Genomic DNA, 54,742 nt, shown 5'->3' on the forward strand with positions numbered 1-54,742 from the left:
AATACTTGAGAATGTTGAAATGATTCCTCTTGAACCAGATATAGTATTTCTTACTGATATGTGGTTATTTTGAAGCTTAACATTTGCAATATGCTTTGAGTATTGTCATGGTTTGAGCATGTTTTGAGGGTGTTTTTTGTTCAAGGTTTTTTCCAGCCAGGTGGAGGAGGGGAGTCCGGGAGGAAGGAGAGACAGGACACCTGACCCAGGCTAGTCAATGAGGTATTCCATACCATAGCACGTGATGCCCAGGATGCATACTGGGAAAGAGAAAGCTGGAGGGAGAGAGCTCTGGAGAAAAATGGAGGAGGGAGCACATGGTGCTCGGCCGGGCAGGGTGGAGTGAGTTATGGGTCGGTGGCTGGTGGGGTGTTGTATTCTTTTCACTTGCTGTTTGCTGTATCATTATTATTTGTAGTAGTAAATGGCAGTAGGGGTTTTGTGTTATGCCTTAGCTATTAAACCATTCTTATCTCAATCCGTGGGGGCTACATTCTTTGGATTCTCCTTCCTAACTCTCCGGGAGTAGGGGGACTTGGTTTAAACTACGACAAGTATTTAGAAACAAAAGCCGTGGATGAAAACAGTAGTCCAAAACTTTTGTTGACTTGATCTGAGATACAAGTTCCTTTTATTTGCATGAATATTCTGATGCTTTGCTTTTGAACATCATATGGGAATCCTGAAGCAAACACCTAAAGAGGGGTTTTCTCTATCCAGAAGACAGAGACAGATAGGGGGTTACGGGCAGGAGAACTGCAGCTGCTATTCTGATGTTTGTATGTGATAGTACAGGAATCAAAGTCATGGCCTGTGCTCAATATCATGAGCAGCTACACACACATGAACAACTCTGTTAGCACTCCATGAGGCTTCTCAGAAATGTCAACTCTGATTTTGTGCCTCAAGCACCAGACTATTTACTGACCAAACTGATATACATTTTCTTTCCAGTTGGGAGCTGAAGTTTTTAAATCCTGTAGTTATATATTTTTTCCATGAGACCATTATCTGCAGAACAGTTTTCCTATGATGCTCATGAATACACTCACCAGATGCTCATTCTTCTGAAGCAGTCTCCTTCTAGAAACAGATTTTTCCTCAGTGTAGAGTGATAAACCATCTCTGTTTCTCCACTGCAGCCAGTTTTACCAATTATATAACTAAATTCTTTTAAAATTATTAGTGCAGGTAACATAAAAGTACATTGTACATCTGTTAAAAAGTTTGTGGTATATTAAATTGAATCAAACATTGAATTTCCTGTCCATAGCTGCAAAATCAAGCAATTATGTCATGCTTTTACCTTCCATTAGCAGGAAATACTAAATTCACCTGGTGTAAAATACTGATATCAGTCATAAAATGCCTATTGTGTTGCAAGTGAAATGTTTCACTTTAACAGAGTATGTAATATAACTGTAGCATTTTATACTCAAGTTTGTTAATTTCTATGTATGTTCTTTATACATTCCATGTAGAATGTCAGACATTTTGAATATAATACCTCTTAAATAAGTAGTTCACTGAGGAAAATGGCACTCAAATTCTGTATCTGAAATCAAATTACCCACATTAAATGAAAACCTTTTGCTCTTGTAATACTCAGAGGTATTTTTAATACATGGGAAGACTCTTATTTAACCTTCTCCTTTATCTTAATGTATTTTGTTGCAAATAGGATTAAATTAGGAAGAAATAAATGAAAAGCCTTTAATTTAAATGCTAAGATAAACATTATCTACCATAGTTTATTGACTCCATTAGGACTGAGTCCTGGGTTTAGCAGTAGCAGTCATTTTTTCTCCTTCTTGGCAGCTGGTGCAAGTGCTGTGTTTTTGACTTTCGGGCTGGGAACGGTTGCTGATAGCAAGTATGTTTTGAGTTACTGCTCAAATGTTTGGTTTGTCCAAGGCCTTTTTGGAGCCTCATGCTCTGCCAGGGAGGAGAGGAAACCGGGAGGAAGGAGAGACAGGACACCTGACCCAAGCTAGGCAAAGAGGTATTCTATACCATAGCACGTCATACCCAGGAGGTAACCAGGAGAGATACCCGGAAGGGCTGGAGCTCTGGGGGGTTTGAGGAGTTATGGGTTGGTGGCTGGTGAGATGTTGTAGTCTCTTCACTTGTTATTTCCTTTATCATTATTACTACTATTAGTGGTAGCAGTAGTGATTTATGTTATATCTTAGTTATCAAACTGTTCTTATCTCAACCTGTGGGGGCTACATTCTTTGGATTCTCCTTCCTAACTCTCCAGGAGTCGGGGGAGGAAGGGTGGGAGTGAGTGCACGAGCCGTGCGGATTGATTTAAACCACGACAGACTGCTAAACAGCACAGGCTGAGAAGAGCTGCTAGCGTCTACTGCCCTAGTCAAGTTCTTAAGAACTCTGACTTCAGTAGACATGGTAGCAATGCTGTCAGGGCTGTAAACTGATACTATGCCCTTAACAGAAACGAGTGGAGATCCTGGACAGTAACCAAAACCTCATAATAACATGCTTTTTGGATTAGACAGAACACTGTGTATATTGAGTTGAAGGTATACATGAAGAAGAAAAAGAAATTACTAAAAGAAAATGCAGAATAACTTAGCTATTTTCTGAATGAATGAGGACATCATGTGGCAAATTAATGACATGGGCACAGAAAATAAAAGTCATTGATTAATAATATTTGCGATAATGAAGAAAATACCTTCCATCATGAACTCAAAGGAAACTAGTGTGAAAATTCAGACACAGAAGTATCTCCTAGCATTTAATTTTTTTCATGAGTAATTCTAGAGAAATTTTAAAGGATATTTTAGAAATTCTTTATCAGTGAAAGATTGTTCACTGCATTAAAAAAAATTAACATATTTGTCCTCTTTACTAAGCAAATGTATGATATCATTTCAACCCACAGACACTTACAGCAAATTGATTATAATTCATTCGAAATTACATCATCAAAAATTACAAAGCCTAATTTTCTTAAGAAAAGACTAAAATTCAGAATTTAGTAAAAACACCTTCCTATGTTCTCATTTGAATCTTCAGCCTATGATAAAGAATATCTATTCCATTCTTGCAATTGCAAGTATAACTTATCTATATTGTAGTGCAGACTAATAACCTTACTCATGGACAAGAACCTGACTGTATTAAGTAATACATAAATAGGAAAGAAATTTGTTAGTCAAATTGTTTTTCCATCTAAGACAGGAACAAAAAAATCATAAGTGATTCAAGAGGAATACAATGAGACTGCAACAATCAGCGTTCTGGAGTGTGGTTTTAGTACAATTTTAGGCAGTTAGGCTGTGTGTGTATAAATATCTACATGTAGATAGGACAGATCATACATATAAATCTCAGGGAATCAGAGATTGCTGTGACAGGAGGGTAGAAGACTGATTAATCAGGTCAGTTTTAAACTCAATAACAAAAATTTACTGCATAGATATTCATTAACAATATACATGGCTAATGGTTAGTTCTTAATAATTATTAATCACTATTAGTACATATTCAAGGCAGTTAGTCATCCTAAATTAGCATCTAATATACAATACCACAGAGTTGATGACATGTATGACCTGTGGTTACAGTCCTGGAGAGTCTTAGTCATCTGGAAGATCAGGTTCAAGAGCTCTTCAATGAAGGAAACTAACACTGAAAGATGCCTTCCTTCCCTCTCCTCTAAGCCCAAATTCCAGATTTTCACCTTTTATAAAACACTGTAGTTTTTAGAGGGTGCTTAGCCCTTGACCTCTGAACCCTAGAACACTGGAAGACTTGCAGATACTAGTTTCATAGGCTGCAACAGATGCCTCGCATTGCTCACCAGTTGTGAGTTGTTTTCTTACCTGTTCCTTCATTTCTGTGTTATACTTCAAGCAGTATTTTCCCAGCGCTTAAGGCTGCACGTCTTGCATGATCAGTAACTGACCATAAATGAGGTAATAGTTCTAGGACTTTTGTTTTCAGCCTGCATCCACATGACCTTTGCTGTCAACCCAGGCTAACATTCCACATCATAACAAAAGACACCTGGCATGAACCTCCAACTGACCTGTAAGTTCTTGTAACAAGTTGATAAAAAGCCTTGCACAGGCACAGTGAGGATAAGGCTTGAGGTTTGTTTCTGGCACCTGCAAAACTAATTTTACTGAGCATGAAAATATTTACAGGTTGTTTACCAGACTTGCCTGGCTAACGTGGTTTTGACAGAGTTCAAAGCAAGCTAATATTCATTATATCTGGCTTAGCGTGCTTCTACTTTTATGAGTGCAATAGGCTTTTGTGCTGGTCACATAGAAGAGTGTTTTGAATAACAAAAAATAGTAGTGATAAAATGGTACATATTTACTTAGTATTTCTTGTTTTCATAGGACTTATGAAAGGAAGGAGGAAAACCAAAAGTATAAAGACTGTATTGATATTGAAATAATTACAGTGACAAAAATAGCAGTATTGAAATAATTACAGTGACAATTCAGAGATAACTACTGCTTTTAATTTACATGTTGCATGACCCACTTTGAGCATTGACCAGAGAATAGTAGATGCCTTTTAAAGCCAGCAGTTGCTGATGGGTCCCTTGCTCTACAACCCTGCCATTTTGGACTACAGCAATCTTGTCAGCATTTTGGATGGTGGAGAGGCGGTGAGCTATCACGATGCAGGTGCGACCTTCTCTGGCTTTATCCAGTGCTTCCTGGACAATCTGCACAAAGAACAAACCACAAGGTGAACTATCATGGCAGCTGTAGTGAAATATACCTCAATTGCCACCTGTGAATTAAACTGTAATATGACAATGAGGGAAAGGCAATATCTGTGACTTTAGCTTCCTGTTTTAGAACTGGCCTGTGTTGGCAGAGTCAAAACTGTCATAGTGGATGATGCCATGACAGCCAAAAGGATGAGATAGAAACAGCTCATTACTGAGGTGCATGGCAGGAGAACAAGAGAAAATTATTAAAAATTTTGACACAGTTGGTTCTGAAAAATACTCACCACAAGGATAATTAAGCATTGGAACAGGGACAAAAGAGACTGTTGAATCTCCCTGTACATTTTCAAGGACCCTACTGGACACAGCACTAATCATTCTTGTTTGAATTCGGTATTGGCACTTGTTTGAAGAGGAGGTTTGATTAGAGACCTCTAGAGGTCCCTTCATAACTGATTAATTACATATGAGAGTTAAGTCAGTAATCTTGGGTCAACTATTATCATACTAGTTCTCATGATTTCACAGGGAGTCTCATGAATCATGTTTTTATTAAAGCTAGCACTGGCAGAAAAATACAAGAACCTCTGCTTTCTTTTCCTTATTCCTTATATTTATTAATGCAAAATAAATATGAGATTAAATTTCTGAACCTACCTGGCACATAATTAAGAAAACAAAAGAGCCTGGAATTGTTTAATGGCATTTCCCCCTCAAAACTGATATTTTCATGCATAGGTTTGACCAAAATGTAGTCCACATGGTTTGAGATTTTCATATAATGGTATTTTTTATAATATTTGCCTCATTAATAGTAAGTACTTTGGCAGAATCTGTTAATTTTCTACACCTAGCCTGTACTTCTGTTACACCAAGATTATGGCTTTAGGCTTAAAAAACAAAGAAATGTTCTAGCACTTTTTTCACTGGAAGTTTGCGTATTAGCCATGAACATATAGCAAGGACTAGAGAGTAATGGGAGTAGCAAGAAAAATTATGAAAGCAAGATTTGGCAGTTTCCTAGTTCTCTGGCAGCATCCTCAGTCTTTTCAGTTTCTGAAGTTTGAGACTTCTGATTCAATTTTGATAGCACTTTCCAATTGAAGAATTCCAAGCAAAGAAATACTTTCTTCATTGCTACTTCAACCTGCTTTCTGCCACACAGATGCAAAAAAAAATGCAGGTTATTTTTTGGCAAGGAGGAGTAAAACCTTTATATTTGTCTATTATTAGCATAAACATGTAATTTATATAAACCACTATATTTCCAGCTTTGGGCTTTAATATGTGGGAGTGAAAACAATAATTATAATACAAAGAAAGACAGACTTAGATTCTGGACTTTTGGTTCAAGTTACCTTTTCACTTTCTGTATCTAAGGCAGATGTAGCTTCATCCAGTAGCAGAATTTGAGGCTTACGTACAAGAGCTCGGGCTATAGCAATACGTTGTTTCTGGCCACCAGAAAGCTGGGTTCCTTTGTCTCCTACGCGGGTATTGTATTTCTAGAAACAATATATTAAGCTCATACTATGCATGCAAATCGATTCTGAAGCATATATTTAAGCATATGGACCCTGACGTCTATGAAGTGAACATTCCATGCCAACAGCTCTCCGAAAACAGATGACCAGCATTGCTATCTGCCACAGATATACAATTCTTTAACTAGAAGACTTCTTTGTAGCATCAAACGTTTTATAAATCCAAAGTAACAACCCCTGTAAAGTTGGAAGGCAACATAATTCTCTATCAGTAGATTAAAAAAAAACAAAGCTCATTGATAGTCTATGGCAATACTGAGGATCAAGTCCTGAGTTTAAACACTCCAAGCTAGCTATGTATAAGATGTATCAGTTTCATGCCAAATTATATATGTAGACATAGATGTTTATACATTTTGTCTATATCTATTCTACAGTTTTGGACATTTAGTTATGCCAGTTAAGGAGGAACAGTCATGTCTCTGGACAAACCAATGTATAGGTAACAGTAGTCCTTGAGGTATTACATATCTAGTTGCAAAAAGCACCAGAGTTTCATGAGATATCATTACATAACAAAATATTTCTCTGCAAAGTTTTGGAAAGAGCAGATCTTGGTAAACTATTAGAAACTAAACATGGTCTGAAAAAAATATGTTGTTTTGTGGTTTTTTTAAAGAAACGCAAAAAGCAGTCTAGGAACCTGAAATTAAGCTGAATATATATATAACTTACAAGTAAACTGGCAAACTCCTTGCTTCAGAAGTTTTGGATACAAGTTGACAGGTCAGAAATTGACTTACTTGTAAATATGTCTTGCTGTTCACTGCCAAGATTTTTTGTATGGCAGACCTTTCATCTGACACAAGATATTAACTCTTACATTATTATGTGTTGGTCAGATATATATATGAGAAAAACTTTCCTAGTATTTTTTTTAACTGTAGGAATACTAAAAATATAAATTCTGACTATGTGTAACTGGAAGAAAAGTGTAAGAATATTGTCAGTCTCGCAGAGTCTTTTACACATGCCTGAGATAAACAGGAGCTTAAAAAGAAATGCTCAACTCTTAAAAAACCTATCCCACGCTTCCAGCTCTCAGTTGTAATTGTGGATTTTCTTCCCTGACATGTTAAATGTTCAGCTCTCCACCTGACAATGGAGTCTCTCAGCATAAAAATAAGAATGGCAAACACAGTTCAGAAAGGATAGGATCTAAAAATCATTTTCAGACCTATTTGCATCTAAGGGAATGATTATATTCCAGGGAATCATAAATGGACACATTTTTAACCTGCCACAGTAAATTGCCTCCAGTTCTGCGTAGGAGAGAAAAGGAATAACTTACATCTGGCAGAGAGTCAATGAAGGAATGAATATTGGCTTCTTTTGCTGCATTAACAATTTCCTCATGTGACACCTGTCGACTGTTGTCTCCATATGCAATGTTTTCACCAATAGTGCAGTCGAACAGGATCGGTTCTTGTGAGACGATACCAATCTGAGCTCTCAGCCACTTGATATTTAGTGTCTTTGTATTTTTGCCATCAAAAAGCTGAGAAACCAAACATTTTGAATTTTAGTCACATGGCTATATGTGCATTTGAGATCTACTGTAAATTCATACACAGAAGTTGTGCAATTGCAGCTCTTTCCTTACGGATACATACTGCCTTGCCCTCCTTCCAAATTTTTCTAAGGGCTATCATGTAGAAGGTGTGGATAGTCCCTTCCGCTGCTTCAGGCCTTTTTCTTGCTTCAAGATTTAATGACGATTTTGAAGACAGTGGAAGATAGGATATACTGAGACGTCAAATAGCTTTGGGTAAAGTTCTTTCATTTATTTCCTCAGCATGAGAACTTTCCTCTATCTCACATATATATTCCCAATGAAGGAACAGATTGGCATTAGTATTCCATTTAAATAAAGGAAGAGCTGGGTTTATCCATTCACACACTTGTAAGCGAAGGATCCAGTCTTAAATTTAATCATGATGTAATGCCTGACAATGGGCAAATTTACTTCTGAATTCATTACGATGCCATTTGTAGCTAGTTTATTGGCATCTCTGTCAAACTTCTGAAAATTTGGCTACTGAGTTGCTATCATTGTCTATTAGATAAATGACAACAGATTACTTTTCTGTATAGATCAGTTTAATAATTATACAAGTAATATCAACTCAGACACAAATATATTGGATTATCCAGAGGGCTGTTACATATCCACTAGAATCACCCAGTGCAGTGCTCAGGCTCTGTGACATGATCAACTGAATAAATTGAAGAGCTGCTCCCTTCATAGCATGGCTACTGGATATGATCAATCTACCAATTCCAGTTAGTGCTAGAACAGCCAATTCACAGGCAATATAATTGTTTTTCAAAGGAAGGAGATCGTAAGAACCTGATTCAAAATCCACTGAAATGAGTGGCAGCATTTCTACATATGCGAATGTAAAGGCAGAGGGGAAAGCCTGAAGGCTGAAATTGCTTTCAACTACTTTGGAATTTGTAACCTCTTTTCCTTAGAATTCCAATGGATTTTCAGGCTGGTAATATCTGCTCCCTGTTCTTAATTTGATGTGAAAAATCACTGATGAAACTAAAGAACTCAGTTGTATGCTGCTTCTTTCTACACATCAGTTTGCTACACTGGACCTGTTTGACCATTTCCAAACTCAGAAAGATCTTGCTCGTTGCATTTAGGCCTTATTTAAGTATTGCTTTACCTTTTGTGAGCATTTCTGCAAAGACAACTTCTAAAATACTTCTTATTCTCACCTCACCCAACCCAAAATGTATGGGTTCTTTTTCAAACACAATGTCTGAGCACATTTATGTCAAATAGAAAGCAGCAATAAACAATATGTGAAAAAAAATATGTAAAGTTGCTGAATAAGTAGTGTGGGAAGACCTAGATGTATTTTCAACCAAAATTACTAGAAGTATTCTATTTGTGTTGGTACTATTATTGGTAAGTGCGCATACTCTGAAAGATGTTTCTGACAAGTAAAAATTTTGAGAAAAATATTTTTTGTTGTCAATATTCACTGTTTTAGGAAAGAAAAGATGGCAAATTCAATTACTTCATTATACAGATGCAGATACATATATTTAATAACTTCTAAAGTGTTCTTAACATAAATGCCACAGGAAAACCACTCTGAATCCAAAGCCTTCATTAGGCTGTGGATCAGGCATATTTTTACCATGCGGATCTTGTCTTATGAATTCATCATAATGTGAGAAACAGGGCCTTTTCCCATTATATTATTTATCACATTTAAATAAAGAGCTCTGATGAGCCACTGTTTGTCTTTAACATGAAAAATAGGTTTAAAATAAAACTAGGAATATCTATTATACTTTATTGCATCAAACCAAATAAGCACACCCTCACTTAACATGTTGACATGTTCTTACGAAAATACGTACCATTTCTCCACCAAGTGGATCATAAAATCTCTCAAGCAGCTGAATAACAGTGCTCTTTCCACAGCCACTGCTACCAACAAGAGCCAGAGTTTGCCCCTTTTCTACTTTTAGATTCAAACCTTGGAGGATTTTGACTCCTGGTCTATTCGGGTAGTTAAATTCCACATCTTTGATCATTACGCTTCCTCCAAATGTTTCCTACAATTGAAATAATGTCAGTATTACATCTTTAAGATGATTTAACAGAGGATTCAAAAAGAATTGCCAACGTTTTTCCCTCCCTCCCTCATGCTCACTGAAATCAACAGCTTTTCATTTGGTGGAACATTGACATTAACCTGGTGATTTGAATCTTTGCGAAGCTACAAAATCAAAGTACAGCACTGAACTACTTTGAAAATGCTCATAATTCTGCTGATTGGATTCCACACAAGTTGCACCTTAACCAGATTTTCAACACAAATAACATTTAGGCAGTGTAGCAAAAGCTGGACTCACAATAGAGAACATAGTCCACGGTGTGTTTAGGTAAAGTGTTGAGAAAACATTGACATAAGGAAGTAAGCAGAAAGAGAAGAAAAATCAGTTTGGAGTGAGAAGAATACTGTCCATATTGGCAATAAATAATATTGCCCATTACACTTGGCTTACTTACAGGCTTCTCTCCTTCTTCGCTGTAACTGTCTATTAAGGGTACTCTTTCAAACAGCAGAAACAAGTGGGTTGCTGATATCTTTGCTTTGGCATAGTCTGGAGCAAAAGAACTGGTTTGTCCTAGTGCCATTGCACCAAATACAACAGCTGAAAACACTCTATAAAAAGAAATCGGGGGTGGGGGGAGAATCAATAAAAAGACAATGAAGAAAAAGTCAATGGAAATGAGACTGTAGTCTACTTTTTCTTTACTCAGAGAAAAAAGGGGGTTATATTTAAAAAGAATAAAGTAGTAACCAACTATAACTGCTTTAAATACTCATTTAGCTTCAGAAATGTCTTTTTATTCTCTTTTATGGACACAAGATAAACAAGACTCCATTCCAAATTCAGTGTTTTCATTACTTATTAGGACTAATTTCTTTAATTACTGATACTGGTTAACTGCATTAAGTCCCAGTTGGGGCTAGGAGGAAAGTGGTTTCTTCTCTATGGTTCAATGACCTCTGGAAGTTAGTGATTAATTTTTAAGGCATCAATGAAAATAAGAAATCAAGCATGTAATAAGGTGACAGTAAAGATTTAAGTTGCTATGACAGCTTTGCTGGAAAGAAACTGAAGGGTTCACAACACAAAAAAGAAGATTGAAAACTGTATTATTGCTGTTTTATGGTGAATTTAGATGTACCTTTACAGGCTACATTAGAATGGTTTAAAAACCTGATGACCTCAGCTATGAATTACTGCCACACCACATAAAATTACTCATCACTGAGAAGGGGAAATTGACTTATGAGAACTCTTAGCCTGTGTTAAGGCAAAGTAAAATTAATTTATATTATTTTTATGTTTTCTCTTTAAAGCTTTGTAAGCTAATCTGTATTATTCTGCATTTGAACAGCTTTGAAGGGCTCACACAGTATTAGGTGAGACAAACTGAGGCACAGGAAGTACACTCACCGAGCTGGCTAGAGATGTTCAGTTAGCTGCTGGGATGCAGATACTTTCTAATATCTAGTATCAGTCAAAATAAGCTGTGTTATCTACCCTTAATCAGGTTGTCAATAAGATTTTGTATTGATTGGCCTTTGTTAGATATTCAGGTCACTGATATCCATACTGGTAGAATCTCACTCTTTTCTTACTTGTTTCCATGGGCCTGTATTGAGTTAGTGCCTTTTAAATTACAAATTATATTTATTCTGAGTTTATGTACGATCTAGAGGAATGGAACTTTGGTTATGATAGGGGCTCTTAGGTATTATGGTAAATGATCAGATAAACAGTGATTATAAACCCAAAATATAAAAGAAAGAGGCTAAGTATAAGCTATAATTTCAAAATTATTCCTTTCATTTTGTAGTTTCTGCCCTTAAAAGCCTATATAAAGTGCCCTCAGAGACAAATAATTGTACTATTCCTTGTGTAACTTCAGATTGCAATGGATGCATTTTCTAAGAATACTGCAAATCAGAATCATATTTTATTTGCAGTATCCATCTAAATTAAAAATAAAATGCTCTACCTGACTATGGGTTTGTGCAATAATCTACATACTGCTCTTGCATGCATGGTTTGTACTTCCATTTCCCATTTTACTGATTTAAGTGAACAAGCTTCTTCTCAAAAAGTCATCTAAAATAATTCAGCTATCTTTCACTTTTAGTGAACAGCATCCACCTTATGGAATCCCGTTACCCAACTATTTAACGTGTATTTTAGAGTATATTTCAAATTTCAATTAAGAAACTTGACACAGAAATAAAGATGCTGGTGACTTAATCTTTAAAAAGATTTTTAGAATATTATTACGCTTCAATAAACAGGTACAACTATGTTTTTTACAGACCATACAAAGGACCTCAGAGCTACATGAACAAAAGGATTGTGAGAATAAAAAAAGTGGCATAAGTAGGATACTGTTTCAAACTCTGGAAAACATAATGGTCCCAAATAAATACAGAAAAAGAAATCCAAAATTACGTCTATCCAAAAAGCTCAGATTCTGCAGTCACCTGAAGTATCTACTTTGTAATATGCTTTCAATATATTTAATTACAGAAGAATTTGTCTGTTTCTCATAGCTTACTCAATGGGTTAATATCTCCAGCAGCAAACAAAGACAATTATCTGGACTGGCAGAAAAAAATTGCAAAAGAGATACTTACAAAAACACACTTTTAAACTCCATGTGTCCATTTACCACTAGATAGGCACCAAACCGGAAACAGCCAGCATAGGTAAAGAACATCATTGCTTGTGAAAGGGCAAAACAAAATCCAAATATATGTGCCTTCTTCACAGAATTTCTGTAAGAAAGAATGCATATTTTCATAAAAATGTGCAACCATACTGATGTCCTGATTTGCAAAAAAAACAATTAATTGACTTTAGGTCATACTGTAACAGGTGGGAACTGTACTCAAACAACAGAATCCCCTGTCTCCTATTAGACTGTGTTCAAGAGAAAGTTTTGTTTCCAGAATTTTATTTAATTTCAAGAACAGCTTTGAGTATGGTCCAGAAAAAGATGACAACTTAACTGCTATGTATAATTATTGTCTTACCATTTCCTAGTTTGAGTGTTAAAACACTTTTCAGTTCAGTCCATGATTATCACTTTGAAATATAAATAACACATCTGAAATGGTACTACTGCATCACATAAAAAGAAAAAAAACCCAAAGAGCAGAACTCATAGCTCATCTGCAGCTAAAGCCAAATTTTTGCATCTTTTTTGCTTTAGTTGCAATTTTATGTTGAAGAAGTAACAAAGATATTAAGCAGTCCAATACTATATACGTGAAAATCTGTTTCTTTTCAATGTAATCAGTCAAAACTCCTCTCTCAGATAAGATTAAGCCTGCAAGTATGAGGCAGAAACTATGCCTATAACTAAAAGCAAGGCAGAGAGAAAATTTTCTGTAACTATGAATGACACCAGAAAAAAAGAAGGAAAATATTTTAATGATATTGATGCTACCCACAGGTCACAGCTGCATGGTTCCTTCTGGAAAAAAAGCCCAAACAGTACAAACAAAAGCCAGATTCACAAATGTGGGTTTTGTTGACTAAGAGGTTGTTGTGACTTCTGACAGATTTGTGCATTAATCCAGAATAACAGAAGACCTAAACTCGATTTTTATAATATAGAATATCCTTGCCTAATCAGTGGCTTAACATGCACTGAAACATTAACTGAAAAATCCATGTCCTTCTTCTTCCAAACAAAATGACCATAAGGCAGTAAATTCTTATTTATAATAGAACAACATTAAGATTAAAGTCTTGGAGCAATCCCATCAATGTCACCTTGAGAATGGTTATGTGATGTTCTACATGTTGTGACATAAGGACTCAAAACCCAGCAGCCTGAGAAAAAAGCTAAGTAATAAATTTTATGACTTGCACTGTGCTCTAACTACACAGTTATTTTGGTGGATGTATTGTCAGTACCCCTACTTGTCTCCCATTATATCTGTGTGCATATGCTGTCATTTCCTTTCTTTTCTCATGGATATCTGGAAATGAAACTTTGAATTCCAGAGCAATAAAATCTAATTGACAGTATGTTTTTAGTTTTTTACTGTAAGACTTTTTAAAATTGATTTAGTCCAGGCAGATTTATATTCCTTGGGTTTAGTCACAAATAAATAAGTAATTATTCCAATGTTTTCAATCCTATTCATATTTTGAAAAATGGCTTAATGAAATATTCAGCTTACATTTAAAAATTTTAAATTAAATATATAAACCACTTCAGGTAGGAGTTGAGATTAGCTGACTTATAAAGTTCACCTAAACTAACATTTTTCCAAGCCAAGTGACTTCACAATAGAAGATATTAATATTATCACAGAAAATTAATTAAATCAAGGAACAAAAAATGTTGGCTGTTGGTTGCATTTGTTAACAAAAAATATGCAAATATTTACATTAATTCTGAGTTATGATACATTAAATCACACACAGTAACAAATAAATCCATGTTTGTCCAAGTAAATGTTTGTAATTTATTCTATTATTTAAGTACAAACTTTTTTAGCTTGGTTATTGTTATTATACCTGTATGGTACATGCAAATGTTCTCCATACATCGACTCAAATTTTCTTTCTCGGGTCAGACTAACAACAGTTCTAATATTTTCTATGGCTTCTGTAGCAATCTGCAATAGGAGCACAAATGTTTTAATCAAAATTTAAGATTATGTTGCAATTCTTCATGCTAAACTAATAAGAATATTCTGTTAGAATATAATTCTGGGTTTTTTTTTGTGGTAATTGTTTTTAAAATAATTGACCTCTGATATCAAAAGCAAGTATTTCACACTTTAATTTTTATGACAGGGAGATTTTCTGATGATGCTCAGGATTTTCTGGGAAGAGCTCTTTAATATCCTCCAAATAAGTAGTGAAAAAACATTAGACAGCAGTTACATTTATGAAGAAGATATTCAATATGAAAAATGGCAATTTAGCATTCAACTTCCAACCCACTGAGTTTAGGCTATAATAAGAAAGGGAAAGTGACTTCTGTGTTTAGAGCCTAATTTAGATCTCTGAAGTAAATATTTGTTCTGACCAATAATATCTTCTTCAAACTTGCAGATTCTTTAGACTTCAGTCATTTGCATACAAAGAATCAAGGTGTGGAGAGGCCACAGTTTCTTTTTTTCCAAGAAACTGAAAATGTTTTTTTAACATCCTAAAACCTATAAAAAATCAATCTTCTTTTATATTTCAATTTTAGAAAGCATAGAATAGATACACATCTATTTTACACAACACTATTACTGCATTTGGTGTGTTACATAGCTCATACTTTCCACGAAGCTCTTCAAGAACCAGTGTTTTGGAACAGTCTTATGAAGCTAGTTCCTTGAACCCCCATTGTTTCAAGTTCATGCTCAGAATTCAGCAAAAGGCCTTTTTCTACACAAAGCTTTCTGAACTGAGCACTTACACAAAAAACAGAAGAGAAGCTTCAGGGAGAAGCACAAGCACTTTTAATAAGTTCTTGTACTACAATAGGCCTCTTAGTCTCACTCCAGTGCCTGGCAAAATCATGGAGAAGGTTATTCTGGGAGAGACAATGCAGTTGTTGGTCACAGCCAGCATAGGTTCCTGAGAAGAAAGTCCCATTTAACTAACTTGACTTCCCCTTGTGACTAGGTTACCAAAGGAAGCCAGTGTGTTTGTGGGGCTTTTCTTTTTTTAAAAAAAATTTAGCAATGCTTTTGACACTGTCTCTTGCACTATCCTTCTGGACAAGATTTCCAGCATACAGCTAGGCAAGTCCATAATACGCTGGGTGAACAACTGGCTGATGGATTGGGCTCAAAGAGTTACAGTAAATTGGAGTTGAATCAGGATGGTGGCCAGTGAATAATGGGTTCACCAGGGCTCAGTTTTAGGGCCAGTGCTCTTCAATGTTTTTATAAATTATCTGGATGCAGGAGTAGAATGCATCCTAAGTAAGTTTGGTGATGATACTGAATTAGGAGGAGTTGTGGACTCCCTCACGGTTTAAAGGGAACTTAGAGGGAGATTTGAATAGATTAAAGAGCTGGGCAGTTACCAACCATATGAAATTTAACAAGAGCAAGTGCCACATTCTGCACCTGAGACAGGATAATCCTGGTTACACATACAAATTAGGGGTAAAATAGAGCAGCCCTACAGAGAGATTTGGAGGTTTGGGTTGATGGCAAATTGAACATGAGTTAACAGTGTGCCCTGGCAGTCAAAAGGGCCAACTGTGTCCTGGTGTACATCAAGCACAGCACAGCTTTCTGGTTGAGGAAGGCGACTGTCCCACTCTACACTGCAATGGTGAGGCCCCATGCGGTTTTGGACACCTAAATACAAGAAGGACATTAAGCTATTACAGTGTGTCCAAAGGATAGTGACCAAGATGGTGAAAGGTCTTGAGGGCAGGACTTACGAGGAGCAGCTGAGGTCACTTGTTTTGTTTAGCTTGGAGAAAAGAAGGCTGAGGGGTGACCTCATCACAGTACACAACTTCCTTAAGGGGGCAGCACAGGGGGAGATGCTCCAGAGAGCTCCAGAGAGGATCTCCTCTTTCTGGTGATCAGTGACAGGACATGAGGAAATGGAATGAAGTTGTGTCAGAGGAAGTTCATATTGGACATTAGGAAAATGCTCTTCACTAAGAGGGTGGTTGGTCACTGGAACAGGCTCCCCAGGGAAGTGGTCATGACACCAAGCCTGTCAGAGTTCAAGGGGCATCTTGATGACACTCTTAGTCATATGGTTTAGCTTTAGGTAGTCCTGTGAGAAGCAAGGAGTTGGACCTTCCAACATGAGATATTCTATGTTTCTGATTCTGGGAACAGAATGAATTTCTGTTCTGAAAATTGACTCTGTAAATTCACTTACAGGACATCAAAGTTGTGGCAATTGACCATACAGTTGAAATGCCTCCATTTTAAAACAGGGAAAAGAAAAAATATTCTCCACACTACACTCCACACTCCACACTTAGTTTTCTAAGGTATCTAAACCACAGACCTGAAAACATTTTTCTTTATGAATTGTCACCAAAGATTTTTAAACTGTGGTACTGTTATCTTTGTTCTAAAATATAGCGATATAATTGTCTTATAGCCTCAGTAATGCTTGTGCCACTGTTTGAAAATTTGCACATAATTGACTAATTCATTGATTTGAATGTAATAATGCAATGTTAATGATCACGAAGAAATTAAATTGATTTTTTTTCTTCTTAGTTATATTGTCTCACCAAAAGCAAATTTTCCAAATAGAACAACATATTCACTGAAAACTGCTTTTTAAAAATGGTCATTGAATAAAATGCCTGAAGTTTAGTGTAGTCTAGGTAAAATCACACATTTTTGTAACACTTGTGTTAATTCTTCACAATCTACGACATTAAGAAAGGCTGTAGTCCCTATTGCAAGAATTTTGAACCTTTTTTCTGTTGTATCTTACAACAAAACAATATGAAATAAATGCTCAGTCATTATAAAGAAGAAGCAGAAGAAATGTAGTCAGCTGAAAGGAAAGGAAATTCATCCTTTGGCTTGTATGAAAAAGCCCATGGAAAGATCATTATGCACAATTCCCTGCACACTTGGAGGGACAAAGACGTTTTTCAGCATCTTTATCTACAGACATAATAGAAGGAATCAAAACCCATTTAGTAGATAGGAGTTACGGGGCAGGAGGTGGGGGAGATGTCAAATCCAGATTGAGACATAGGAATTTAGGTGTCTAAACTACCAGTGTACTCAATGGATACACATTCAACAGAATTAGAAAGCAATTCAGTTGCCTGTGCATTATGTGCCTACCAGTCTGTTTCTGCAAGATTGTTGACTGAAGAGGGAAGGACTCTAATTCAACTGCCCACATATTGGCAGCTTGTGCCACTGGAGATCCTCCAGGATACTCAAGATGTTTGGGTAAGGCATGGCAGATATGACATAAAACATAGAGTGAACCCATATCCTTTTGAAACGGCAGCTAGAGACCACCCAGAGACTATTGCATCTCCAATAACTATAAGGGCACATTAGACTACTAGCAAATATGCAGACACAAACATTTAAACACTAAATTGGGAGGTTAATACAATTCCTTATGCGCATGGCTTTAGATAAACTATTTTCTTCTCAGCAACTTTAAAAAACAGTATGACATATGAGGGGATTTTAGAAAAATTTTACCTTGAAGACAGCAATATCAGGGAAGTGATGAAATAGTTGTTCTGTCCCAGAAGGGTTTTTGGAATAAATTGACATGAAATGCCTTTATCTAATTTCTTAAACAAGAGTCTAGCCTTCTCGATTTTCAGTTCTTCCACTCAGGAAATAAAGGAATGGAAAACAAACCAAGAAACCAGTAGGTATGTATGTATTATCCCTGCAAACATTAATAAGATGAAAGAGAAGGAAAAAAAAAAGACCAGTATAATACATGTAAGACAGATGACATGCCAAAAAGGGATGACAGAAAAGAAATAAGAGAATGTCAAAACGAAGAGGGTCGCAAAATTAGGAAAACAGAGATGATCAGAACAGGAAGGAGAAAATAACATGCCAGAGGAGTGTTTAGCACATTCTGGGGTTTACCCAGAATAAATAACATTCAATTATTATTGAAGAAGTGCTATGCTCTGTAGGTCTACAAGTGTAACTACATAGTTTAGCTGTCCCTGGAAGTTACATATTATGATATGTTCCCGTATTTCAAAGTAATACATCCATCAACAATGTTTTGGCAAATGTGATTGTAGCCATTACAGAAACAAACTTCGGTAGACTCACCTTTCCTGCAGCTTCCAGCTCTACTTTATCTTTTTTAGTATGTCCAGCCAACATCTTTATTTCAATCATTCCTGCCACTGCAATGATTGGCACAACAGCTAAAAGTAGTAGGGTCAGTTGCCAGCCATAAATTAGTGATATAATAATTCCAGTTCCCAGGTTAGCTACATTTTGCGTAATTAATGCCAATCTGGCACCAGTTGCCTGGAAGAAGAAAAGACATTTCTTGCTAAAGTAACTGCAAATTAAGTAAGGAAAGCATTTTCACCTATAATATTCCTGATTCTCAAGACATAATTTAGAAAGTCTTAGCTCAATTTTGCTATTTCTCAAAATCGGATTTTCTTCAATGATTGTGTAAAAAATCATCTAGATCACATTTAATTCTGCTCTCTCTATATTCTGATTACTTAAATTTGCACTGTAATTTCTAAATTCTGCTCCTGAAGCTGAACAGGCTTTACCCATATCACATATTTACATTTACAGCTAAATATTAAGATCTGTCACATTTTGTAGATCATGCAGCTGGCTTTAGAAGTCATCACCCAATGAATAATAAATTTAAATATTTAACTTCTACTATGCAATTAAGGCCAAAGATATTACAGAACTCCTCAGTTCAGCGAAAAAGCACATAACTTCATGTAGCAGTAAAAATTTACTTACACATACACAAATCGTTCCATTAAGTACTCTTTAGATTAATACTAGAGACCCCTGAAGGTCCACAAAATGCTTTTAAAGAATCTCCAAAAAGTAACACGAGGATGTCTATTGCTACTATGCCTGTTTTTCTTTTTCATATAAGGGATCCATACAATCAAAAAAATAGCAGGAAGTTACAAAATGAACAAATTTAGATGTGTAACTTTAGGTAAATAATATCTCTCTAAAGATAATTTTATCTAAAGAGATTCCCAGTGAATTTGTTTAATAATGATCACAATACAGCTCAATAGTAAACTTAAAAAAAGTTTACTTGGAAAATATTTTGTCAAACTCAAGACTCTTATCCAACCTTGGAACAATCTTGGAGCAGATTCTCCTGGAAGGCATGCTAAGACACATGAAAAACAAGGTGCTTGGTGACAGCCAGCATGGCTTCACTAAGGGGAAATCTGGTAGCCTTCTACGATGGGGCTACAGAACTGATGGACAGGAGTGGAGCAGTTGATGTCATCTACCTGGACTTGTGCAAAGCTTTTGACACTATCCCACATGACATCCTTGTCTCTAAATTGGAGAGACATCAGTTTGATAGGTGGACCACTCAGTGGATAAAGAAATGGCTGGCTGGCTGCACGCAAAGAGTTGTGGTCAATGGCTCAATGTCCAGCTGGAGACCAGTAATGAGTGGAGTCCCTTAGGGATCAGTGCTGGGACTGGTGTTGTTCAACATCTTTGTCGGTGACATCAACAGTGGGATTGAGTGCGCTCTCAGCAAGTTTGCCAATGACACCAGGCTTTCTGGTTCGGTTGATGTGCTGGAGGGAAGGAATGCCATCCAGAGGGACCTTGACATGCTTGTAAGGTGGGCTGATGCCAACCTTATGAAGTTTAACCATGACAAGTGCAAGGTCCTGCACCTGGGTTGGAGCAATCCCAGGAACAGCTACAGCCTGGGCACAGAAGAGATTCAGAGCAAACCTGTGGAGAAGGACTTGGGGATCAGTGTTGGTCGATGAGTAAATGAACATGAGTCGGCTTCAGTGTGCACTCGCAGCTCAGAAAGCCAGCTGTATCCTGGGCTGCACCAAAAGGAGCATGACCAGCAGGTCAAAGAGGTGATCCTGCCCCTCCACTCTGCTTTCGTGAGACCTCACTTGGAGTATTTTGTGCAGTTCTGGTGTCCTCAACATAAAAAGGACATGGAACTGTTGGAACAAGTCCAGAGGAGGGCCACACAGATGATCAGGGGACTGGAGCACCTCCCATATGAAGACAGGCTGAGAAAGTTGGGGCTTTCTGGAGAAGAGAAGGCTGCGTGGAGACCTCATAGCAGCCTGCCAGTATCTGAAGGGGAGCTACAGGGTTGCTGGTGAGGGACTGTTCATTAGGGACTGTAGTGATAGGACAAGGGGTAATGGGTTAAAACTTAAACAGGGAAAGTTTAGATTGGATATAAGTAGGAAATTCTTTACTGTAAGGGTGGTGAGGCACTGGAATGGGTTGCTCAGGGAAGTTGTGAATGCTCCATCCCTGGCAGTGTTCAAGGCCAGGCTGAACAGAGCCTTGGGTGACATGGTTTAGTGTGAGGTGTCCCTGCCCACTGCAGGGGGATTGGAACTAAATGAACTTAAGGTCCTTTCCAACCCTGACTATTCTATGATTGTATGATTCTAACCAGTCACACCCAAGCTGCAACTTTACTGCATACTAGTCCAAATATGAAAATTCAAAACAAAATTTTACTTACTCCTTTCACTTGTGAGGCATCATTAGCAAGTCTTGTAGTTAATGCTCCAGTGCTATTTTTAGTATTATCAAACCAGCTCATGTCCTACAATCAGAAACATTTTTCTTAGGACCAGTTTTTGGACATTTCACATAAACCACAAAGTAAAACTGAGGTCTAGCTAATATAACTGATCTTATTGGCAAAAGAATATGTATCTGGCAGTGCATCTGTTCTGTATATTTAATTAGTCTAATCCCTTCATTGCAGAGTGAATGTTTTTTGAGAAAAGTGTATGCTTGTGTATGGCCTGATGTACACTGTCACTGCTGAGAAGGAAGGAGAGTAGCCTGGGGGTTTCCCAGATCCAAAATTTACCTTCCTCCGCTACTGCGGAAACTGCATCTGCTTGGAGAAGATGACTCTTCAGTCATACTCCTTCACAACTGAAAAGCTGTTTGAGGGTGAATTTAAGTGTATGGCATTCTCAGGGCAAAAACTCCCAGTTCATTGCTTGTTTTGAATAGGCTTATTTGAAAGCTATGAGACAAACCAATCCATCAAAATAGTCTATCTGATCATAGTCAACTGTTGGGGTCAGGTACATAGATTATAATTGATTCACCATGTGATCAAATATCTGATTCAAACTTTCATGTGTAAAATGCATTGAATGAAAACCTGGTGATGCAATGCAGGCATTTGTGACCTCAAGCCTCAGTTGTAAGATTGCTCTTTCATTAGTTTTTCATTGAGGCTGGTCTATAAATCATAATTTTTCAGATTACAACAGCTTTTTTCCGCATTGCAAATGGTCACGTTCAAATGCATCAAATTCTGCGTCTACGTGTAGCTTTATGTGCAAGACACAACCCCTCAGAAATACTATACTGTACATTTCAAAATCTAAAATATTGATCCTGAAATCATGCCAATTTAGATAAATTAATTACTTAGTACCACTATGAAATATTTCTAATTCTCTGAAAGTAGCTTTAAGTTTAAGTATGCAATCTCATTATTGTACTAATACACAACAACTGTAGATTCAGGAACTCTTTGAAGGAGACCTTCAAGAAATAAATAAAACCATATCTGTACATACTACAATTTCAATCAGACATTTGAACTAAGAGTTACAATGTAAGCTGCACTGCCATTTCATTTCTTTAGGGAAGAAAGGGCACCAAGAAAGCAAAGCAGACAAATGAAGAACACATAATGGGAAAATGCTGGCACACAAGAACCTATCAGGCCATAGTAACTTGGCTGTAAATCTAAGTCCTTGCAAGGAGTACGTAAAATGCTCTTGTACTTGCATTGATTTAAGACTTTCCTTCTAAGGGTCTTAGCTTAACCACATGTAACAAACCAAATTGGTTTCTAGACTGATTCAAAGTATATTATCTGTAGGAAAGTAATAGCATGATAGAATTAAGTAGAATACAGTTATTTTACGATACCTATACAATTAATTAGTTTCAAAACCCTAGAAATAAAAACATTTATTTTCTTTACCTGCCTAAGCATTGCTTTAAATGCCATGAATCGAAGCCTCATTGTAAGAATTTCTCCAGCTTTGCCAAATGTGAAGCCCTATTTGAGAAAAGATACAATTCTTAGCATACTATTGCATTGTTTGAGCTTATTCAATAAATATTTTAGATACATTGTCTCTACATCATCAAATTACAAAATACTGCAGTCCTGACTGCACTAAGCAAATATAAAACCAGGCTTAATATTCATCAATTCTAATGGGTTCACAGTACAACAGTCAAATAATATTTATAAAAAAAAAATGTAGAATATAGTGTAATTTCCCAACACTGCTTCACCACCATACTGCAAGGAAAAGATCAGTAATCACCCTTTTGACTTCATTTTTGTATGAGTTGATCAAAGTCAGATTTAAACAAGTGGCTTTTGGGCTGTTCATTTTAGGTTAAAGACACCATAAGGCAATCTGGGTTCATGGAAGTCAGATGCAAATTTCCCATTGACTCCAACAGTAAGATTTCTTCCCCATGATCCTAACACAACCTGACATAGCAATCGGCAATAGTACATCAGTGATGTTCTACAATGACTTGTATCCACATATAGGAATCAATTAAAAAGATCAAAAAGGAAACATGCAGGTTAAAACTTTGGGAAGATACACTCTTCCTACATTTTACTATGACATCAGGGTTTATAATTAGCTTTGTTTAGCTCACTATCACCTTTATGTGATTACAAATACTAATTGTTTGGAATCTACTTTTGTGAAATTGAAGACTGTTAAAATACAAACCACAGATGGAACTCTACTAAGTTACACTAAGAAAAATTATCATTACATATTCCAATTAGCAAATATTTCTCAGTTAACTTTGATCATCATCTTTTCTGTGTCAGTAAATTTGCACAGGCATGTGACTTAGAAAAAAATCACAAAAGAACATCAGAGAATGGGTACTATATAAAGAAATCATAAGAATGTTTCAATTTTTTTTCCATTCCCACTAAATGAGAAGGACCAAGGAAGGACCTCGACATGCTTGTGAGGTGGGCTGATGCCAGCCTCATGAAGTTTAGCCATGACAAGTGCAAGGTCCTGCACCTGGGTTGGAGCAATCCCAGGAACAGCTACAGGTTGGGCAGAGAACCACCTGGGGGTGTTGGTCGATGAGAAAATGAACATGAGCCGACTTCAGTGTGCGCTCACAGCCCAGAAAGCCAACTGTATCCTGGGCTGCATCAAAAGGAGCATGACCAGCAGGTCAAAGGAAGTGATCCTGCCCCTCTGCTCTCGGGAGACCTCACTTGGAGTATTGTGTGCAGTTCTGGTGTCCTCAACATAAAAAGGACATGGAACTGTTGGAACAAGTCCAGAGGAGGGCCACACAGATGATCAGGGGACTGGAGCACCTCCCATATGAAGACAGGCTGAGAAAGTTGGGGCTTTCTGGAGAAGAGAAGGCTGCGTGGAGACCTCATAGCAGCCTGCCAGTATCTGAAGGGAAGCTACAGGGTTGCTGGTGAGGGACTGTTCATTAGGGACTGTAGTGATAGGACAAGGGGTAATGGGTTAAAACTTAAACAGGGAAAGTTTAGATTGGATATAAGTAGGAAGTTCTTTACTGTAAGGGTGGTGAGGCACTGGAATGGGTTGCTCAGGGAAGTTGTGAATGCTCCATCCCTGGCAGTGTTCAAGGCCAGGCTGAACAGAGCCTTGGGTGACATGGTTTAGTGTGAGGTCCCCCCGTAGGGGGATTAGAACTAGATTATCTAAAGGTCATTTCCAACCCTAACTATTCTGTGATTCTATGATTCTATATTTTGGGATGTTTCATCTCAATAAACTCTTCCCGCTCAAATTTAAAATATTTTATGAACATTTATAAATTAAGCAAACCTATCATAGCCATCTAAAAGTCAGTCTTCTATACTCAAGGCCTTCTTGAATGCATGTGCAAAAAGACAATTGCATAAATAAACAAGGATTTTTTTGCAAGAGATTGTTTATGCTGGTGTCCCAAGTATGCTTCATTATTTCGCTGTGTATGCTCATTCAATGGATAAAACTATACAAACATTCAGAAATTATAAACCAGACTATAGATGAAAATATTACAATGCCAAATTTTGCACTTGTATAATTACTACTTTACCATGGCACTCTTGGGACAGTTAGATACATATAAGAATTAGGGAACTGTATTTAAGAAATTGAGATGGCTATAGGAATCGGTGAGAGCATGGTATAAGGTATTACTGTTCAACCGTTAGTATTTAAGTAGGAAGAGCTGAATATCAGCAAAATGGGTTTTACTTGGTGAACTGGCCCAGGGAATCTTGGGCTGCACTCCCATAAAATAAGACTTGAATGGGGAAGGGGTGAGGGGAGTAAAAAATTTGAGAGCTTAATGCAGGAGACTGGGACATTTGAAATTAGATTCAAACAGGCCTGAGAGTGAGAAAGGAGTGGTATAGTGTAAAGGCTTGAGAGGCTGGTGGTCAGGTGGCAACATAAAAAGAGTGAGAATGCAAAGTTTTATGCCAAGATGTGTTTGACTCATGAAGAAGAGGGAAAGTTCTGAAGTTAAGAGGTCAGAATAGGTTGGAAGGTCTCTAACACATGAAATGCTTCAGGTCAAAAAAGACATAGTTCAGCACAAGGCACATCTAGAACCATAAATGCGGGTTCTGTTTTGAACGGGAGAAATTGTATTAAGAAGTTACAAATTTTTAGTATATTTTAGATCTGGTTTCTAAAACATGACAAACAATCATAATGAAGCTAAAATAATAAAACATACCTGAAAAAAGAAAGTAAAAAAGGAAATGATCCCAAGTACCAAAAACAGCACTGAATATAAGTTGCTCTTTTCTCTTAAGACACTCTTGTCAGTTTCTACAAAGACCTATAAAATAATAGTTAAAACAACTTTTTTTAATCAACTAAAAAACTAAAATACTTCCATCTTTCTCAGTAACTGTGGTAGTGATTTTCATTAATATAAAATTTGAGCATGTGTTACACATGACTATATGTATAACAAGCAAATTTCATACTGTAGCAAGATTTTTATGATTTTGTAAATGTCATATAATTCTTCAGATTTTTGTAAGATTGCTTCATCCATTCCTCAGCTTCATTATGCAGTGATTGTTTAAGACCTGCTTTTATTTGAAATAAACTTTGTGGGCTTTATAAATTTTGCATATTTTATTCAAACTTACCCCTATAATCTCTGAAAATATGATTGCAAATGCAGGTTGTAAAACTCCATTGATAACTGCACATAAAGTTCCAGCTACAAAGTATGGCCATTCGGTTTTGTTCAACTTCATAATTTTCAGAAATGAAGCTGGAACTAATTCTTCATCCTAAAAAATGGGAATTCTATTAGGACAAACATGTATCTATTTGGAGAAATACAGAGAAAAAAGGAGATAAGTTTCCTATTCCCAGAATCTACTCAGAGGAAGTTAAAATGTATTTTGGATAACATGAATAATTACTTTATTGTATATTTATTATTTTAATACAAGGAAGAAAGAGCTGTTAGAATATATCTTTAACTCTTGCCATCATATTTTAGTTTATCTACATACATTTCGTTGATTGATACTACTGGTACTGGTCAGTGGTGACTGAACTATTCATTCTGGGCATATTGCTCTGTGTAATCCATAACTGGAGTACTTCAAGTAACTGTTCATTAAGCAATTTATAATAGCAAAGTATTTGTTGCAAACATGAATGCAATCCTATTTGTTCTGTTTTTTTTGTAAGGTTTGTTGTAAGAGTTGTATGTTGCACCAAATGTCCTGTCTCTGATCCAAAAAAGAATGTTTAGACTATGTTAGTATGGTATGCAAATACCTAGTATAGTGAAAGGTTTCCCTGCCCATGGCAGAGGGATTGGAACTAGATGATCTTAAGGTCCTTTCTAACCCTAACCATTCTATGATTCTACGATGCTATGATTCTATGTAAGTATACGTTTCCTTTATAGCAAATTGATTTTCAAGAATAAACTCATCCTTGTTACATATTTTTAAGGGCCCATTTTATTTTTATAATCATTCATGGTGAAAATAACAAAACAAGATATGAACAGTATCAGTCAAAGGCTATTTGAATTAGAAAATTCTCATTATTTTTTACCCCTATCAAATGTGTTCTTCATCTTGTACCTTTCTAGAGCAGGAGATTGAATTTAGTTTTAATATACTTTGTTGAAAGGAATCAAAGTTCATTAACAGCTCTGCAAAGTTACTTACAGATGAATTATTTTTCTTATCAGTATCCTCATTTTCTGCTCCAGGCTTTTTTGTATTTCTCCGAGTTGAATGTCTTCTCAATCCTCTTGTTAAGGATTCTTCAAATTCTGGTTCAGATTCGCTTTTTTTGACACTAAGTGCATTCTCATCTTTTTCTGATGATGGAACTTCAGCTTCTATTGACTAAAAGAGGGAAGAACATGATGCTAAGATGAATTATGCATATATTACTTTGAACTTTCAAAATTACAAGGTAATCAAGGTAAAAATAACTGTCATCATTTCAGTGGAAAGATATATGGGGAAAACAGTAATGCTATAAAACAGATATGAAAACCTGTATTATATTTGAGTATATACCTTCAGAGCTTGATTCATATATGAGAATATCCCATCTGTCAAGAAAATGCTTGTAGTATGTGTGGGGCAGAGGAGTGGAAGTAACTGTTCTTTTTTTATGAATTAACTCCTAACAGAGTTTTAAATTGAAGTTTTTTTTGCACTCATTTGCACTCATCTTGGGATCTTTTTGAATTACTTCTCAGAGGGTACACTGTTAACTCATGAAGTGATAAAAAAATCACTCCTTTTAGTACAGAACACTTAATTCTTTGAATGTAATAAGGAAGTTCAGGGTGGAACAAGTCAAAAAGAGGTTTTCACTGAAAAATCAGAACAGTCTGGTAAATAGCCCTATTTTTGGTCATAGTTTGCCAATTTCTTTGACAGAATAAATAAATATTTACCCAGCACTGAGGTATTTAATAGTAACTGGATTCAAAGTTGCCTTCAACTCGTATTTCTTTTTTTCAGAAAGCTTTTATTTCTTACTGCTTTTTGTGCTACTACTAAAAATAACTTATTTTGCTTTCTTTCTTGTTTTTGTTATTTTCTCTTTTATTAAGCTCAGTTAAGCTCAGTTATAACCTAACTACAGCAAAGGACATTGGAAAGTATCAAAATATTTTGTTATTCACTTAATAACTAATACGTTTCTGTTATTTATATTCATTTCCAAACTGGCTACATAACTTTTAAAGTGTATGTATTTCTGCATTCAGCATAGTTGGAATCTTTTTCTCCTATTCCTCTGTTATTTTATTTTTCTTTCAGAAAGAAATTCAGTAATGAATTGTTCAGTAATGAATAAGTAATGAAGGATTATACCCAAACATTTTAAAATGCATGCTCTGTTCCTCCAGTATCAGCTACTGTATTTTACCTTTTATCATAGCCTAACAAAAAGCAATGGAATAGCAAACTACTGGAGTCAGCTGCTCTACATTAACTGCCTAAAAGGAAAATACAAAATAATCTCATAAGCTTAAATCCCTAGACTATTAAAAATTTACTGTGCTGGGTTTAAATAGGTCCGGTATCAAAACTAGTGGTCTTCTCTTTCAAGTTATTGCTCTCCTTTCAAAAAACAGTTTTTTTTGCTGTTAGCACAATATGTTGCAGAACCCCTCATACTTCTGATAGCATACGGTAACCATGGACGTGGAATACAAAAAAGAAAATGAGACAGCAGCTAGAAAGAAAAGTACCTGCATGTTAACGAGTTTGTAGTAGATTCCTTTTCTTTCAAGCAATTGAAAATGATTCCCCTGTTCTGTGATAACTCCACCTTCAAAGACAGCTATAAGATCTGCATTTCGGACTGTTGACAGTCGATGAGCTACTACAACCGTGGTGCGCCCTTCCCTTGCCTAGAAATAATAATATTTAAGCATTTCTAAATATATTAAAAATTGTTCATTTTCATATTAGAGTTGGATAAGACCCAAGGGAAACAATAAAATGGTTCACATAAAAAGTATAACTCTCAAAAGAAATTTAAAAAACCAGATTTCAGTAAGTATCCTAAAACAGAAATGTAATCTTTAGCTTGGAGATTAATATTAAAGACAGTCTTTCACTGTGGCACATAACACTACTAATTTTCAATCACAAATACCTAAACAAAATTCCTAATATTTAATTAGAATGTTACAATGTTACAAACCTTAAAAATTTTAAAATGCTAAATGTTCTTCTATTTAAGCCCATATCTGTTCAATTAAAGCTTAAAATCTGTGGAGTTTATACTCAGAAGCATTAGAAAATATTTCAGACTGACATTTTTAAAACATCAGTGTTTTAAGCTCTAAGTCACTGACAATTCAAGTAGCTTTATTGAAAATAAAATTCTCTACAATCCCATGTGAAATTTCAATTACCTATCTTTGGATATTTATACGCCTATCATACATAATGTATCAAATGTCACAGCGTGCCATTTTACTTTGTTGTATTAAAATGATTTAACTTTTAGTTTAAATAACTTTTAGTTATTATTTAAATAACTAAATAATAGCTATTTATAATAATAATATTATTTAAATAACTAAATAATATAATAATAGTTATTATTTAAATAACTTTTAGTTTAAATAATCAAAGTAATGACCCCAAATAGTGGAATTTTGTTGGAACCTGGATGGAGTTCATCCTCAGTGACATCCTTCAAGCATCCATACCAGGACCAATGCTGTTTAATATCTTCTTGTTGACATAGATAAATGGGATTGAGTGCACACTGAGCCAGTTTGTGGATGACACCAAGATGAGTGGTGCAGTTGATTTGCTTGAGGGAAGGGATGTCATCCAGAGAGACCTTGACAAACCTGAGGAGTTGGCTCATGTGAACCTCACAAAGTTTAAGAAGGCCAAGTGGAAGGCCCTGCACCTGGGTCAGGGCAATCCTCAATATCAGTACAGACTGGGGGATGAAGGGATTGCAAGCAGCCCTGCAGAGAAGAGTTTGGAGATACTGGTGGATGAAAACTGGACATGAGCTGACAATGTGTGCTAGCAGCCCAGAACACCAGCTCTATGCTGGGCTGCATCAAAAGAAGTGTGGAAAGCAGGTTGAAGGAAGTGATTTTGCCCCTTTACTCTGCTCTTATGAGACCCAACCTGTACTGTGTTCAGCTCTGGAGTCACCTGTACAAGAAAGATAGGGACCTCTTAGAGCAGGTCCAGAGGAGGGCCACAAAAAAGGTCAGAGGGCTAAAAGACCTCTTACATGAAGACAGGCTGAGAGAGTTGGGTTTGTGCAGCATGGAGAAGAGAAGGCTCCAGAGAGACTTTACTGTGGCCTTTTGCTATATAAATGAGACTTATAGCATATGTGGAGAAAGACTAACCAGGTACTGTAGTAAGAGGACAAGGGACGATGGTTTTGATAAGGAAGAAAGTTTTTATAGTGAGGGTGGTAAGACACTGGAACAGGTTGCCCAGAGAAGTTGTGTATTCTGTGTCATTGGAATTGTTCAAAATCAGGCTGGACGGGGCTTTGAGCAATCTGGTCTAGTGAAAGATGTCCCTGGCCATGACAGTAGGGTTCAATTAGATGATCTTTTAAGGTCTCTTCCAACCCAAACCATTCTATGATTGTAGGAGTCCCTAGGTCTTCTGCAAAGGTTTGTGAGGAACCAAACTTAGAAGATAATGTGACAAAGAAAAATAACTTCTCTGTTAAGTGTACTTATAGTAATATTTCTCCTCAAACTGTCTTTATCCAACATCAGTGGGAAGCAGAATATGATTGAGCAACTTCAGAATGCCATTTGGGGGTATAACCCCAGTATGAATATAGAGACTCCTGAGTTGTATCGGGGATCAGCTGTGCCTTAGTGAGAGCTCTACATTAGGAACAAAACAAGCACCTAGAAGTATTTAAGTGAAACAAATGCTCCCCTGGAGCATGTCCTGTCAAGTCATTGCTACAATTGCTTATGACATGATGGTAGCACTTCTTGTCTGTCAGTCTTCAACAGAGGTTAATTAAGTAGGTGATTAACAACAATATGCATGTGACGAAGGTAAGTGCAGGGGATAGTATTTACACCAAGAAAATGTTGAATTAAGGTTAAAACACAGAAAATTTAATTCCATCTTCTTACTCTAAAAAAAGATTCCTCTCTTGTAATACCTGCAGGATCTCAAAAAATCTCTGTATAATGAATAATTGCCAAATCCAAGTTTACCTTTTGTGTTTTAAGAGTCTGTTTCTTGCAGCTCTTTCAACAAATGTTTTGGAGGAAAAAAATAGTAAATATTAAGCTTCTACTTATCTGCTTCATTTTAGAAGCCTACTGACCTTGTCCAGTGCTGCCTGCACAACTGCTTCACTCTCAGTATCCAAAGCTGATGTTGCCTCATCAAGCAGAAGAATTTTAGGATTGCGAACCAGAGCTCGGGCAATTGCTATTCTTTGCTTCTGGCCTCCGCTCAGCTGTGCCCCTCTTTCTCCAACCAGGGTTTCAAACTTCTACAAGACAACCACACACATTTCCAAAACACTCACTGGCACAGTCCTTTCAACAGAGAAAGACAGTGTAAAGAAAAGCAACATCAGTGTCAGGATTCTCAAAAGTTATTCTCAAAAGTTATGAGGAAGCTCTGGATAGCTCTGCATATTCAGAGCTCCAGGGATAGCTTCCACTGTTTAAGAGAACCCCTTCTAAGGAACTGCTTGGCACAAGAACACTTAGGAGAAATTACTTCAGCAGGACAGCTGCTTTGCTTACATTGGGTAACTTCATGATGAAGTCATAAGCATTTGCTTCCTTGGTAGCTTTTTCAATTTCTTCCATGGTGATATCCTCACGGCCATAACGAATATTTTCTGCAATAGTAGTAGCAAATAGCACAGGTTCCTGATTCACCACACCGATAATCTCCCGCAAGTATCTCACATTTAAGCACCTAATATCCTCCCCATCAATGGTAACCTAAACAAAAGGAAGCAGACAAAAATCTTTTACTGAGTGTTTTGGTCAAGGAACCTCTCTCCCCAGGCTGGCACATGCCTTTTAGGAGAGACTTCACTGTGTCATTAGAACAAGTGCAGAGAGGTGTAGTGAGAGCCAGACTTCCAACAGCTGTGACAGACAGTGTCATCTCCCTGGAGGTATCTTACCCTGCCTTCCTTGGGATCGTAAAATCTCTGGATGAGCTGAACAGTTGTACTTTTCCCACAGCCACTACCACCAACCAGGGCCACTGTCTGGCCAGAACTAATCTTGAGATTCAAGCCCTTCAGTATCTGCACATGTAAGAAAGGTGACCAAAAACATAACAGTATGTAAAAATGTCAGTGTAAATTTAAAGAAACTTTAAAGACTACAGTGAAATAACCTTCATATTTATAGCAGAATCTGATACAAAAAAAACCCATTCATAAATATGGACATTTAAAGTTTCAATAACTGATGACTTCAGCTTAATTTTCTTCATATTTACCTCACAACTGATCTAATTTCAACACATTCAACTGATCTAACTATACAACACATTTCATCATTATCCATATCATAGACCAGTTCATATGGCAAAATAATAATAATATGATTACTAGCCATAACTAAAATATAATATAGAAACAATATGATGCAATATTTCTGTATCATGTTGTCTCACCTTTTCCTTTAATACACCATGAAAACTTCAGGAACTGTTGTATAGTAGAAGTCATGGTTAAAAGTGACAGAATATACTCTGCATTTTTTTGGAGGGAAAGCCATCGATTGGAATTGCTGGTGGGTCTTCTTTATAACAGTGACATTTCATTGCACAACGTACAGTATTTTTGTACTAGTCAGCATAAAACGTAGCATTTCATTTTTGCTAATTAGCCTTCTAGAAGGACTAAGCTATAATGAACTATTCATACCTGAATGTCAGCAATATGCATCATGGCTAAGTGCAGTTTTCCATACTAAATGTACAGCCATGCACTGATACATTCCAGTACTCTCCCCATGTACTTCCCAATACCTCTCAGCCTTGTGTCCTTGTTGTCATCTCTTCTGTCCTAAATTTCTATCCTTTGACCTATGCTGCTGCCTCTCCACCCTTAGTACCACTGTCTGTGTGCTTTACAGGTGAAATGTATCTCACTGTTCAGGAACAAAAGGCACAGATAAATACTAACATTTAGAATGTCTTATTTTGCTATGAGTTTTCTCTTTACTATAATTTATGAAATTATTATTACTATAAGTTATGAAATTATTACTAAATGTTTCATGTAGCCTTAACTTCTATAATTATTATCTTTGAATCCATGGGGGAGAAATCTCTATTCATATGATACCTGTATAAACTTATAAAATAATCCACTGAGATCAATAATTATATTTTCATTTATATGAAGAAATATAAGCACATTGACTTAATTCACTTTCTTGATAGAAGGAAACCCCAAAATATGTAACATATTTATAAGTAAGAATGGCTTAAAAAGAAAGCTCCGTGTCTTTCTGTCTATCAAAAGTAAGGAAGATACCTTTATCCAGGTAAGTGATTTTCCTTCAATGTAGGGAAGAAAATAGTTACATAGTACAAAGATACTCTTAATGAAAATATTTTCATGAATCATTCAAATGTCTTCTACCTCCACTGCATTGAGACTCTAGATTTATGACAGTGCTTTAAAAAGCAAACTTCATCTAGAAAAACAAGCACAGATTCTGATCTCTATTCTATATTTAACAAGTCCTTGCTGGATCTGCTTTCATTATCTGTTAAATAGTCTTAACAGAGCTGCATTGCAGGTGACTTCGAAACCCACTATGTCACTACAATTATGTCAGTACATGCCCACTTGGGTTAGATGCATAAATTTTTATTCTGATAGCAACAAATCTTTCAGTTTTATTGCATAGCCACATTGACTACACCTTTAGGCAGAAAATTATTCAGAAAACTTGACATGTTTAGATAAGGTGTAAATAACTCTAGCTAAAATCCCTGTGATGGCCAAGTTGTTTTATATAAGCTAGTGAAACAAATTGGAATAGTTGTATTTCTAACAAAATTTTACTTATGTGGCTTTTTTTTTTTTAAAATAAATGATCCATATGTTTAACCGTAATATGTGTAAAGCTTCATTTACAGTACCTCAACTTCTGGCCTGGATGGATAATTGAAGTAAACATTTTGGAATTCCAAGTTCCCTTGAATGTGGTCTGGTTTGTAACCTGCCTCTGAATAGCTGTCAATTTGAGGTTCCTGTGCAAAATAAAATACAGATTAAAATAAAACAAAACAAACAAAAAATCCAACCAAAGTTTCTTCCTGAGGATTTCTTTCATAAAGCAGTCCTAGAGTGCACTGTTATTCTGCAGAGATATTAAATGTCAGTTTACAGCAATTAAGATGAGAGTTCTGAAACAGGTAAATTGCATGATGTTTTGCTGCCTCATTACTACATTCATGAGCTTATGCAAAAATACTTTCATAACTTCTCCATTTAAGCTTTTGCGTGATTTAGTACTTACTGTTTTTAAGACTGTACCACAGCTTGCCATAATTTCAGATTTATTTCACTGCCTGACAGTTAACCTGAACAGGCCATTCTAATGAGCATTCGTACACTGTTCATTTATACCTTTGCCCTTTTTGCTGAAACAATATGTGTAAGAAAGAACCAATTCACTGACCATTAAGCAGAAAGAGAGTTCTTAATCATGACTGCTTTTGTTTGCATCCAGGGTGGGTTTACAAGTTGAAGCATGTCTTAACAGTAACCCAAAATATGCAATTGCGTTTCATAAAGCTTCATTAGTTAGCAAAATCACAGCTTCCTTGACTTCAGACTCTCTTGGCAATTGAAGTACACATCCAGGTTACCAGGTTGTGTTTTATTGATTTGCCAGTGCTCACACTACTGGTGATGACAATGATACTTTGAAACCTATGCTTACATACCTGCGCCATTTGTAATCACATCTCTATATTGCACCCTAGATGTGCCTTTCATGATAAAACATTAGAGGATACCTCCAACATTAAATGATTTAGATATCTACTTTTACCTTTGAAGTAATGACTGATAAGACTAGAAGACAAAGAGGTACTGACTAATAATTATACAGTCTATCTGCTTATATGTTTATAATTCTGTTTATTTTACACAGTTATTTTTCTAATTTCATATCCATGAATAGTGCCTGTCCTTTAAAAAGAATGATATCTCAGTTTTGAAATAAGAGTAAGGGCAAAGATACTCACATTGTCTATGATATTAAAGATTGCATAAGCAGCTCCTCTTGCACTAGCAAATGCCTCCATGCTTGGAGCAGTCTGTCCAATGCTGAAAGCTCCGATCAATACAGAGAAAAAGACCTGAAAGAAATGTTTATGGTGACATATTTAAATACTTATTTAAGCACAGAATTACATTTATTTATTTACATTAGATATCTTGGTGTCAGGAGGGAAGGGAAGTTTAAGGAATCAAGAATTAAAGAAAAAAATGAAAGCGTCTCTCTTAAACAAAGAATAACTCTAAGAAAAAGACTTTTTAAGATTCAGCTGAGAACTGAGTTCGTGGACAATGTGAATGTTGCAAACATATTGATAAAAGTGAAAAAGGGTCTGAGATTTGCAAGTTCTATGCCAAAAAATGTATAATTACACTTGATGTCTCAGGATTTATTGTACTAGTTAATTCTTTGGCAAAAATATGTTCCAAAGTCCAGAAAGTATATTGTGTATCTTCCAACGAAACAAAGACAAGATGCAAAGCACTATCATTCTGCTTTCAAAGTGACAGCGAAATAAAGTATGCAAATCCAATTTCATTATCATAAAGTAATAAAGGGTCCCTCTGCCGGAATGAAAGAGAATGAGTGCAAACAAAAAAGAAAAAAAATAAACAAAGCAGAATAAGAAAAAAATGTTATTTTCAGTGAAGCATAGTTTATTATTTTCAGCTAGTATCAAAACAAAAGTAATAAAACCACAGTGCTTGGAGATCATAATAACAGCCATAGTATGTCAGAACAAAGGTCCATCACACCCATCATCCTTTCTCCAACACTGGCCATTCACAGATGTGAAAATAAGGTTACACCCTCCCATTCTTGTTATAAAAACACCATTCCAATGAACTACAACATAGGCAACAGAAATTACAGATAATTAGAACTGAAAAAATTACAGACAAGGGCATGAACCTCAGTGAGATGTTCTATGTGCTAGCCTGTCTTTAAAAAAAAAAAATAGGCAGGTTCGAAAGAGCCAATAATACATTCCAGAGCCATTTTTCACGAACTTCAGTGACTCATAAATTAAACAAAACAGGTACTTTTAAAAATATTTATAGATATATATACATATATGAGGTCTACTGGTTGAGTTTCATCATGATTAACAAAAAGTACAATAAATCATACAAAATCGGAATTATTGCCACATCAAGAGAAGAATTTTATTTTCTTTAGTATTCCTTACTACTACTGTGAATTTACTCATTAATACTTACTGTGAGAACTTTGCCAATAGTGTAATCATCAGTTAAGACCAAGGTAGTTCCATACCAGAAGGCCAGAGCATATGATGCATATATCAGTAAGAAAGCAGCACCCATAGAAATATTAGCCGTAATAGCCTTTTTTATTCCTATCCGTTTAGCATCTTCTAAATTTTTATGGTATCTGGAAGAAAGACAGAAGTTCAAAATAGACTCCGACTTGTACCATGGCACACAGCATCAAAATCTCTGTGGATTAATTAGAAAAAGAACACTCACAAAGTACCCCAAGATGTATAAAATAAGTACAAAGGTAGTCAGGCACAGGGACTTTAAGGTAACTCACAAAAATGACAACATCAGTCAACCTGGTGTACAGAAAAGAAAGGGCATTGCAGTTCAGGAACTGGTATTCAAGTCCTTAAATAAACTGCAGGTTAGTGAACTTTGATCATGAACCATTCGTGACTGGTTTTGAGATTATAATTGTTAGCTTAAGATAAAAGGTTAAAATATATCATAGGAACGATTTTTTATAGTATAGTGGAAACAGAGACATTGCTTATTAGTACCTTCACAACAATTACTGAGTAATCATATTACCAAGGATACCATCATCTCCTCTCATGGCAGGGCCTTTTTTTTTTGTCTAAAGCTCTCACAGTGTGATGTTTAAAGTAGTTTGCACATTTCCAGAGTGGAGACAATATATCAACTGTTTTTGACATTTTCTAGAAAAATAACTAATCGTCTTCCAGCATGTAGTGAAACTTATAATAGGCTGTAACAGAAAACTTCCCATTACTTAAAACCACAGGAAGCTAAAGGCTTCCCCATATTTAAAGATTTTCAACAGCAAAGATACAAGAAACTTTCAAGCCATCTGAAGTAAACACTTTAAAATCAGCCGATGAAAGCAAATATTGCTGTTACCTTTTAATTTCTTTTTCCTGTCCTCCGAAAGCTATTACAGTACGGATTGCTGCCAGAACTTCCTCTGCAACAGCACCTGCTTTTGCATATGCAGCTTGTTCTTTGTCAGTGAAAGCAGAGAGGACCTAATACAAGATCAAATATTTTGACGTAAGGAAAACAGAATGAGCTCAAGCACTTCATAATGGCTTTTATCACAGTTACTTTCTTCCAATGTGAAGCCTTTTGATTTTTTTTATGTGTAAGTGCAGAATATTCAATATTACTTATTCTCAACACTAAGAAATGGATTTTTCCACTTTGCTTTTGCCCAGTGCAGGAAATTAGATGACTACTCCTACTGAGTGTGGTTCTCCCCAGGTAGATCTCCTCATCTCTGGCTACCTTAGCCTGAGGGCTCTGTAGTTCACACTAGTTAGCCACTGTCCATGAAAGACTCTTAGCCAGTAGACATATGTAGCACATGCTTCTCTTACCTTTTCTACAATATACTCACTCAAGACAGAGAAGGCCTACATCATCTTCAAAATATAAGGGAAATAAAATACTATAAAAATCTGAAGGCTTCCAAACTACAAATACAAGTCACTCCAAACTTGTGGTAATTTAGTACTTCTCTCACCTAAGTCTAAAATTTCTTACCAAAGCTGTTATAAATCTGAAAACAAACTCTGTCCGAGACCAAGGCTTGGTCTAGTTTATAAACTTACTGGCACAATTATTCCTTTTAACAGAACAAGTACTTGTGGATGAAGTTTAACAGTTATAGATGTGGATTCTACCTGTATATCTTGCATCATTTTCTATATAAAAACACACTATAGAGACAGAAACAGCTTCAAATCAAACAACTCTGTTCAGTCTACAGGAGTTGTAATATTCAAACAACATGAGGGTACTTATATAGAGTTCATCTAAGATCTTATGTACCCAGAAGTTTTCTATAAAGCTATAACTATTCTAAGCAATACATTTTAACAACAAGAACTACAGATATGTAGATTTATTTCACTAACTTTCTTTAATATAAAACCTAACATTGAATGTATGTCAACCTACCTTTGCCCAGAGAGCTGCTGAGAGTCCCAGGACGGGACTGACTGCTAGTATTACAAGAGTCAATTTCCATCCTCTTATGAGACCAACAACAAATCCTGCTATAAATGTTGTTAGAGCTTGAACAAGCATTCCAATTTTGTCACCTATTCCATCATTAATCTTGGAGACATCACTGTAAAACAAATCACATCCAAAATACATAGGCTGGGCCTTAGTCTTCCTCAGAGGGAACTTATCAAAATACTTTCTATATCATTGTGACAGTCCAGTATCAGAAGTATTAGAAGTTCAGTCTCTAAGACTCTCCATGAGAAAACTTGTAAACTTAATTTGACAGTAAAACAATTAAATTTAGTTTCACAATTAAATAATTCAGTTTAAAAATCATAATTTAAAAAAATGTAATTCATACATCCTTAATAAGAGAAAATAACTTTGGGAAAGGTACAGTATACTTACTCCAGAAGACGAGTGTTAAGTTCTCCCACATCATTTACATCAAACCATCCAATTTCTTGTCTCATAATTGCATGAAAAAATTTTTGTCTTATTTTTTTTATTTGCCGGCCTGCTGCCAAGGTCCAAAAGGAAGTTTGGACATAAGCAGCAAGAAGAACACCAGCTGCTATTCCAGAATAGTAATATGCATATCTGAAAGAAAAACACAAAACAAAACAAAATCAAACCCAAAAATAGGGGCAAATTATTTGAAATTAGTTTTAACTACCTCACGTCTGTATTTGGCTTGATGCTTACTTCTCTTTTAGACCTGAATCAGAGTTTGTATGTTTATACTAGAATTTACACTTCTCTCTAAAACTTATCAAGTTTTCTATGGGTAGTATTTAATATCAGTTTTCAGATATGCAATAAATAAAATGAAGCTACTGTTAGAAATTACTTTTTTTTTTGTATAGTATACATTTTCTTATAGGATTATTTCAGAACTACGTTTCAGATACAATACCCCTTTCACTTCAGTGGTCATTTTCAAAAACTCCGTAACATTTTTTTTCAGCACATAAAGACATACCTAATAGCAAACACCCATATTACAAACACATTTGTATCAGACAACATGCCTGTCTATATAAATATATATGAGCATGGATGTTGTAAATATTTCCTGATTTGAGAATACAGCATTACTACACATACATCTATTGCAAGAAAATGCTATGAGGGCAATTTTTATTTTTTTTCTATTTTATTCATAGCTGGTATTTGACTTTCAAATTAATTCCACTCTGTGCTATAAGGAGGGTGTCAAGTCAAACCCAAGGAGTGTGTAAACCCCTATATTTCTGAAACTGCAGCTAAGTTTGAGCCACAGTTTTAAACTGTTCAAAATCAAAACAGGTTTGATTTCATCCAGAATTGACATCAGAATCAGTTACAGGTGAACTTAAACTAGAACTCTACCAGATGAATGTAACTGAACTGTTTCCCTATTTGTAAAACATGACCAAAACCAATGGCTACAGAATCAGTATGCTTAGAACTGCAGCATGAAACTTGGCAGGAATCTGTGTGCAAATGCTCTGCTCACAAAAAAAAAAAAAAAAAAGAGAATGGCTTATATATTAAACTTTTCAAATGTTAATCCAGTCTTTTTTTTTGTGGCTAAGATATCATACAGTTTAGTCAGGGACTTTGGTACTATACTCATTATGAAATGAACTACATCTAAACAGTTTAATAAAAATGTGTTAATGTCTAGCTGAATGCTGGTTAAATATTGACATCAATCATCTTGAGCAACGTTAAAGCTCTATACAGAAACTACCACACTAAAAGCAAGAACAGTGCTTCAAAATTCAGCAGAAATTACTTTAGGCAATTTCTTTATGATGTTACATCACTTAAATAATTCCTTTATGCTTGGACTTTGCTTCATGACAAATTGTATTAAAAGGGATTGATAACTTCACCAGATTTCATGCTGATGAAATACATTCTGTAAATTCACTGCTGAAACTGAACAGAGATTAAATGCTCACTGCATTGTAAAACAATGGTTTTTTCTTTTGAGAAATAGTTGGGTTGTAGGAAAACTGTTGTTTGAATAACAAGCACAATAAAATTTACATGTATAGTTCGATACTTGAACACACATGTGAGAACTTTGCCCTTGTAAACAGTTTTTATTATTATTTGACCTGCTGGCAGGCATTATTAGAGAAACAAGGAGTGGGTACAAACAGCTGCTTCTTCAAACCAGTGAACACACCAACTCAAGGTTCTATGTAGAAACTTTAGAAAAGAGAACTTAATCCTGTGCTTCATTCCTTATTCAACAATTTGTTTCTAAAGAGAAACTCGGCCTACTTTATATTCATACTTGTACTTTCAGATTTAATGTCTAAAAGACAAGGTGGCATGTAGGAAGTTTGTGGTAGGTTGACCTTGGTTGGATGCCAGCTGCCCACCAAAGCCACTCTGTAACACCCCTTCCTCAGCTGGACAGGCAAGAGAAAAATATAATAAAAAGCTTGTGGGTTGAGATAAGGACAGGGAGGAACCATTCACCAATTACGTTATCAGGAAAGCAGAGTTGACTTCCAGAAAAAATGAATTTAATTTATTACGAATCAAACCAGAGTAGAATAATGAGAAAAAACCCCAAATACCTCCCACAGGAGACTGCTCTCCATGAGCTTCTCCAATGTGAGTCCTTCCCACAGGCTACAGTTCTTCACGAACTGCTTCAGTGTGGGTCCTTTACATAGGTGCATTCCTTCAGGAACTGACTGCTCTACAAGTTCAACTTTTTATCAGCTCAAGGAATTGATGGATGATAATCAACATAATTTTTAGCATAACAATTACTTTTTATAAATTCACAGGGAAAAAAAGGAAAAAGAGAACACAAACACATTGGGACCCAAAGCGCCTCTGAAAAATGGGTGGGATGGGTGAAAGCAACAGATTACAGGAAAGTTGCTGGGCATGGCTGGGAATATTCAAGAATCCACCAAATGTCTCCAATAATCTCATGTGCAAATCTTTAGTTACATACAATATTCAATCAACCACTACTTTTATGCTAAAGCATGCAAAACATCTGTGGGAGAAGAATGGCTTGACTAGAAACGTGCCTACATTAAAAAAAGAAGAAATACCAATTTCAAATTACCTGGTCATATCTTCTTCCAGCTTGTTAAGAGCATCTAAAGATAAATTTACAGCGTCGTTTCCTTAGAAAGGAAGAAAAACATAAACACTTTTAATTTAGTAAGTTTTAACAAATTTGCTTTCCTGCATGCTGTTCAGCAAATTTTAGTTGCTACATTTCCTTTTGAATCAAGATGATTGAAAAAAAAGAAATTAATGAAAATGAATGAACCATACTAATATAAGGTTTGCCATAGCTCCACTGACTACTAAGGTACATCAGTGTAACCTGAGATTCAAAGGCCTTCCTGAGCATTTGTTAGCCTCAGGAAGCCTCAGTCTGAGGTTTTTTGTTTTTTTTTTTTTTTTAAATATAGGGCATTTGTATAATGCAAAACCTCATTAAAAATACCCAGACAATGACATCAAATTAGTACCTGTAGATAGCTTAACCCATTATGAAAACAGTGGCTATAATGTTGGTGTTGGCCCTAAAATCATAATGCACCCCGAGAGAACTTAGTGACAAAAGTTTTGAGAAGACCACAGCTGCAGCATTTTACATTTGCACCATTAAAAATCTGATCAATTTATTGTACTTGGGAAGGAGTAAATCATGAATTCTTTGTTCTGATAAAGGCAGTATGCCCAGGTTTCTCACAGCAGCTTAAAAACAGCAAAAATGGATGCAGGGTAGAAGATAGTCACATTCTTTATCTTTTTCTGTATCACCATAGGCTTTTATTAAAATGTGTAATAAAATATTATTGGGTAATATTTCAGGCAACAAAGCTGTTTACTAGCTTAACATCTAATGTGTGAGTTCAGAGAGCACTGTAATTTGGTTTAACTGTTGATACCAAAGTGACAGTATCACTCCTCCCTTTTGTAGCCTGCAGCACATGCCTCCCCTACTTTGTGTTTGATTTGATACTTATGATTCAGCAAATAAGGCTATTCAACAAACTGATCCAAGCTAAAAATTAGTACTTTCATTTTTGGTAGAGAATTTTCTATTGGATCTACTTACTGATCTGATTCACCTTGAGAACTATAATTGTCAGATTTGATGCAAGGGAATCAACAGGAACTCATACTGAGGAGCTGGAAAACCAGCCTCTTTCTATTTACCACAGCCACAGTTAAACATGATTTGTTGAATGTATGCTGTAGTGGATCATTTGAAAAAATTAAAAATAAAACCTAGTAATGCATGAACTAAAAATAAGGCAAAAAAAGAAAAACCATAGTGGTATCTTGATTACAACAAACACAAGAGTTACTAATTTACATTAGAGAGCAGTAGCAAACTGGGGTTTCTGACATCAGTATGTCCTGTCAAGAGGCTTGAATCTCCCTAGCTCTTTCCCAGATATGAGCTATTGCTCTCTTCATAGCAGATATATTCTTACCTGGAAAATCTGAGTCTCCAGAAGCAACAAAGCTATCAGTCATATCACCAAAAATTACCATTGCAGCAGGGAGACTGGTTCCATGGACTATTGCCAAGAGAGTGCCTAGTATCATTAGTAATTTATCTGACCAACTGGAGTATCGAAACTGTGAGTGAGAAGAGAAATTAATTCTAATTGTGGTTATTAAAATGCCAACACAATGTTATGTCTACAAAGTCAAGAAAAAGCAATCAGTTGTACATCTAGTGTCACAAAGCTACAACTTCGTCTTCATAGGAATTAAACTTACAAAGAAAATATTTAAAGGTACAGGAATAAATACGTCTAATGTAAACACCTCTATACTATAAACTGTCAAATCCAGAGAAGTATACTATTTCAATGCATTAGTATCTGCACCTGGGTAAGAAAAGCTATATGAAAGTAAGGCATAAGAAATTTGCCCTTTTAAAGTTTGCCATTTACTGTTTAATTTATAAGAAATTTTAATGTCATTGTGACAATTAAGGCACTGTAAATTCATTATTATGCAGTCAGAAATACTGTGCCTAATGTACCAGAGATATTATCAAACCGTACTGAAATCATAAATACCTATTGCCATTGAATTCAAAATTTCAGCACATCTGTTACAAAATCACTGCCACTAATTTCTGGTGTTAAATACTAAGTTTACTGCTGTAAATTACAGGGGTATGATATAATTGTTCAAGTGCAAGCTGGTATAGCAAAGCAGAGACATTGTGCACTGGCCAGCATCATGGACAACAATTTCATTTCTGTTATTTGACATGTCATTACTGTTCATCATGCACACTAAACCTACAAAGTACAAAACATTTCAGTATTACTAGAAGAGGACATAAGATTTACTTTGATTAAATATTAACAGATTGCCTTTTAAAAAATATACTGAAAATAAAAAATATCTGGAATTGTAAGTACTTTTTAGTACACAGTTTTTTATTTTAAGTGTCCTCAGTGCCATGGAGTTGCCCTTTACTGCTGACCCAGGAGACTGAATAATGATTGAGTTAATTAGTGTGATTAGTACCCAATTCAGGTGATTTAGAGGACAAGACCACATATAATATTAGGTATATGGACACTCTTTTCATTGTGTTGGAATTAGTGACTGAACATGGAAATCCTTACCTTTCACAAAAATCTAGTATGGGTGTGTTTAGCATAATAACTTAGTAAGGGAAGACTCATAAGAATCCATATCAGTAATAAGACAGCTTCTTTAATCAGAGAACCATAGAACTATAGAATCACAGAACGGTTTGGGTTAGAAGAAATCGCAAAGATTATCTAATTCCAACTCTGCTGCCATAGGCAGGGCCACCTTCTACTAGACCAGGTTGCTCAAAGAATCATTCAACCTGGTCTTAAACACTTCCAGGGATGGGGCAGCCACAGCTTCCCTGGGCAACCTGTGCCAGTGCCTCAGCACCCTCACAGTAAAGAATTTCTTCCTTTTACCTAACTAAATCTCCCCTCTTTCAGTTAAAGCCATTCCCCCTTGTCCTGTCAATACATGCCATTGTAAAACAATCCCTCTCTAGATTTCTTGTAGGCATCCTTTAGGCACTGGAAGGCTATTCTAAGGTCTCCACAGAGCCTTCTCTTCTCCAGGGTGAACAACCCCAACTCTCTCAGCCTGTCTTTCATTGAAAGATGCTCCATCCCTCTGATCATCTTCATGGCCCTTCTCTGGACTTACTCCAACAGCACCACCTCCCTCTTGTGTTGGAAGACCCAGAGCTGGATGCAGTATTCCAGGTGGGTTCTCACAAGTGTGGAGTAGAGAGGGAAAATCACCTCTTGGCCTGCTGAAAACTACATCCAGAAAAAGAACTGTTTGATTGCCATACTATATGCAATATTCTGTATTATCAAAGTATTTGATAGAGACCATATACGCACTACTACAATATCATTTTAACCACTTTGTTTACACATTGAAATGCATGTGCATTTACACATATATAGAGAGAATAAATCTTACCAGCGTAAATGGGCTGACCACCTTAGCCTTTTCTGCTTTCTTCTTCTTTTTTCTTAAAAGGTTTGATATTTTTAGTGCATTTAAAAAGCAACAACATTTCACAGAAATACTAATTAGCTATGATAATAAGGTTCAATTAGAATATAACTACGAAATAATTTTACAGGAAACATTTGCATATAAAATGTGAAGCTCTTCCCAGTTCACTGCTCTCAAAGATGAAACAACACCCTTGGGCTGGAGGGTCCACAATCTGATCAAGAAAATTGCAAACTGAAAAAGTATATAGCTTTCAAATTGGAAAAGAGGAAGATAACTTATAAAATCATGGTGGATGGGGAATATAGAAAATGTTCAAGTTATGTAAAATATTGATTCCAAGTCATACTAAAAATTTCAAGACAACTTTTAGCTGACGATGTAACTGTATTCAAGGTGTCAATTTCAACATAATTTGCATCATATTTTAAAACTATTTTTCAATAAACTCTAGTCAATGCTGTGGACACTTAGTTCTTAAAAGAAGATTATAAAATTCTCCTTCAGCAGTGAACGTATCAGTGCTACTCTTAGATTGTTACATAGCTTTCCGTTATCAGAGTTTCCTGATAAAATAAATTAAACTAAACTAAAATTAGAATAAATATGAAAAAACCCTAAAATAAGATAAGCTATCTTATAAACTTCAATACAGAAAATGTGTTCGATGTTTAAGAATACTTACTGTTTGTCTTCAGATACAGTGACATCATAACTATTTCCACGTATAGTACGCTTCTTCTTGTTTTCATCTTCAGAATGCATTTTAAATTTATTTAAGATAGCTCCCTGTAAAATAGTATTTCACTGAGAAATATACAACTGTTAAGCTAAGAACAGTAATCTCAATGACAATTTGTTTGAAAGAAAAATATAGATACTTATTACATTCAATAAAGTTATTAATGTCATACACTACAAATGAATTCTCTGAATGGGAAAGTATAAACATGTTGAAACAGGTCCAGATGTTTGGAGTTTGCCTTTACAAACATCTACATTTCATAGTTGTATCTATTTGATCACTGTGCGTCCTTTCATTTGATTTCATTTGAATTATATAACCATTATATTTTCTGCAGTTCCACACAGATATACAAGATAAATGGGAAAGCAGATGTTTATGTAAAAGAATATGCAGTTATTTGGAATTTTCTGAAATTTAGTTATGAGTTAATTTTATAAAATATCTCTGATTAAAAAAAAAACAAACTGACATACCGTGAAAGTTGCTCTTGGATTGCGTCTAGTCCTCTGAAAGAGTATTCAAACATCAGTAGAATTAATATGGTTAAGGACACGCAGCATGATTGGACCTTGCTCTTCTCATGTAAAAAAGAGACGATCGATAACTGTCTCTTGTTTTTTTCCCCACTCCCTTTGCCTTGCCTTCTTTGGAAAGCAGATGTGTGCACTTTGGACTCTGCTAAATATTTTTTAAAGGGCATATGTAGCAAAAAAAAAGTCCTTAAATTCAAGCTTATTTCATTGTCTCCTGGGAAAATAAGCCTGAATAGTCTATTCTTCCCCCAGAAAAAGTTCCTTTTATCTACTGTTGGCTTAATTATGCCCCTCAAAACTTCCAGAAATGTCTATTTACTTATTAGAGATGGTGCTGAATGCTCCAAGTAACTGTTACACTTAAGGATTAATCCATAGTGAGTATGAAACTGAGTAATACAAAAGGAGTGTTTTACTCTTTTGCTTCTTTTCCCCTCTTCTAAATGATAAATGATAAATCTGTTCTCTTACTACCACACAGATCAACTCACAAACCACAGGGTCTCAAGTCATTAGTGAGCAATTCAAGTTGCCTCATCATTGGCTAAACAGTTGCATAGCATTTAGTTGTCAGCTTTTCACTTCTGATGTTTTATTTTATACATTTCATACTTTTTTAAGGATAGAAGAGCTGCCTTTCCAAGTCAATAAAACATTCTATTTCATTGACAACTCTGCTATGTAAGAAATTACCTGAGTGCCAACCTAGAAAAACTCCTAAAAAACATTTCTTAAATGTCTTTTTTACAGCAACTACTTCATATGTGCAGTTACCACAGGGTACAGTAGTATAGTGCTTGATATAATTTAAGAAATATCTATACTGCAATAACATTATAATTTTACTTAAACCTCTATCAGTATTCTAAATTAAAATTTCTCACCTATTCAAAATACCATTTTCCCCTGTTCTTTATTTTCAGTCAAAACTCACTCCAGTTCTGACAAGCTGATACATCATAAAATCATTAAAATGTTTTCTGATTCTAACAAACATTATTGCTCTACTCCCAAATATCATCCATATCAAGGGCAAAATAACCTGTTCCCATACATTTCCCACTGAAAATTGAATATATTAGACTTCTGTCTCACAAATCCAAATTTCACCTTTATTCTCATTTATTTCTTTTTCATTTTTACACATAAACTTTGTATAAAAGTGACATACCATATTAAACAACAATACGATCAATGAAATTTAAGAAGTGCTAAGCGTGGCCAAACTCACACAGTAGTATTGATAAACAGAGATCTTCCTTCCCAATAAACAGCAGAAAGAACCAATACAAAGTATTTAACTAATCAGCAAGCCTCAGGGGTCTTCCCCAATTCTTTCTTCACTTCCCTGCACGGAACGTGAAATCACAACAGGATGTCTTGTCTACTTTCTAGACAGAATGGGAGATGAAGGCTATAGGTCAGTGTTCCAGCACCATCAGAGATAACTGAAGGAATGAAGTGATATATTCCATTATATATTCATATTCCAATTTCCTCACCTTTTGCACACTAGACTTCCTCCTCTCTGATGCAATCTTGAGTCACTACCGCCTCCCAGTTTACATTCTGTTTGCACACAATGACACACAACCCAGTGTGAGGGTCACAATACTAAATGTAATTCCTTTATTTATTTTTATAGTCAGCAGCAAAAAATGAATGATTAACAGCTCACACTGACTGAATTTAGTGTTTGGAGCATCCCTGTTTTCAATGTCACCATTCACTAAGATAGCAGTTAATACTATGGAGCAGAACTGCATTTAGAGAATGGATCTGTTTTAAACTACTTCTGGTGATTATCTATGAGACTTGGTGGCATGCACAAAGCCTTTTATCTAACCACTAGAGGAAATGATCTCATAGGGATTCCATGCGATGGGCCATGTGCGGAATTTGCAGAATGCAAATTGTATCATTTTCCATGATGTCTTGGGACAGATGTATTTCTAGGATATCCCATGTCCTAAAGAAAATAGATGATTTATTCAGTGATCGTGCGTGATTGTCAACCAGTTCATGAAGAGATACACTGAGTTGGCAGATATAAGCAGGTTTGACCAAAACAAGGCCAAATCATATAACCAAAACTGATTCCATGGTACAGTGCACATGAAAGAGGAGAACATACCTTTGTTATTGATGGAACACTTTGACAACACATTATCAAAGAAAGAGGCCTATTACTGTATATGACAGGAACAGGAAGAATTTCTCACACACTAACTGGATAGTCCAAATGTAATGTGCATGTAAAATCATGTTTACAAGAACAAAAATTATTTGAAATGTGGTACTTTATCTTGTCACAAATATATCTGTGACAAATACTCTTTTGGAATACTGATGCAGTGGGTCACTTCACAGGACAGAATTACTACCTACTTTCCTGATCTATCTCCACCTGTATTCATATTTCAAGCACACTGAACTATTTAAGAGTGATAGGTCTCTCAGGAAAAGTACATGTACATGCTTCTGTAAGGCCTAAAAATGCAGATAAGTCTATAGCATCATGAGTGCATGGATGGTCTTTTCATATACTGAGAGTTAGATTTGTTACGTTTGATTTGTTACAGAGTTCACCTTGTCACAGTTAAATCTGGCACCTGCACTGACAATTTCCCCCCAGTTCACAAGGGGGAAAAGACAGACAGCAATAAAATGCTTATACTAAAACTTCATAGTAAGATGTTCCCCATAAACATTTTAACCCCAAGTATGGGTAAAAGTTATTTTATGTACCACCACTATGGTAGTGATCAAAACATCCATTGTGCTAGCACAGCATTAATAGTGATGACTATTCTGATAATGGTGAACTGTGTAAACTGATCTCTCATTCAGGATCACATGAGTGCAGATAAGGACTTGATTGTCATGCCATATCAGATGACTCATACATTAGTGTTAAACCATGACAAGAAGTGGAGAAAAACAATAATGACATTGTTCACCTTTGAAAGTCCCCTTTCTTCTTCACAGGTATTTATGTAAATATATGGAAACATAGAGTAATGAACAACAGAAAAAAGAAATATGTGTGTTCATCTATCTACATGTATATATCTTCTATACCAGCAAATTATCAGTAGAAATAACACCAAATGTTACCAAAACCTTTGATGCGCATGAGCTTTGACCTAGATGGTAATAAGAAGTCAGACTTTTGTCTCCCTTTTGATCTGGGTGTATAATCACAGAATCATTAGGATTGGAAACAACCTCCAGAGCTCACCTAGTTCAACCCCCCTGCAAGGCAGGGTTACCAAGATCAGATTACATAGGAACACCCCGGGTGGGTTTTGAAAGTCTCCAGAAAGGGAGACTCCACAACCTCAGTAAGCTTACCTATGAGGATGTTATGGAGACAGCCTTGCAGAAGTCAAGGTAGATGTCCTGGATTCAGCAGTAGCAGTCATTTTTCTCAGTCTTAGTAGCTGGTGCCGTGCTGTGGTTTTGACTTTCGGCCTGGGAACAACGCTGATAACACTGATGGTTTTAGTTGTTGCTCACTAATGATAACTCTGACCAAGAACTTTCTGAGTCTCATGCTCTGCCAGGGAGGATGGGAAGCCGGGAGGAACCAGAGTCAGGACATGTGACCCAGACTAGCCAAGGGGCAGGTACCTGGAAAGGCTAGATCGCTGCTCAGGTTGGGCTGAGTATCGGTAGGCAGGTGGTGAGTAGTTGTATTCTCTTCCCTTGTTATTTCTCTTATCATCATTATTATTGGTGGTAGCAGTAGTGGTTTATGTTATACCTTATAGTTACTGGACTGCTCTTATCTCAACCTGTGGGAGTTGCATTCTTTCAGTTCTCCTTCCCATCCCTCCAGGAGCAGGGGGGAGGAAGCTGGGGGGGGGAATGAGCAAGTGGCTGTGTGATTCTGGATTGCTGGCTGGACTTAAACCATGACAGTAGACAACATCCACTACCCTGTCCTTGTCAACCCATCCTGCCATGTCATCACAGAAGGCTATCAGATTAGTCAAGCACGATCTACGCTTGATGAATCCATTCTGACTACTCCTGATGACCTTCTCTTCTACATACTAGTTTAATGCTGTTTCTACACACTCAGAGAGCCTTTTACTTCAGTAGCATCCACTCAGCAAATATATACAATGAATATGTTAACATAACATTTCTCTATCCAGAATAAAACAGGGATATATGGGAAACTCAGTCCACAACTACATTGAAAATTCATGTTAATGTGAGAACAAAATAGTCTTTTACTGACCCAGTTATACAGTTACAAGCAAAACCATGGTAAAACTAGAACTCACAGCACTGGCTACTTCTGCTTGCTTGTGCTGGGTTATTACAACACTGTCAGATGACCTGACTGCATAGGAAGCAAGAGTAATTGCTTAAACTGAGGCCACTGAATTCAGAAACTTGTAAAATGGGGCTTCCAGGCCTTAAAAATTTACTTTCTTGAACTAGCAAAGAATGCACTGCTTCTAAAAACATTGCCTCAGAGTATGATTATCATCTACAGCAAGAATCTCCTGGAAGAAATTCAGCAGATAGATGTCTCAGAACAGTTATCTCAGTGCTGAAAAGAGATTTGGCTAGCAGGTTATTCATCTAGAACACTACGATAATGTAAAATCATATGAATCCTAGAAAAATTGTTGGGATTGGCATCTGGGGAAGTATCTGAGTTCATAGAACCACAGTGCCTTTCAAGTAGCAGTGATACAAGGCTTAAGTGAGTAAGAATAATTCTAGGACCTGTGAATCAAGCAGAAATACAATGGGAGAACCAGCCAATTCAGCCTCAACAAAGAGGCAAAGCAATGAAGGTAAGAAGGAAAGCACAGAAATCGTAGTCTGATGGATCTGATAAAAGGTCTGCACATACTATAATTTTCAGAAATACAGTCATAAATGACCCATAGTCTCCATTTAAAAATACAGATAAAAAGGTACAGAAAAGGGAAAACAGTCCTTGGTGTGAGTTTAGCTCTGTATAAAAAAAAAGATTTTAACAAGAATTGCAAAGGACCCTTGGAGAACATTATAAAAACTTCCTTTAGCGAACACCAATGGGACTACAGGAAAGTGTTTGTTTTTTTTTTCATGTTAAAATTTGAGAAAAAGAGGCAAGCATATGAGAAAATGGAATAGAATCTATAAATTCCTTGTTGGCTTGTTTTCTCAGGATAACGAAAAAAGATGATGAGGAGGGATGATAACCACTGAACATAGCAGTTCCCCCTCAGTGAAGCCCTCAAGTATTATTATCTTTCTCTAAATAACTACCCATTAATAAGACTAGGGATACTCTGCTGTCTACCTGTCCCTGGTCTAGTGATAAAATTACAATACAAACAATGCACATGGCCATTAACTGTTAATTGATACTGTAGTGTCAATACATACTCTTCAATGAATTTGTTCCAGCTGGAATTCAAGAAAGTAGAAAAATGGTAAAACTTGTATTATATGCATGAAAGGATGTTCATGCACCTATATTAAGATCTCTGCCTGAATTTAAATAGCTGCCAAGTTCAAGAGGTCCTTGTGAGTATAGGAATGGGAGGATCCCTCCTATACACAGCAGGAAAATATTGGCACAGCTTTGCTGAAACAAAATGTATTAGCTGCAGATTTTGCTACGGATGTTTGAGGAATTGGTGCTGACCAGTGGGAGGTTAGGGTGGAGTGATTCCTGCAAGTCACTGATGTTTTGTTATTAAGAATCCGGAGGAAATAAAAACAGTGGATATTTGGGTAACAGAATTTCCTCAAGTTTTGTGTGTCTGTAAGTAAAAATGTGGAAAAACAGAAGTTGTGTATTAATTGAAAGTCTGGATCCTCCTTCCAAAAAGGAGTATTCAATGCATGCAAGAAGCAGAAGGATTCCAACCCACCATCAACAAGCTTGCTGGAAAGCAAGGTTCTAGTACAGAGACCTATAATTTTAACTTCCCATTTTGTCAAAGGTTAAAAGCAAAGAAAAAAGCCTAAAAGTGTATTTTTAACACATAAATAAGGTAGCTACCTCTCAGGTTGAAAACATGCCTGAAATTCCTGTAGCACTAAGCAGAATATCTCAGTGATTTTTTTAATTGACTTAGCCAACACTTGCTTGGCACTAGCAGAGTAAAGCTGGTAAAAACAAGCTTTTACCTATGAGGGAAAGCAATATTGTTTTATTCATGTATCTCAAGACTTTTAGATGAAATGTATCAAATGTGGATGAAATTACCATCAAAACATGTTATGTCACATCATATGAGGATGATGTGTTGGTACAGCAGGGAAATGAATTGAAAGTCCAGAAATATACCCCAGAAGTAACCAGCATTACTTAAAACACAGGCTTTAAAGCTAACCATGACAAAACTTGGTACAATCTGAAGTGAAATATTCAGAAGTAGTTTTAGGTCAGGAAGGGCAGGAATAATTTAAAGTCAGGAAGGGAGGGTGACGCTGAGATCACCAAAGAGTAGAATTGGCTATGAGGGTCCTTGCTCCTACAATATACAATAATAATTGTATTAGATTCACTTTTGGATTTGCATACATTGCTGTAAGAATATCCTTACTTTTACAGAAATCGGTAAGCCACTAATCAAATTAGTGAAGAAATCTCACAAACAAGAAAGGAAAGAACAGAAGAAGCAAAAATGCACTAGTTCAAACCCTGGCCATCAAATGCCCAGATTCTTGTAAGCTGTTTCATGTTCATCTCGTCACTACTAACCTAGACTTTGGGACTGTGCTATTTCAAGAACCCAGAAATAAGATGCAAGTTACAGCCTTTGCACTGAGAGTCTTAAGATCAGTGGGAAAGAACTCTATTCCATATTAAAAACCCAGTTTGTCATTGGCATAGTCAATGCACTTTAGGAATACATCCCTAGAAGCTGCTTTGCAGTAGTACATATTATACATACTCCACTAAAGTACATAATTAGTGGAAAAGTACAAACTGGATATGTATCAAATCCTAGGTTACCTGAGGCACATTGGCATTTTATAAGCTAAAAGTTTTCTGTAGAAGATGACAAGATTTTGTCACCAGCACTATAAGGCTTTTAACCATAGGAATATGACATAACTGTCCTTTTTATCACCAGCTCTATATGGCTTTTAACCACGGGAATATAACATAAATGCCCTTTACCTGTTTATCTGTCTCTCCCCAGATAAAAGCTCTGCTGCTGACTTCGTGCCACAGGTTATTCAGTGTGGTTCAGATGACTTCAGTTTTTATCAAAAGGGTGGAAAATCCTCAATTAGATATAATGCAACCCCCACGAAAAACAAAAAGAACTGCTTATCTTCACTCTGCACAAACAGCAGAGCTACATGCTCTTCCAATAATGTTAAAAGAGGAACCTGAAGGAAATGATCTGGCTTTGTACATAGTTTCAGACCGGATATATCAAGCTTTAACTAATTGGTTACCAACATGGAATAAAGACAACCTACAAACACAGAATGGAAATTCGGTAGCCTTTTAATCATGGAAAGGAAATCCTGAACACAGTTTAAAAAAAGCTGGAAGGAAAAAAATATGCAGGTCATGTAAAAGTATACCAAGAGGAAAAATACAGAAGGAGCATCATTGGAATAGTCAAACAGATGCCATTGGCAAAGAGATTGTGGTGATCCCAGGAGAATTAACATTTGAAAGAAACACCCATTTTGAAAACAAAACAAAGAAAATTGAACAAAGCAAGGTATGAAAGACCTAGCCACTTTACAACATGTTGATGAGGAAATTGAGGGGTGATTACTATAGATGCTAGTAGAAAAGTGAAGCATAAAGAGCATAGTGTGGCCAGATAAAAAGCATTTCTAGGGAGAGCACCGTATAATCTTCAAGTATATTTGTTTCCACAGGTGCATGAACAAGATCATGTACAGGTTGCTTGAATACAAAAGGTAGTGTTAGAAGATAGCTTGTTGGCCAAAGGTGAAAACAGATGAGTAGATAATTGCTTAACTTGTGCTGTGGCAAACACCACTAAGAAAAAAATAACACTAAAACATTAGAGAATTCATAAACCACAGGCTAGGATAGAAATGGACTACACTAGACCATGTGTAGTCCCACTCACCATGCAAAGTAGGATAAGTATTTGCTAATACTAGATCCACTGACAAAATATGTTGAGATAGTTCCAGTAAAGAAAGCTACAGCCAAGTCTCCCAGAGTGCAGACACTGAATATTGTATTTTCAAGAAGAGAATTAAACTGATAAATTGACTTGGAGCAAGGGATATATTTTCCAGAGAAAATCACCAAGGGATTATCTGAAGGCTGGGGAAGCAAATTTCAACGTAAATTGAATGAACCAATGAGACTATAAAAATAGCACTAGGCAAAATGGTGAGAAACTACTCAGAAGATTGGTATATCACATCATCTTGTCATTTTAATGACCTGAGAGCCACAACAGCTTCTCACACGTTCATGTGATTTAGAGCTATGCCTGGGAGAAACAAAAAAAAAAAAAAAAGACTGCCTAATCTTTTAACTGAAGAATAGATACAGACCCTATCTAAACACTGGAAAGAGATTAATGCTGTTATAGCAAGTCAGATAGGAAGGAATGCTCAATGCATGGATAAACAAACAAGAACAAACCCCTACTCTGCAGAATGGAAAAGAGGATGGAAAGTAATGTTCCACATTTTCCAAATAGTTTACAGTCTAAACTGTAAATGGGATAGACTAGCTCCAATTATAAATAAAGCAGGACCTTATGCATATCAAGTAAAACTTCAGAACAGAAAAAGTAGTTCCAGTTTCAATTTAGATTATGGGAAGGCAAG

At 36.1% G+C, this 54,742-nt stretch overlaps 1 protein-coding gene across 1 annotated transcript; it reads right to left on the minus strand.

The window, feature by feature from the left end:
- Positions 1-2,959: 2,959 nt before the first annotated feature.
- Positions 2,960-45,439, minus strand: LOC101872635 (ATP-dependent translocase ABCB1). Its single transcript, XM_034063971.1, has 27 exons — positions 45,342-45,439; positions 44,618-44,669; positions 42,604-42,751; positions 41,214-41,274; positions 38,537-38,728; positions 38,078-38,249; positions 37,019-37,143; positions 36,098-36,269; positions 34,843-34,956; positions 33,730-33,840; positions 31,748-31,873; positions 31,356-31,559; positions 30,926-31,096; positions 28,329-28,490; positions 26,782-26,964; positions 25,735-25,881; positions 25,311-25,415; positions 22,525-22,602; positions 21,028-21,111; positions 18,609-18,812; positions 14,365-14,465; positions 12,468-12,608; positions 10,301-10,457; positions 9,646-9,843; positions 7,556-7,762; positions 6,079-6,225; positions 2,960-4,711 (listed from the first exon to the last, which is right to left on the minus strand). Exons 1-27 carry the CDS (start codon positions 45,419-45,421, stop codon positions 4,505-4,507), a joined length of 3,849 nt encoding a protein of 1,282 aa, XP_033919862.1. The 5' UTR covers positions 45,422-45,439; the 3' UTR covers positions 2,960-4,504.
- Positions 45,440-54,742: the final 9,303 nt, after the last annotated feature.

Source organism: Melopsittacus undulatus, chromosome 1, assembly GCF_012275295.1.
Source record: "Melopsittacus undulatus isolate bMelUnd1 chromosome 1, bMelUnd1.mat.Z, whole genome shotgun sequence".
Taxonomy (NCBI): Eukaryota; Metazoa; Chordata; class Aves; order Psittaciformes; family Psittaculidae; genus Melopsittacus; species Melopsittacus undulatus.

What these genes read in the sequence shown, in the direction of transcription:
- LOC101872635 (XM_034063971.1), bottom strand. Translation starts at nt 45,421, where the DNA reads ATGCATTCTGAAGATGAAAACAAGAAGAAGCGTACTATACGTGGAAAT. An exon ending in TATTTTCAGAGATTATAGGG is followed by an intron (nt 25,416 to 25,734) that starts GTAAGTTTGAAT and finishes ATTATTTTATAG; the next exon opens with GTCTTTGTAGAAACTGACAA. An exon ending in TAGATACAGAAAGTGAAAAG is followed by an intron (nt 4,712 to 6,078) that starts GTAACTTGAACC and finishes TTCTTTGTGCAG; the next exon opens with ATTGTCCAGGAAGCACTGGA.